This window comes from Ixodes scapularis, unplaced genomic scaffold (assembly GCF_016920785.2).
Source record: "Ixodes scapularis isolate PalLabHiFi unplaced genomic scaffold, ASM1692078v2 PGA_scaffold1__304_contigs__length_218370807, whole genome shotgun sequence".
Taxonomy (NCBI): Eukaryota; Metazoa; Arthropoda; class Arachnida; order Ixodida; family Ixodidae; genus Ixodes; species Ixodes scapularis.
In genome coordinates, this window is record NW_024609846.1 from 206,540,972 (window position 1) to 206,598,635 (window position 57,664).

Genomic DNA, 57,664 nt, shown 5'->3' on the forward strand with positions numbered 1-57,664 from the left:
ACATTACAACCGTGCGCTATACTTTACCCTAATAAAATGCGATGCGACGCGCCCCCTTTTCTGGGATATCTAGAAAAAGGGGTGTGTCATTAATTTTTGGTTGTATTTCTAATTGCATAAATACTGATGCGTGATAACAATTATATATTCAGAGACGCAGGGCGCACGCCGATTGAATGATTTCCGTAAAAACAAAATCTCAAAATTTACTTTAGTGTCGCTTTAATTAAGCAACTTAACCTTTCAAACCGAAATTTCGTGGACCGGTTCCTTCGATGATTTCGTTCAGGTAAGCGGTGACCGCCCCAAACGTTTCATGCAAAACCTTGCCGGCCAAAAGTGGCAGGGGGTGCTTTGTCGCGAACTCCATCTCTTGACAGATGGTGGAAGCCCTCAAGGTACTACCTCCGTGCTGAAGAAAGTTTTCCTGCGGATCAATGCTCTCCGTTGTCCTGGTGGTGAATTTCTGCAAAGTAATTTTGTGAGGGTTACAAAATAGGATTTGATGTTTTCGTATAAATCCGAAATCCTCCGAAAGAAACCCATTGGTCAAATTTTCGTTAATCCCGATTTATCGGATAAACACCGAGTCACGATGTCAAAAATAAAGTAAGAAACGTAAAGCACGGATTTAGGCCAAGCATTGGCCAATGTCCTGCAATGGTCCTTGTGGACCCTTCCCGTATGAATAGTTTGATCGCTGACCTCAATTTTAGATTAAGAGGTCAATCTTTTTACCTTGTCATCCCCCTGTTTTCCGAGGCAGCGATGACGAATGCTATCGGCGAAAAGTGACTCTCATCAATTCTATCTCCTTGTTTTGAGTGATATGGAGCTCGAATAAACGCCGTATGGATTACCTTCGCAACATATATGGTAGGTACGCTTTGTTATTATTATGTCATTTTTATTCCGACACGGCGGTGCGTCAACACTGTCGACGCATGTCCAACCTTCCCTCGCCGACTGTAGCGTCAGTAACGGGTTGCAATCGGGAAATATCGGTCCCGAAGCGCTTACCGAGACGCGGCCCAACAGCGCGAATCCAGCACTTGGATCAAACGCGCGCGTCCGCTGCGAATGTGAACAGGTATTTACGTGGCTTTTGCTGACGCACTCGTAGTTCAATCATATCTTCTTTAATGTAGGCTCGCTGCTGCATCTCCGAGGCCGCGAAAAGCGCCGCAACTATTCGTCTATATCTACGCATCTTTGCAAGCGACAGGCGCCGGTCGTCTTTAAGGGACGATGGCAGTAGTGGTGACTTTGTAGCGATCGAGTTCGTAGCCTTCGACGAAGGTGGCTATACCGGCCTCGGCATTCGGCCCAGTTGTATCGTGGTAGCGTCGACATTCGGACACGAACCCCAGACAAGCATTGGCGGAAAGGCCACCAGCGTTTTTGATCAAATATCCACATGCTTCGAACCATGCCGGTCTCGACGATTGGATGTTTGTTTTGCCGAAGACGCCGTCGCCATAGCAACAGTCCGCTCTCGTGGGAATCGGGAGCTTGCGGGACACCGGAAGTTCTAGTTTTTCCGTACGACGACATCGCTAATTCCTCCTGTCACATCAGAACGCGTTCGTGAATACCGATTTCTTCCTTTCTTAAGATGTTCTTAACTTACGAACCTCTTAGTTTAGTTATTTTAAGCTAAGACAATATTCGTGAATATGGCTTCCGGTCCACACTATAGAAATTTGGAAAGCGTATTTTGAGTACCGTTAAATCCATAAAAATAAAATACTGATTGACGTTCTAGTGAAAATGTAGTTGGCGGAAAAGTAACTATTCAGGGAACCTAAAATATAAACGTTTTTGTCAAAAAAACAAACAAAAAACTACCCTGCAAGCGAAACACTCGACTCAATACCCAAGATGGGCTTTAGTATACCTGCTTTTTGACAGAGGGTATATTCTGGGGATTCACAGATTGTGTAAAACAAAGTTATAAAAACTACAATAATACGGTTTATGCTGGCTAGTTATACGGTGAGGCGGACATATTATGGAGAACTAATCGTTCAGATAAGTGTGTTATATGACTAATATATTTTTAAATATATTCTTATTAGTTAGAATAAATATATAGCCCTAATCATAAACCTGCACAGCGTGATCACAGAGCACTATATCAGTCCAATTTAGGAACATTTCGAGCGCGTGGGAAGAACGGTGGCGCAAAAACGTTACTATCGTGCAACATGCGCAAGGTTGCTGGTGCGAAAACGTACCCGTATGACTTTTTTTTACCTATTGCACGAGTGCTAACTTTAACGCAGTACATCGCCTCCCACAGTGTCTTTACGATTTACACTTTAGCGGTTTTCATGATGTTCCAGTAAGAACAGACCTGGCAGAATCTTATTTATTTTATCTAAATAAAACGTTAATAATCAAAATAATCAGCCGACTTATCGTGACAGTTATTCCCCTACTTTATGTACCCTGGTCGCATAACTAAACTGCACAAACAGCAGTAGTCTAGGTTTCGCGGTTTAAAAACAAATATTTATTTATTTATTTGTTTATTTACTTATATGGAACTATTTATTACCTTCCACAGGGTAGACAGAAGCCGATTATATGCAGCAGCATGATTCACCTTCTCTGAAGTTGTTTTGAGCAGCGCCTTAAGGTCGAGTTTACCTGTGGACAAGCGAACAAGAAGCGGTTTCAATGCCACAGTACGGCATCCCTTAACAATGTCGCCCGAGTTCAAATCTCGGCTTTATAAAGCGAGTAGGACTATAGTTAAGACACTGCTCGCACCAGGAATGTGAACACCAAACACCCGTTGGAAGGGGTACGAATGCTCTCAGGCTAGGTGGCGCGGGCTACCGCCCATAAGAAGGATATGGCAACAACCATCGTTTCGTTTAACCATGCCCAACAGACCTTTCAGCAAACCTATAGTAAGCCCGATGAGCGTGATACACGGGCTTCACAAGATATTATATCTACATTTGCATCATTACTGAATGATGCACGTTAAAGACGATCAGTCGTACTGCCGAGGCTATATTTCCTATCAACAGCGTAAACCAGTGTCGCCATACCTCAAAGGTAGACCGGCTTTACAGTGTCTAAGCACCAACGTCGAGTTTGTTTGTTTTAGACAAAAATGGCTGAATCAGACCAGGTGCCGGCTCCTCACGACGTTACACAAGGCGTGACGTTGAGGGGGACCACGTAGTTTCAAGCGCAAACCTTACTTTAAAAAAAAATATATTGGTGTAGTGCAAATTACAGGAAATTACAGTGATAAAGTTTCAGGCATGTCGGTTGGAATTACTGCAAACATGCAAACTATTTCATATTTTAAGAGTTCTAAACTTCTCATATATTTGTGTCATAATTTTTTTTTTTTTCAAATCACGAATAATATGAATTTTAGAGTGTCTACGTATTCAAGCAAATGTATCTGAACACTCAACGCATAACACAAGGACAAGATAGGGCATTCAAATGCGATTCGAAATATTCTACAGAGGACGCAGTGGTTGTTGCTATACAAGAAGATCCGGAATATATTCTTTGTATTTCTAGCTTTTACTATTTCCATTTTACCCCAAACCATCTTTGCGTAAACTCGCGTTTTTTATTGTTGTTCAAAACTTCATTTCGCTCGTGTACTACGTCTTCTGTTTGAATATGTTTGCTTAATGCGGTACGCAGAATAGTAGTGTCCTTGAATCGTTGACGAAGAGGAGATGCTTAGTTATGGGCTATGGTGCCTGGAACGCGCGTCCTCGGCTGGTGTGTTTACCGCGTGTAAAAAAAAGAAAGTGGTTCCTCGATTTATGCCCGATGACGTCATGAAAGTGCATGTTGTCGGGGGCCGCGATCCTGGCGGCGTCCCAACTGCGGTGGTGGATGCGACAGACGCCTGCTACGCTGCAAGTCGCCCTCCAACCTGACAGACCACGGAAGCTTCGGCAGCCAGAAGTCGGGACGCCACGACGACAGCGACGTTCGCGTTCGATCGTGCTTCTCGCCAGCAATTCTACGACCAACCGCCAGGATTGCGATCTCTGACAGTGCGACAGGCCGGCTTCCGTGACGTCATTTGTTGCCTCTAAGGGACTACTTTCGGACCTATGTGCGGGAGGTATAAGACGCTAAACTCATCGGTCCAAGGCGCGTTCCAGGTACCATAGACAAAATATCCGTCTGCCTGTTTCTTTTCTCCTCCTCTGTATTAGAGAGAAAAAATAATGATAAATCCATGATCACAGTGCTCATACATCCTGTAAAAAACACGGTGTTCATTGATGACAGAATGGTTCGAAGCTTCTTTGCTTTATACATTATGCTTCGAACAAGATAGTTTTTTATATCACCATTGCGACGAAACCGCCATACGAGGAAGGCCTCAGACAGAGTCTGCAGACTGTCTCTCGTGTGATGTAGTAGCAGCGTGAAAGCTGCTAAAAAGTTCGAAGAAAGAAAGTAGAAACTTTCCACGGGCGACGGAGGGAGAGCCCCCTTTTTCGCCACTGCGGACAGCGCAAAGAGCTCACCGTGTCTCGTCAGTGGCAACGAGCTGAACACCACGATTTCGAACGGGCAGAGGCACTCCGTCTCGATGCTCTTGGTTAGGGAGGGCAGGGCGTCTTCGGCAACGCAGCCGGGCGACAGCGTGACGAAGATGTACAGCATCCTTTCTCCCTTCGAGAAGTGGGTTCGACAGGTTTCGACGGAAGGCGCGCGGAGCAGGATGGCTGTCGCGGGATCACCGCGCACCTTTCGGCCATTGTACTGGAAACTCGAGTCGTTCCTATTTAGGAACGTGAAGACGTTGCCACATTTTTTCACTCGATCGCCAGAGTCTCGAAGGAGTACCGGGTCGACGTCTTGCCACGTCTCGTTGCCCACGAGACACCGGCGGTCGGTTCCACCTGAAATATCGAGTCCCAAATAACTGAACGAACTGCTCCTTTAGATAGATGACTGGATGAATGAACCCTTTGAATCGGGCGGTGACTTGCGCCACCCAGCCAAATAGTATTTTCAAGCTCCAGATTAAATGATGTCTTAGTGAGTTTAATCATTTTTAAACGTTATCTGCCCCTTAATTTTAGTTACCAATCCTCTCATTTTTTTTAAAGTAAGCTGCTTTACTTATCAAAAATGTTTTGATTCACGGTTTTTCAGGTTCCTGAGGTAGTCAGCCTCCTCGCGAATGGTCAGCGCCATCTACCGGCAAATCAGAAAGCGTGATTGGTGGCCTTCTAAAAACCTATAACGGGACGTTTGTTTAAATGAAGACTTGGGAAAGTTCCTGAAACATTATTGACAGCAATAAACAGCAGCTCTGTCGTCCTGGTATTTTTTATGCTATTGCAGCCCGTAATAGCTATTACGTCTTTAACACTGTTGCAAAAGAAGACGGAACATAATTGCGGCGTGATGCAGTTAAAACACTTGGGTGTCCTCGGCTCCATGCTGTTATTGACTTCTGATACCGTCCCATAACCGCCATTCAAAATGGCGGGCAACGCGTTTTACACTACCACGCACGCGCATAAACGACCGCAAAAAAAAAAAAAAGAAACAACAGTACGCATGGCCACAGATAACCCTGGGAAAGGCTCATTGACCTACCTCCTGCGAAGCTTAGAATAACCTGTGGGAAGACTGGAACCGATGTTTTGCTAGAAACATTTAGGAACCGAGTATTTCCGAGAAACATCTGTCGGCAGTATTATCCAAAAGGTTCCTTTAATCGTCTTAGAACAAACTTGGACCGCCTCTTGTGCTTTGTTTGAACTATCTCTAGTGAAGGGTTCAAGTTGAATACGATAAATAATATCTATGAGTAAGCGAACGTACGATCGCTGGAATAATTTTCGAAGTTGAATTTATATCCGAAGGCAGTTAACAGTAAATGGGCCTAAAGTTATGTCTATGCTCAACTTTATTGTTTGAAAAACAAGACGGTGTAAATCAAACGTAATACAGTCATGCCACTTTAATATGGACCACGTAAATATCGTACTCCGTTATTACAATATTTTCGTGGACGAACTGGGAAAATACTATTTGTATTTCTCCTTATGATGAATGACTCCCTCTATGAGCGATATTTGATGGAAAATTGTTCATAGTAACCTGCACTAGCTTCGAGTTTTTTCTGAATGTAAAAAATTCAAGCTGAGTTTTTCACCTGGCAAAGTTAAAATATCGTTTATTGAACCCTATGTTTTTGTTCTTTGGTGTCTTTTTTCTTTTTAAACGCCGGACTTCAACAAGTCCCTACATTCTTAATGGCACCGACCTGCATGACGATGCAAGTAGTGTAAAAATAATTTTCGGCATATATATAGATTGTATTATAGCAGAAGAATGAACTCAAAGACGCCACGTTCTTTCACTCAAAAATGAGCCTATACTCGGAGACAACGTTTCTTGACGTTCCCAAGGTGAGGACTGGCGCTCACAGCTTCAATCAGCGTTCAAAAGGGTAGAGGGCAAGCGTGCTCCTAGCTTTTATTGCACTGCCAGGAAAGGTTGCCCCCGAACATAGTTATGCATGTCGATTGTAGTTACTCTTAAAAAAAAAGTGGTTCTTAGCGTCTGGGAACCATATTTTAAGTTGTACGATGATGCCACACTTACCGACGAAAAGCGTGCCTACCCCTTCTTCAATGACTTCCCCTGAATCCTTCCGCAGTTCTAGTACGGTTCCAGCTAACGGATTGCCGAGGGGGACAGCGCTGTGAACAGAGCGAGCACTCTCTCAGTAGGCCTGTTGCACCCAGACAGTGGGCGCGAGCGCGTCCAAACAAAAGACGTGACCTTGTAATGTTGACTTCGACGACTGCAAGACGCCGTTATAATGGTGGTGTTGTAGCGTCTGATTATGCACGAGCCATGTACGAATACTAGAGTCTGTCAGCGCTTGTCAGCGTCTGTTTATGAGCGTAAAAAGAAATGAAAATAAAATACACAAAAATGCGCCCTAATGTTGTATCGAAACGCTAAGCAGGGTACTTCGTAGACTCTAACCAATATCTTCAATGTGCCCGACGTTTCGAAGCCGGCTCGGCTCCTTGATCGCGGGTGACTGTATGTGGGCCCAAACGTAGCAATCTGTCGTTGCTTTCGTCTTCTCTCTCTTAGCATTGCTTTCTCCTCTTTTTGTGTGTGCCGCATCTTAGCCTGTGGACATAGCTGCTTGGCAGCGTTCCGGTGGATCGGTTCAGATCGTGGTGAGTACTTTGTTTCTGCAAACATTCTAATAAAAGACGTTTTCTCCAATTTCTTTCTCTATTGAGGATGGAACTGCTGTCAAAGCCGATGACGTGGCCAGCATTCTCAGCTTTCCCGATGAACTTTCCCGAACGTCTGCGCAGACATAAATATGACGTAAAGAAAACAGACATCCAAGGCAAAGCGCTGGCAGAACATGCTCAGAAGACCGGCCACGTCATCGGCTTTGACGGCAGTTCCATCCTCGATAGAGAAAGAAACTGGAGAAAGCGTCTCTTATTAGAATCTTGGCAAATACAAAGTACTAACCACAGTCCGAACCGATCCACCGGAACGATGCAAAGCAGCTATATCCACGGGCTAAGACGCGCCACACACTAAAAACCGAAGAACAAAACAATGCTAAGAGAGAGAAGAAGAAAACACTGAGAGATTGCTACCTTTGGGGCCCGTGATCAAGGAGCCGAGCCGGCTTCGAAACGTCGGGCACATCGAAGATATCGGTTAGAGTCTACAAAGTACCCTGTCTTATTACTTACCTAACCAGGCGGAGTTCCGTCGAAATGTTTATTTTTAAACGCTAAGAATGCATTCCTTTTAGCTGCCATGTTCATGTTTTCTTTGATGGCGCCTTCCCGTACTCGAGGGAGCGTACGAACGCTCAATCTGCTCCTCGTCTGCGTCCTGTCCCCACTCCGTCCTCATCTTTGCTGCGCACACACAAGTCTTATACGAAGCGACCTAAAAATATTCAATTTCGCTCGCGAGAAGCGCTGCTGAAAGCGTGAGAGCTACAAGCCTTCGCGTCGAGAAGCTGAGGGAGAGGAGGATTGGGCCGCGCGCAAGGACGCCGGAACGTCGACTCTGATTCGAACAATTAGTGGGGAGACCTAAAGCCTTTCGAGAATAAGGAGTCGAGCTGACTACTCCTTATTCAGTGCACTCGGTATCTCGAAAATTCGACCTGAAATTTTGGCGACTGACTAGACGAGGTCCATTCTGGCCTTCTTATCTTTTACACTCGGGGTAGGAGGAAACACGATATTTTAGATGCAAGGAGAAGCGTCCCTTCTCAGACATGCGCGCGGAAATCTAACTTGCCCGACGTTATTATCCAGCTTCTTCGCTATTGGGGGTCCTACTTAAAACTGATGAATCAGTAGGATCTTTTATCAGTGCGATGCCTATAAATAGGTACAAAACACGCACCCATATTTCGAGCCAGAAAAAAACCAAGTTCGGGATCTCGAACGCTCATGTTAGAGTCGAAACAACTGCTCCTTCATTACAACGCATGTCAACTGCGAAATAAAAAAGAGGGCCCGACGCTGCTTTGATGTCATGCTCTAAGCAGATGCTTTTTCCTGCCGTAGTTTTAGCAGATCTGCGTGCATGTGATAATTTGTCCTAGTCAGTATCGCATTGCACTCACATACAAATCGTTTTTATAAACCTGCTGCTTTAGCCTGCTATGTTCCAAAGAATTACTAAATCAAAATCGGATCATTGTGCATGCGATTTCAACTGTTGGAGACAGAAAACTTCAGACATTAATTGTACCATCGTCATGCGTTCGTCGTCTGCTACACGCATCTCGTAAAGTCTCGAAGACGGGAAGTTGCTGTCGCAAACATTTTAGGAACAGCCTATTCTTAGCAAACTTCTGTCGTGGTAAGTGTGAAATCTAGGCTTTCTATATCTATTGTATTTAGATATTTAAATTTTATGTCCGATTTTTGAGGATCATTCTTTCGCAGCGAAATCTAGTCCCATGTATTCGCCCATAACAACACCCCTAAAAACGGTTTCTTTGGAGCGGCGACGCCACACTTACGAAGTGAATTATCGACAAGCAAAGGAAACATCTGCAACATGCGGTAAAATTGACATTAATGGCAGCGTCAAATTAAAAAAAAATCATTTTATGGCATGTCACTGTCGACCGTTTAGATAGAGGATTAAACGCACCTAACCACATTTGATTTGTCAGTGTATAACGGAGCAAGGAAGAAACTAGACAAAAAGGCGAGCGCTTATCGTTGCCTGCTGCCTCTATCCGTCGTCAAGCTGTTTGCGTTGCCATAAAAGCACACACCATATGAGCATTGTTCTGCTGTGCGGTATAAAATGTGCTGCAGTATGGCTATTAATGTTAAAATATATCAAAAATGGTTTCGAACACTTTAAAGCAGAAGAGTGATAGTTTAGTGCTGCCCGAGGTTTGTTCGTGTGAGTGCGTACGCATGTGAAGATGCAAATGTTTTTTATGTCACCGATCGCACATTTTTTGGGTAATCCACTTTCAAGTACTTAGTTACCGAAAAGCACGGGACGTTCACACACTTTCGACAACTTACAACTGGATAGGCTAAAAAGCAGTTCTTAATTCATTCCTGACGGCTTACCACGGGCTCCAAAGCAGCGCTCGCGGTGCTAAGCCGCCACAAGACACTTGAATACCGGCTTTGTTTTAGACGGTCGGAGTTAAACGCAACTGTGTGACTGGGCCTCAACACGCAACCGTGCCTCCGCTTCTGCACCACCACATGTACATACTTTCGCGTAAGATAACATTAAAATGGACGAATGGTGGCTGCTAGTTAACTATTGCAGTAAACCCAATGCGGCATTTAATATGATGAAGAGTTTATTTCTATTGCCAGATGCGTAGTGAAAAATCTGCTAAATTTACAAAGCTCTCGTCAACTTTCAAAAAATAATATAAGGTAATAGTACTACAGTCTAACACTTCACAAAAATTATTGCCGTTGCTGATCTATGTCGGTATCCTTCAAAAGTTTCCTGGATTACTCCTGGTGAAACGAATTTTTTAGGGCTTCCAATATCTAAGAGAAAGAAACCCTAATTTTTTTCGTTAATTTTTTTCTACCTTCAAATTTTTCAGAGATTTTGCATCCCTAATTGTACGTCACGTACGAGACCGCCCTATATAAACCTGCTAAAGCGCTGCTGAGGAATCGTCCAGGAAAAGAGTGCTTACATACCCATTTGCTCCGAGATCAATTTTTTGGCAGGTGGCAAAACACGACACCTCGGTGATGCCGTACAAGTTAAACATCTGCGTCGCATTTCCGTTGCCCTTCCAGCGTTTGAGCACGCCAGCTGGAGGACACTCTTCGCCTGCCAGAGCAAGGATTCGAAGGCTCGTGTCCTGGGACAGCAGGGATTTCTTCAGAAGGTCGGCTCTGATGGTGAAGTAGAAGCTAGGAGTTGCCTACGCGGAAATGGCAAGTTTCATAAAAGTTTAGTTGTATAAGCCTGAAGCTCTTAAGCAGGGCCTGCAAAAGTACTCCAAATATCAATCTGGGAATACAAAATACTGAGATATGCGTATTTTAAGGCCAAAATACAACTACTGAGGTAGATTTTTTTTTACGCAACAAGATATGCATGAGATGCGTTCAGAAAAGTACGAAAAAAGTGTTCCGGAATACAGATACAGATACATACTGAATATATTTTTCCCTTAATGAGGCCAAGCCGCGCGAATAGATATAATGATGAAGTGCATTTCAAAGAACCTCATTTGTATAGCAAGTATGAAATATGGAGCGAAATATGAACACTCGAATCGTCGAGCAATACAAATGTTTTTTTTTTATCAGAAAACGGATTTGCTAACTTTGAAAATGAACTGCTTACACTTCAGCATGAGTAGCATAATGCAAAGAGCATATCACCACGGCACCTACAATTTCGCCGCAATGGCAGACTAGCGAGAAACAGAGTCTCTCTACGGGTGTCGAAATGTAAAATTACCACCTTGATGGAAGGGAAATGCTGGAGCATCGAGTCACAGTTTCTGGTGTTCGACAAGGTAGCGAAAAACTTCCGCCCTCACATCTTTGTATTGTGATTTTGCTAAAGCGACGAGGTATCATTTTCTCCGGAGTCGTAGAAGACATGGACGTGTTCTGCTCGAAATGAGCCCTGCTTTGCCTCCTTTCCTATTTGGAACATTAATATTTTCATTTTGTCCGGTAACTTCGAAATGCTAGGGTGCGTCGAAAACTTGGGCCTTAAGTTCTTCCGGGTAACCCTGGAAAGGGGGAGGACGAGAAAAATATATTGAACAAGAAAGCGGGCCCACGGAATCTACAGGAAATGAGAGACCTGGGGAAAACGACTCAGCCAACTGATCTTTCTTCGATACGATTTTTTTCAACGATTTTTTTTTCAAGTTTGTTGATTCCTTTGTGCAATGTGCAAGGCAATCTCTCTCCCCCCCCCACCCCCCCACAAACACACACTTTAAGGTGATGTTATATGGCGGTTTCATATGACAAAGTTTGAAATCCTAGAACCTTTTGCACCAGTAAATATTTGACAAGAAATGCTTTGAAATAATTAAGCCTGGCTAAGTGTCGCGAGAAAATTCATACCTCGTAAAAGTACTTCACCGTTGAAATACAAATACATTTCTCAAATGTTTCTCGATGCAGAGATGCAGATACTCAGAAGTATCTGCAAGATGCTATTGCGATATATTTGTATCGCGATACTGCCGTTCTGCTTTCAAGTTTGGGCAGTAGCTCTGGTGAGCAAAATAGAAAAGTGAGTTTGGTCGCGTTTTGACTGTGCATAGTTACGCTTTGTCACGTTGCTCGCGCACGCTAAACATGCAGGATTTTATTGGTCATATTGGTTGACATAAATATTGCACCGAGAAAGAAAGCTAGAAGAAAAACATTCTTACTGCTTAAATAAGACTAAAAGAGCAAGCTGCATTTTTTGTAATTTACGCATTTTTGCTTCTTTCAGACGTCACCACGCTGATGCTGACAGCCTGACCGGGACTCGCGCATAACCGAACGCTGCCTTGCCGCTTTATGCTCGATCGAAGCATTACATCTATTGTTCCTCGAAGGCAACCCAAATGGTGTGTTTAGCCAACACTAGCCCGAGGACAAGGCTGGGCCTTCCCTTCCGAACGTCATCAGTAGTGGATACAAACACCGTCGCCTAGAGTCGGTAACAGCTCAATGACGGAGTGGAAGATGCCCTTTAATGTGAATGGCAATCTTCCGCCAGCAAAGCAAAGTCAATCGCGTCTAAGCGTGTCCGTGATGTCATGATTTTGCGAACCAATCCCGTTTTTGTGATCCAATATTTTTTTAACAACTGCAAGTAGTTCAATCTTAACTTTGCAGTAGCATTGTACACTGCATCTCTTCATTTAGAGATAACGGCTTTAGTTTTACTTTAATTTATTTTTAATAAATTGGAAAGTGTTCACAAACTAAGCTTCTCTAGGCTAAAAAACTAAATGTTGATGAACACGGATGTGTTAAGACTTACCATTTTCGTCAATGTTCCATACGAGTCTTCTTTTTACGACATTTTTCTTCTCAGCTTAGTGAAAGTAAGAGCGCTTGTCTCGTGTTTAGTTGTGCTGTCCTTTGTTTTTGCTCGGAGACTATAGATTCAATGCGTAGAGGTGCGTAGCAGATGACTGCTGCGCACCTCTACGCAGCAATCATCAGAAAAAACATATTTACCTGCAGGAAGCTAACTTTGTGGGCCTTCACAAGTTTAACAATCTCTGAAGGTGTCTCCGCGATAACATCGGACGGGAGGAGTAGGGTCGCTCCCGATGTCAACGCCAAGAAGATTTGTATCACAATGGGATCGAAGGTCAGAGGACACGTCCCGCAAATGACGTCTTCCGGCGTGATGTTGAAAATCTTCCTGCAGAAACAGCATTTTGTTTTTAAAACAGAAACATGAAAGATCGCGAGGAAAAAAGTTCGTAAGACCGCCGGTCATAACAACACGTTCTTTAGACATGTTTGGAGCGCACATGCTTTAAACATGCCTGAGTCCTGTGCACATATACTAATTCTATAATCGTGTTGTTTGGCGAACACAGCGTTTTTTATGATGTATTAGCTATGTTACTGTGCATTAACAGAGCTGAGTAGACGTCGTCAGAACGGAGAGAACTCGAGCCACCAAGTTTGGTGTAATATTTTTCTCCACCCCTTAAAACCGAATACCAATTGACCTCAGGGTCGAGTTAAGAAATGCGGGAACGCAATCTACAACGTTCTATTTAACGCACAAGGGAGTTTTCTTTAGCATAATTTCGAAACAAGTTTGGTGGGAAACAAATTTTGCGTTATGAACAGACATCGGTCTGAGTGCAAGATATCTTACCGATCTCAATTTTAGCAGAGGTCACCTTCACTCGAGCTTGTTCAAACGTGTTAGTAGCGAGTAGAGATAAGTTATGAAAAAAAAAAGGTTACACACAAGTCCAGGCGTTTTGTGATAGCTAGAATTCACGAACGAAGCGATATTTTTCTCGTTATATTTTTTTACTTGCTTTAACGAGAAATCAAAAGGCATGTTTCGGTTTTGTATATATTTAAAAAAAAATATTTGGGACCGTCATAAATAATAGGCTTGAAGGTTCATTTATTAAAAAAAATGTCATAATCTTAGGCGACTATGAATTTCAAAAACATAGTTCTACAGAGCAAGCTCTTTTTGGCATCAAAGATAAAATAATTTCGAACATTGAAAATAAATGATACACTGGGAATCTTTCTTGACGTAAAGAACGCTTTTTATACAGTGCAGCTCGAAATAATATTGAGGAAGCTTGAGAAATGTGGCATTTGTGAAGTAACGCTAACACTAATAAAGCGTTATTTGCCTGATCGTTATCCATTTGTCACTGTCAATAAAAGAACATCCTCCAAGATAGAAAATACTGCATGGTGTTCCCCATGGATCCAAACACTTTAACAACGACAACCACACGAGAACCACTTTAAATTGAAATAAATTATTAACCAGACTGAACGAAAACTAGATCTGACATTATAGAAACTTGAGCACTGATCTACTTTTTCTTAAACATAGTATGCTGAAGCTCAATCTGATATATTATTTCCAACTGCTGCAAATAATCCATAAAAATAAATCCTACCTGACACCAGATGATGAAGAATCGGCAGTGTATAACAGTGTCCGAAACGCAAATTACCTAGTATAAGAAGAAACTATGAGCGACAAAGTTTCACTTTTCAAATCACAACCTTCCTAAGTTGCAAAGAATTCGAAACTGATTATCAAGTGTCTATACCCCAGTTTAAACGATATATTTTAAAGTATCTTGCTGCCAGTGATTTTGTTTTTTGTTAATCTTGTTTTGGGATTTTTACTCTACTGGAAATGTTTATTGCATCGAGTGCCGTATACTATTTGAATTTATAAACAGCTGAAGGTTTCTGAGTAACTTTTGTGCCTCTCAGATTATATCGTAAACTTGCTCATATTTCCCTGTGTGCTTTTCACTTAGGTGTAGAGATTTGTCTTGATTGTTTAGATGCTATTTTCTTCTATACTTCTTTGTGTTTTAATTTCAATTCGATATTTCTGTTGAACACTTACGTATAATTGTTTGCACTTTAATTTTTTTGGATTGCAGAACAATATTATAGAAAAAGTTATTGTACGCTAGTATGACTCGTACACTAGTATGACATTTTTCGTGCTTATTTCTGCTTTCTGTATAGACTTTTATAACTACTATTGAAAGTATTTGTCTTGTGTGCACTTTGTTCTTATGTCACGTGCTGTACGCCAAGAGGGGGCTAAGGCCTTGTCAGCTTACCTCTTTTTGCCTTAAGCCCCCTCTGCGGACCAAATCCGCAGGAACAAATAAAGAAATAAACAATGAATGAATGTGTGAATGAATGAACAAAACGCGCGAAATACTGCTTTTGTTAGGCCGCCTGCTCGACTTGCAAGTTAGGCATCGCGCGGCGTGGCTCCGATAGAGAGCCTGGGAAGATTTCAATATTAGTTTTTTCATTACCTTCATTTGCCTTTTTTCTCTTTAGCTACTTTGAATTTAGAGATAATGCATAGCATGTCGGGAATATCAAAGCCTGAGTATTTTGAGAATGTGTTTTCTTTGGGAATCTAAAAAAAAGTCGCCGGCGTTTGTGGTAATCATTTCTACACTCTTAATGCTTCTTCATCTTAAGCGCGAGACACATGCGCGAAAAAGCCATGCGATCCGACGTGCGAACCGCCGGAACGACGTCCGAGGGCGAGGGTTTTCGTCGCACCGGAGCGTCGGACGGGGGCTCCGTCCGGCGCCCGCATGCGTCCAACTTGCCAGATATCGCCGCACGCACGGTCCGATTTTCGGAAGGCCGCAGTGGCCGCAGCCAATGAGCACGGATGGCGAAGGTCATGTTGTCAAGTGACTTTCGGACCGATCGGGCGAGGAGGCGCAATGTGGTTCGGGGAAACGGACGTGGCGGTGCGCGGTGCGTCACGCGCGGCGAGTCGTGGTTGTGAAGGAAACGGACGCCATCGAGTTTTCCCGCGCGCACAAAACGAGCTGCTGATTTCGAGCGCCAAAGCAAGCCTGCCTTCTGGGACCGATCGAGCCCGTCGAAACCCGAATATACTCCGTTTCCCCTTCGATGGACAGCAGCGGACGCTACGAGCTGGGGAGATTGCCGAAATGTTTGGTAGCCAGTTCGCTTCAGCGTTCACACCTGTTTCTACCCCTTCCCTACCTTCCCGCCATGACGCGGACATTAACTTGTCGTCCAACCCTGATACCCTCTCATCTCTCTCTCTCACTTCCTCAGACCTCGAGGAGGCCCTCCGCTGCATCAAACCTTCCTCTTCTACTGGTCCCGGCGGTATCCCTCCCACCTTCCTCAAGATGATCCAGCCCTACGTTCTTCCATCCCTTCTGGCTATCTACCAATCTCTTTTGGACAACTCTGTCCTGCCCGATTGTTGGCGACAGGCCCTGGTCACTCCTGTCTTTAAGGGTAGGGGCAAGTCACCGAGCGACCCATCCAGTTACCGTCCAGTTTCCATCACTTCTATCCTGTGCCGCACCCTGGAGCGAATCATCAACAGGCATCTTCTCAACCACTTGGAGCGCCTCCAGCTCCTTCCACCATCCCAGCATGGGTTCCGACGTTCTCACTCTTGTGAGACCGCCCTAGCAACTGTGTCTCACTACGTTAGTGACAACATGGACGGCCTCCTTCCCACCGACGTGGTCCAACTGGACTACAGCAGCGCTTTTGACACGCTGGACCACGACTGCCTTAGTAGGAAGTTGTCGGATTGCGGGGTAGGAGGCAGCTTGTTGCATTGGATTGATGCCTTCCTCGCTGATCGCAGTTTTCGTGTAAGGCACAAGGGTGTTGTATCGCATACCCTTTCAGCCCCCTCGGGTGTCCCTCAAGGGTCCGTCCTTGGCCCAACACTCTTCAATGTGTATGTTCGTGACATTCCGCAGTCCGACAGGCTCCTCACCATCCAATACGCCGACGACACTACTTTGGCGATGTGCATACGCTCCCCCGATGATCTTGCCGCCATGCAAGCTCACCTGGACAAGTTGGCTGTCTGGTCTGCCACTAACCACCTCCGTGTCAGCCACGACAAGTGTGCCGTGATGCGGTTCAGTTCGGCCAGAAAGGTCCAGGCTCCACACTACACGCTTGGAGGGCTCCTTCTCCCACCTGTACAGGAGCTCAACATCTTGGGTGTATCATTCACGCCCTCACTCGATTTCAGCTGCCATGTGGCTAAGGTGGTGAGCAGGTCTCGCAGGGTACTGGGATTCGCGTCTCGATTTTCACGGTGTTTTGGACGGGAGACCCTGAAAACACTGTACACGGCTCTGGTACTTCCTCGACTGGAGTACTGTTCAATATGGAGCCCTCATCAGATACACCTCACTGAGCGCCTAGAAAGTGTGCAGCGCCGCGCGACTCGAACCTTGGCCCGTCACGACCATTCCTCTGACTACGATGAACGCCTGCGGTCTCTTGGCTGGCACCGCCTGAGCCACCGACGAACAGTGGCGCGTGTCCGACTCGTTGCTGTTGCCGCTGGCCCTTCGCTGGCCGGCTCCTACCTAGCATCAGTTCCCCGTATCTCTAGCCGGACAGGCTGCCCTATCCCTCTCCGCGCCCGCACCCGGCGACACGAAGCTTCGCTGTTCCCCGCCGCGGTGAGCACGTACCTGTCCTTACCTGAGCGCACGCGCCCACCCCTGCCGGGGACTGGGGACGAACTCCGCGACTTCAGCAGGACTGTGTCGCGTGCTCTCCGAGCTCAGTAACTCTGTGTACCTATCATTTCTTCCTCCCTTTCATTTGTATATTCATCATCATCATTTCACCTGTTAACACACAGCCGAGGAGGCAGCCAGCACTTGGCTGTACGGGCTTCTGCCTTTTGGCTGCCTCAGGCACTCGGCTGTGTGGAAGTTATGCCATTAAACACCTTGAACCTTGAACCTTGAGCCATTCCAATGTGATGTGAGCTTCGGGAGAGACGCAGTTATGTGCGCGGTACGTAGTCACGTGATTTTTACGCAGTGCTCGTTTCTCTGGGATGGCTCTAAGGTCCGCTGCGGTCCTTCGCGATTAAGTGATTTTGAGCAGAAAAACAGCCTCACGGAAAATCTTCACACACGCACACTTTAATAGAAGGTGATAAAAATATTATGTTTGTTTTAAAGCCAGAAAAACCAAGAAGGGCGAGGGAAGTATTTTAGTGTTCTAGGCTTGGTGGCGCGAGCTACCGCCCGTTATAAATATAGCCATTAGCATCCATCCATCCATTTAGTAGAGGGACACCCGAAACTGGGCGGAGCTGAACGGAGCGACGCAACGACGCGTCGGAAACCATGTGTCGCGAACCGTCCTGTGCGGCGATTCGGAGCAGCCATCTTCCCGACAGTTCGCACGCCGGATCGGACAGTTCTGACGCGCATGTGTCTCGCGCTTTAATCGCTTACTCAATCAATCAGTAAAAGCAACACTCTATAAAGAAAGTATTGAGATGGGAGGGTACCTGAAGTCAATCACGTTTGGTACGATGCAAGAGTGGGGCACCTGCACCGTCTTTGGGTCTCCAGTTGATCCCGAAGTCCACATTGTGTAAGCCATCTCCGGATCCGCCGATCTTTCTGAAGCCTTAGTGTCAGTCACGGTGCCGAGACACTTTGCGAGGACATGGGTCTGGTTGAGAACCTTTCCTAGGACTTTCCATGAGCCGCTCTTTGACAACGGGCTCTGAAAGTTGGAAACTGTGAGTTATTATGTCTCAACAGGGATGCTGCGAACTTCGGTTGAACCCGAGGTTCTAACCCGAGGTTCGACGGCATACCTCAAGGCTCGACTGATTCGGCTACCTTTCGAACATTTGGCAAAAGTCGATGTTCGACTTTTAAACGATGTTGCCCGGCATTGGAATTAAAAAAGGACTTTTGGAAACAAAAATGTATCAATCAAGTAAGTCGTATAAAATGTTTGCTAATTCAATTACAATCATGTATAATTAGTACGGTCCCCATTAATATGGACACCTCGCTATATAGACCACATTAGGGATTTTTTGATTTGGGCGCCCTAGCCCTTGGGCCCCCATACCGTTTGGGGCGTCGCATTGCGCATGCCCAGTGACACTTCCCAGGCTGCTCGGGACATTCATAGCGTTGGGGCCCCCGTTTCTAGAACTCTATTTTCTGGAACGAAGTGAGAAAATACTTACATTTTTGCTTTGTTATTACGTGCACCTCGTGCTATGGACACTTTCTGAGGGAACTGAGGTGTTCATATTAACCAGACAGTACTGTATACCTTTAATCTGTGACAAGTTACGAGTGCAGCTAGGACAAGCTCCTCCGACAAAGCCCTCCACTCTTTCCTATTTAAGAGAGCGAAGGCTGGAGAGGAGGACAAGATGGACCCGCCTCCTCTTTAGCGTTCGCTCCTGTAATGCGGAAAGCGCGAAGGGCGTTGTAAGAGGAGCTTGTCCTCCACTCTTAAGGCTGGTTTGCGCACTGCATTTGCTTAACACCCACTTTTCGCAATCTCTTACGGCGAGTGAACAAAATGTTTGCGGGATCAAATGTAGGAATTGTCTATTGGAAATAGTTCGATGTAATCTTGCGAAAAGTGTTTCAAGCAAATCAAAAAAGAATAATATCCGTAGAAATAAGAAATTTACCAAACATTGCAAGTGTTCCGCGGCCACCCAAGAAATGGAGCTAGTGTGATCTCTTTCCATGAGGTATCTCAAGATGTTGTAAGGAACTCGGTCGTACGCAGTCGCATGTGTGTGCGCCAGCCTTGAGCAAGAAGGTCGAATACCTGGCTGTAGAGGACTTCGTCGGCGAGCAGAAGCGACACGGGCATGCACTCCTGCAGGCATTGGAGGCTTTCTCCGAAGTGCTCCACATCAAGAAAGGTAAAGGAGCAGGAGGCCTTTAAAATTCTAATCGAAGAGAACCAGAAACAAGAAAGGTGGTTACAGAATTAGGAGATATGACGTGCATGTCATGCCCATAAGGGTCCTGTGATTTCACCATCTCATTCAGCGCTGCCGCTTCGTTATCTAAGAAATATTGCGCGGCTCATCTTCCTGTCTAGTTCCGCTCCAGCTGTGCTGGAGACTTTGCCGAAAGCGATTGGGCTCGTTTTGACAAAATCCAGGTGGTGTCTGTCAGTGTGTCGCGCCGGGGAGAGAGGGAGAGCTTGACGCGTGCTGACTTCAGCGCATCGGACCAATGGGAGCGTCGCACGCTTCACACTCTCCCTCTCCTTTTCCGTCTTTCCCGGCGCTGACAAACGAAAGACGCCGCAGGGTATTCGTAAAAACGAGCGTTCTAACGTTACCGCATTAAAAACGCAACACATAGGTTTGTGTTTATACAGCAAAAAGTCAGTGTGCCTTGGAGGTGCAATAAAGATGCAATTGCGCTTGATGGGGCTAATCGGATAGGGCCTGCTCGTGGTGGTCGCACTGTAAGAGGGCGCCTACGAAGGAGAGAGGAAGAGGGAGGGAGGAGAGGTAAGTGAGGAGGAAGGAGAGAGGCATGGAAAGATTAAGGCAGGGACCGGTGGGAAGCGGGGTAGAAAGAGGGAAGGCGGAGGGAGTCATTGGGAGAGAGAAGGAGGCGACGGAGGGAAAGGACGATGGGCCAACATCTCCGTGAAGGCCGTAGCGCTCTGAGCTGTGACGTCACAGTGGCGGGAGGCCACGTCGAGAAAAGGCGCCCACTCTGGTTCTCTTTCCCGCGTCGTCTGCTCACTCATGTCAAGTGGTTCGTTCGTGAGCAGTTAGTGTTTTGAATGCGCAGCTTGTATAACTTATTCTATATATAATATAAACGTAATACACAACGCGTTACCAAGGTTCAAAGTACCATATCGAAATATATGATTATCCCATAACTGTGATACCACAGTCCCGTCTCGCAGCTCCCACACATTTACAATGAACTGTCTCCGGTGACGATAATTTCTTCCTTCATACGTGCCCCAATTCTGGTAAATTTACGTTGTGTCTGAGCTGCGGAATGCTGAAAAGGAGCTCCGATACATTTAAGAAGAGAAGAGAACCGAAAAAACTCTGTCACCACCACAGTGAGCGCAAACGAGCAATAGATGTGTCGACGACGCTAAAACGTTAAGCCTTTCGTTACTTTCATCCCACACCTTATGGGCAAACTGGGGACTCCAAGCTTTTGGCACATGTCACCCCTCCGACAATCATGAGTGGTCATCTTGACCACGAGGGGGCCAAGGGCAACTGGCCACGCGAGCGGCGCTCCGCCGCTGATAGAGGGCCGTCGCAGCGTATGCGCGGGGGCGGTTGGGATCGCGGCGCAGGTGATAGCGGTCAAGATGAACCGGTTTGCTGTGTCATACTCCGAGGCGGGTAGCAGCAAGGGAAATGCCACACTGGCGTCCAGACGTGATATGCTGCTCGTCTGGGAGAATGGCCGTGAACTGGGTTCGTTCTTCCTTCTTAGATAGACAATTTCGCGCTCCTGTGTTTGCCCACATTTGAGGGAGCGTTTCTTCGCAAGCCTAAGTTCATTGACCAGCGGAAGCCTCCACTACAACACGATGCCGTCTAGAGAGGACGCCGACAAAAACGTGAGTGAGGACGACCTTTTGACGCTCGGTGCACTCGCGGATAACGCCGCCAGCGACATAAAACCAGACGTTAAGCCTGCAGCCTCAGTCCTGGCAGAGGCATCATCAGACGGTGGTCTAGCAGAACTAAGAGTGGCCATAACCATGCTTCTTCAGATACAACGAGAGTAGCCCCACTCCAGCTGGAAGCACGACCCCGAGGGACTACCTAAGGCTCTCGCTTAGCGTTCCGGTTTTTTCGGGGTACGCATATAGAAAGTCAGTCGCGATGTTCGTCTCGGAACTGCGGGAGTACCAAGCTGCGTCGGGAATCGACGACGAAACCATCCTCAACCGCCTTTTCCCGGTTGCACTGACAGACAGTGCACCATTGTGGAGGCTGAGACAAACTACATTCACAAGTGGATTTTGAGGCGCGATTTAGGACTGAGTTCCTCCCTCCGGATTGCAGCATGCGGATTAAAGACGAGCTGCGCGCGCGCACACAGAACACGGAAGAGTCACTCATTGTGTTTGTAAGGGTTCTCCAGGGACTGTACATTATCGCCGACGCCTCGGCACTAGAGGCGGAGAAAGTACAACGCGCCATCCGCCAAAGCCACCCGCGTATCCATCCACATCTCAGGGGACGCACCTTTCAGAATTTAGACGAGACGGCACGGGAGGCGATTACCATCCAGGCCGACATCCTTGCGGAACTAAGATACCGCCCCCTCCACCGCAGAACATGACTCTGGAACCATCATTTGCGTGGTCTGGAAACGCACGTGTACATAAAGTCGAGAGAGAACAAGACGATTCCAATCGGACGTCTGTCCCCCGAGCCCTAGATCCTCGTGCATACGAATCACGAGCCCTAGATCCTCGTGCATACGAATCACGGACGTGCAGTGGTTATGAGGGCATACATTCACAACGCTACAGCCCCTCCATTGGTCAAGATGAGTTCTTGTCCTCTGAACCGGTAACGCGGAGCTTGGGAGAGGCAAGAAAGAGCGGGACACAGCACGAAGCCGACGGGCGGGCGGCGGGCCACGCCCCGTTGTTTTCGATGCGGCCAACCAGGAGACACACACCGGGACTGCAGCGAACGGCAGCGGCCGCCTCAGACACAGGAGAACGGCTACGGCCGGCGGTGGTAAAAAATTTCTTACCTCCGCCGGCCGTGCCAAAAAAACAATCCACAAGATCATTACTTTCCTCCCAGACTTATGCCGCTGCTCTCGTGTGTGGTTCTTTTGTGTTCTCTTGATGCTACGTCCTTTACTTGGATTCGCGGTCCTGCTACGGTGTGAGTGACATGTGCGGTCACTAGTCAAATATCACACTCGTCAATTATCGATAGGCCTCTCTCCCTCGGCAGGGAGCGAGAGTTCATTGAGTTCCTGTTCAAATATTTTCGTGGCGGATATTGCGGGACGTAGGAATACGATCGAAAGGTGAGAAATAACTTATTTACGGGCTTTGTTAGTAATGTAGGACGCAAGTAGAGTGCTGCAATCGGTTGCTCTGATCACGTGATAGAATGGAATCTTGTTTTTCGTCGTTACCCATGTGCAATTGCGTCGCTATTTGTAAATAATGACTGGTAATATTCAAGTTTTCTCTGGAAGGTGAATAACAAGTGTATGTGCGATCATTGAAAATGCGTTGCTTGTGCTCTTGTGTTTATTTATGCTAATGCTATAGTATTGCCTCTAATGCGTTTATACTATAGTTCTAGCTGTATTAGGGTAATAGTATTATTGAATAAAAAATGAATTATATTTTTTCTATAGCAGCTCGATCCCATAAAGAGAAGTGGATTAGTTCACTGTAAATAGTACGTTTAGTTCCCTTGCCACACGGGAAAGTTAATATATTTTCATTAAATGGTATTATGGTATTGAATCAGCTCGAAACGCTGAGTGACTATAATTCGAGGGTCGCGAACTGATTGGCCGACCCCATAATGGAATTCGATCTAAATTACATTAATTTTGCCATGTGGCCGGGGTATAATGCAAGAATTCATTGACTGCATGCGTTAGCATCGCTTACATAATTGGGACACTTGTCCAGCGGTGTCCACGTTAGGCTACGTCTACCTGATATTTACTAATATCCACTTTGCTGTGTCCAATCACTGTGTGTCTCGCAATTCTGCAGAAGCAATTCTGCGTAAAATATGCATTTCTACAGCAATAATTGCGTGGCTCAATGTTTTCGACTTAAATCAATCACATTTTAGAGCGCATCTCTTAGGCGTCCGTTTCCGGCTTGAGCAGCGTCGGCGTCGGCGTCGCCGTCGCCGTCGTCGTCGCCGTCCCCGTCGGCGTAACCGCGCGGTGCATTTTGGGAAATGTCCCATAATGCAACGCGCGAGACCCTTGTGACGTCACGAGGGTCGCGCGCGGTGCATTATGGGATATTTCCCATGATGCACCGCGCGGGGATGTGGTGTGCGAGAATGGTGCGACGGTGGGGGTAGAGAAGAAAGAAGAAGAGGAAGAAAAAGAAGAAGAGGACCGGAAAAAAGGGCCGGTTAGGCAGGCGGTGGAAGCCGACCTTCGGAAGCCTGAACAGACGCCGTCATCGACCCTGGGACTTTGCGAAGGTGTCCCGATCGACGTCGATCTCCATTCTTCCCCCGCGACGAGCAGACACAGAAGGAAGACGGCTGACTGTGAGTGATGCTGACGAACACTGACTGAGTCGCCTACGTTGATCTCTGGATATCTACGGACTATGACATTGCTCTTGCTTCGTGTAGATAGTATTTCTTCTTCATTTATTCCAGTTTACTTTCTTATTTTTCCTACGTTTTCTTCTCGATTTCTTAATTTTATTCTAATTCTTAAAGTAAAACTTGTTCATATTCACAAGGTCTCCTAATTTGAAACGACCCTCTATAACATACACACACTCAGGTGTTGTGACGGATGGCAACGTCACAAATGGTGGCAGCGGTGGGATACTTCAAATAATTTCGACATCGCCGTGGGGCGCTCCTGCTTTGTTGGTACAGAAGGCAGATGGGTCATACAGGTTTGTGATCGACTACAGAGATTTGAACAAAGTGACTCGAGTTGATCCTTACCCACTGCCCAATATTGAGGAAACGCTTGCTCTCTTGGGGTCTGCACACTACTTCTCTGTCGTAGATATGGCCGCCGGTTACTGGCAAATAGAGATGGAACCGAGCGATAAAGAGAAGACCGCTTTCAATACACCAAGTGGGCACTATCAGTGGAAAATGATGCCAATGGGATTGGTTAATAGCTCCGCCATTTTTCAGCGTACGGCGGATGCAATTTTGGCCGGCATTCTTGGGAAGACATGCTACGTCTATCTAGATGACATCATAATTTTCAGCCAGAGCTTCGACCAACATCTTAAAGATATCGAGACTGTCCTGAGGAGACTACAAGCGGCAGGACTGAAGTTAAAACCCTCAAAATGTCAGTTTCTTAAACAAGAAGTGAAGTACCTCGGACACATTTTGTCGAAAAACGGGGTTCGATCAGATCCAGGAAAGACGCGCTGTGTTAATGAATTTCCAAGACCAACAACAGTCAAAGAAGTTCGCCAATTTCTTGGTCTCATTGGATATTACAGGCGTCACATACCAGAGTTTGCCGAAAAAGCCAAACCTTTGACTGCGCTCACGTCAAAGAAGGTCACTTTCAGCTGGAGCACTGAAGCTGAAGCGGCTTTTGAGGTTCTGAAACATGAACTGACGCAAGCCCCTCTGTTGAGGTTCCCGGACTTTTCGAAACCATTTATTCTGATAACGGACGAGTCTCAAAGTGCACTGGGTGCCGTGTTGACGCAAGAGTTCGAAGGAAACGAGCACCCCATTGCATATGCAAGCAGGAAATTGAATCCGGCCGAACAAAAATATGCAGCAACAGAACAAGAATGTTTGGCGGTAGTCTGGGCAGTCAAGCAGTTCCGGTGTTACCTGTATGGAAGAAAGTTCGAGGTGTTAACCGACTGTCGTGCACTCAAATGGCTGATGAACGCCCGTGACCCCAGTTCTCGTTTATCACGCTGGAATTTACTGCTGCAAGAATATAACTTTGAAGTGGAGCATCGGGTGGGAAAAATGAATCAGAACGCGGACGCATTAAGCAGAGCTATAATCAGAGAAGTTATTCAATATGAACCACATTGTGATGTCGATCGTTTTATTGGTGCACAGCCAGAGGATCGAAAGTTAATCACGCTCATCTCCAAGTGCGAAGAGCAACCTGATAAGACATTCGGATGCTATGTTATCGACTTTTGAGGCCTTCTTTGTCGGAGAGAGCAGGCTACGTTGAAGCAAGACCGCCTTGTGAAGAACCGAATTGTTGTCCCCGAATCGCTTAAAAATTACGTGATCCAACAGTATCATAATACACCTTACTCTGGACACCGAGGGACGGGCAAGACAAGTGAAAGGGTCCGAGAAAAGTACTTCTGGCACGGAATGCAAAAGAAGGTACAGAACTACTGTGCCCAGTGTGTGTCGTGCATACGTCACAAAGCGTCCCGCAACAGAAGGCGAGCCCCTCTGCAAGTATTCGAAGAGGTTGCACACCCATTTCAATGGGCAGGAATAGATATTGTGGGGTCATTTCCAACTACGACGGAAGGAAATCGTTATCTTCTGGTGTTTGTAGACCATCTTACCAAATATGCAGAAGTCGTCGCGATGCCAGACCAGAAAGCCGAAACTGTTGCTAAAAAGTTTGTGGAACTCGTAATCCTTCGCCATGGGGTGCCTCAGCAAATCTTGACAGATCAAGGCCCTAATTTTACATCAAGACTGTTCCAGGATGTATGCAGATTGCTAAGGATACGGAAGCTACAAACAACAGCATATCATCCCCAGTGCAACGGAGCCGTAGAGCGACTTAACCAAACCTTGATCTCAATGCTATCCCACTATGTGCGTGCTGACCAGAAAGACTGGGACCAATGGATTCCATATTGTATGTTTGCATACAACACAGCCAAACATGAAAGTACAGATGAGACGCCTTTCTACTTACTATACGGACGTAACGCTGATTTGCCGGATCTCTTATATGAGCCACCACCTGTCAATTACGATACACCTCAGAATTACTGCCATGAACTACGTCACAGACTTACAATGGCTCATGAAACAGCACGAGAGAAACTAGCCAAGCCAGCTGAACACAGAAAAGAACTGTACGATCGAAATTCGCAAAGAGCAACTTACAACATAGGCGATCTCGTGTACATTGAAGTAAAGGCCGTTAAACGAGGAATATCAAAGAAGCTGTTTCCTAAGTGGGAAGGCCCGTACCACGTGATTAAAAAACTATCTGAGGTTACGTATTGTGTCAAGAATGCCCGCACTGGGGAGCGGAAAGTGCTCCACGTGAACAGGATGAGGAAAACGACGGCAGGCGAAACGCGAATCCCGGAGTTAGCAGACAACCACCACAAACGCTCTCAAGACGAGGGACGCTCTTTCTCATCCTTACCTCATAATTTGGCGCCACGGGGACCTGCCGGAAACGAAGGAACAACGGTCGGGTACCCAGATAGAGAGCAGATCGCACCGGGGATTTTCGAAGAGCTCGACGTGACCGGGAGAATGACCACCAATGTGTAGCAGACAATGCCCCCAATGTCTTTGGTTGAACGTATAGAAGAGTTGCCAATGGCACCCCCAGAACCTTCTGGAATGTCCCATTCTTACGCCCTCCGCAGTCGGGGACCAGTGTGAACAGAGGTCTCTTATACTGACAGATAGTTAGTTACCCGTGGTTGTTTTAGGGCGCGACATAGTGTTGAATTCTTAGTGTGAAAGTTAGTTTCCTGCAGAACTTAATTGAATGTTTAGGCGGTTAGTTGAAGGTACAAAGGGGATTCTTGTTTCTAGATGTCTAAATTTTCTAAAAGGAAAATTTTTTTTTGGTTGAGCGTGTGTGGTGTGCGAGAATGGTGCGACGGTGGGGGTAGAGAAGAAAGAAGAAGAGGAAGAAAAAAGAAGAAGAGGACCGGAAAAAAGGGCCGGTTGGGCAGGCGGTGGAGGCCGACCTTCGGAAGCCTGAACAGACGCCGTCATCGACCCTGGGACTTTGCGAAGGTGTCCCGATCGACGTCGATCTCCATTCTTCCCCCGCGACGAGCAGACACAGAAGGAAGACGGCTGACTGTGAGTGATGCTGACGAACACTGACCGAGTCGCCTACGTTGATCTCTGGATATCTACGGACTATGACATCCCTATTGGAAAAACGTACAAGAAACAAGCCTGCTGCTTGTACAATCCTGGTATGACACCACCATAATTTATTGTTATTATACATGCAGCTAGTTTGGTTTTGCTTTCTCCATAACTGGAGATACCGGCACCGCTATGGCTCCGGGTTTGTCTATACTGGCAGCCGGTTTGCTCGCCGATATGACTCGGTATGGCTGGTATGATTTTGCGTCCGATGACGTAGGCGACCGCCATCTTTCCAACGAAACGCCTATACCACAAGACCACCGGTATAACTAAACCATACATGCAGAAAGACGACCGCCATCTTCCAACAAAAACGTCCATCGTTTACCACCGGTATCGTTACATACATCATACATGTCGAAAAATAACATAAGCCGCGTTTACATGAATGCGACTTAGTCGCATTGAATCCAGTTGCCGCATTCAATATGCGGTCATGTAAACGGCATAATGCGCAAAGCGCATCGCATTAAAGTCGCTAGACAGAGGTGGATCGAGATGGCGAGTGCGCATTCATTCAGCCCATGTAAACGAAGGTCGCATCGCATTTTGGAACGGGGAGGATTATCGGAAGGCGCTCGCTGCGGGAGCGAGTGAACAGCTGAGAACATGGTGGCGGCCAACCTCGTCGGCGGCGCGGAGAGCGGTCCCGCAATTTTTTTCCCGAGAACAAACGCAAGCTTTTATTGCGATCATAAGTAAGCGGAATTTAGCGGAGCTGCTCGGTGAGGGCGGCCCCGTCCAAACCTTTGCGAAGTACGACTTGCGCATCCGAAGGGGTCACAAAGGCTTCGGTGCAAGCACGCATGACACCGAGAGCTCCGATCACTGTAGAGCACTGCATGGTTGCGCAGAACGAGCAGCTCCTACCTCGCTGCCGTTCCTGGCTGCGCAAGAGCCTCTCGGACTCGGGGTCTGGTCGCGATCGGCGAGGTCTGGCGCGGCGAAACGTGGAGGCTTCCTCAAAGCGTGCACACACACGTCGCCTCTCGTTCAGAGTGGACCGGCGGCCTGGACTGGAGTCCTAAACGCCTTGGTTTTGATGCTTCTTCCGTCTCCCAACTTCTTCCACAGCACCGAAGACAGCGGGCGCGATCTTTACGTTCACTGAATGCGTCGAAAGGCCTCCACGTGCGATGCACCGGAAAACGTGGTGCGGCTGGTGCCGGAACGGAACTGACGGAACTGCATAACTTCGAGCTTTGAGTCAACGCGCACGGCAACAAACCGATCGTGACACTAAGCCGCGGATACCGCATCGCCGGTCGACAGGGGCAAATGGCCCGTTGCTCGTATCGTGGGCCGTGACTCGTATTCGGCCAACTCGGCGTCTTTTCGTGGCCCCTCGCGTCGTCGCAACCAGCCCCGCAAACATACCAGCCCGCGACCGTGGCCGATGTCGGAGAAAAGCGAAACCGAAACGTAAAGCTTCCGCCCAGTGGCTTCCGCTGCCGCGCCTTTTCTAACTTCCCGGCCAGTCCCGGTTTACACGCTTCCGGTCGTCGCGGAGATGGCGACGCAGCCAGACGTAGAGGTTTTGGCGCTGGCACCTTCTGCGTTTTACGGGACAGATGTTTTACGGTCCGTTTCTACTGCGTCTCTGGCTCTCAACTCGACGACGCCTCTCATGGTTCAACCAGGCGTGGTCAGCCGGGGTCAGCACAGCGCGGCCGGCTCAACTCGTCCGATCGCCGGACCGCAGGCGACTTCCGATTTCGGCCGTCAGGCCTAGGATCCGAAGGACTCTGTTTCCGTGAAGCGGTAAGCGAATCTCGTCCCGTTTTCGTTCTACTTTTAAATTACGTTAGGTGCGCTACAGTGTAAGCATGCGTGCCAAGTGTTCGTGACAATTTTGAACTAGAATAATTGTGCTTCATTGCGGTTTGTCATTTGCGAAAAAGTAAATCGAGCAATGAACGAGGAGCCATGCTTGAAAACGATGTATGTACGATGTTAACTTCTACCTGGGCGGCTTAAAAAAAAGTCAAGACTGGTTACGGTTGGATGCGAGGCTGGTCCCAATGCAATGGTAACCACTTAGAGCACCTTTCTGAACAGCATGTAAGCAATATAGCGATCAACGAGACGAGCGACGACGAGAAGCTACGAGTGCCGGCGCCGAGCGACGAAGATTTCTCACTCTCGCTGCTTGCGCCGCTCGGTTCCTGGGCTTCTAGAAAACGTCGCTCATCACCTTGATCGCTCGCACCAATCGCTTTCATAATGTGTGTCTCGTCGCGCAGCTGACTACCGTGTTTATTCAAATATATGTCGACCTTTTTTTTTTCTTTTCTTTTAGTTATTTTTTTTTTTTTCGGAAATCGTGACTAAAGAATTTCGACCTACATTCGCGACCAAATTTTGCGACCGTACCGGAGGCATGAAGCTATCGAGTCACCGAGCCGGCGTTGCCGTAGAGCTGCGCCGCTTCTTGTTTCCAGAAGCTTTTGTTAAACAACCGAAAACAACAGCGGTGGCCGATGCCGCTATCGCGCGCACCTCTTGGGGCATTGGATTTCGCCATCGCACCTCTAGCGTTCCCCTTGCTGGGCAATGGGGAAGGAGAGGAACGCGATGCGCCATGCACTTTGTCCTCCATCCTTGCAAACGCGCACAAAAAAAGAAAAAAAAAAGATGTTACTTTTGTTAGTTGCTTGAGGCGGCTCGGCTCGCGTGTTGCTCATGGCGACACGGCGGCTTTGTTTGCGTCTTTGTAGTTTGTCTTTCGTCGCTTCGCACTTTCTTTCGTTTCTTGTCGTCATTTTACAACGGTGTCAGTGAAGTATTGTGGCGGATTTGCGAGGATGTCTACCAAGCTGTGAAGTGATGTAAATAAAGGTTTCTTTCTTTTGCCCAAAATTTCCCGTTCTTAAAAATAAAAAAAAAGTCGACCTATATTTGAATTTTTTTTTTTATTCTCCGTGGGTCCAACAAATAGAGTTCGACCTATTTTCGAGTAAATACGGTAACTTTAATTTTTATTTTGGGTTACGTCGGACGTAACTCGAATGCTTGACAGTTACGTTGGGCGTAACTTTAATTTTTATTTCGGGTTCCGTCGGACGTAACGTTAGACACTGCGTTACACTTAAGAAAAATAGGGGCTGATGGTTCATCATATAAACCAACCATTTGTGTTTAATTAAAGCGAATCACTGGCCTAAAAAAAATACTGCTGTCCTATAGGAATGTAGCGCTTCAGATAAATTTGTTAATTTTTGCTTTTAGTCTCTGCCCCACCAGATACAACATCTGGCCTAAAGCAGTGTTCCGGATCTCCTTCCAAGACCTCAGGCGGGTCGTCATTCAATCCAGGAGGCGGCGGCGTCTCATGGGCGTGTTGCTGGTGCTTACTGGATGGTGCTACCGAGGGAAAAGTGGTCGTGCTTGGGAAAGGCAAGTATAGCCGCCGTAAGTATAGATATTGTTTTTACCTTTGCTCGAACCCACCTTTAAGAAATGCACAGTTCGCATGTGTGCATCTCTCAATGCTTCTACAGTCGGCTGTTAATATTTGAAGTGCTCCAACTCTGTCAGCGCTAGTTTCTCTAGATTATGCAAATGGGATGCAACACTAAACCACATATGCTCTCGCAACAAACAGTGCTCTGCTGAAGCACGCACTGGAATCTACTCTGGCTTTATAATGCAGCACAAAATAGTTGACGCCAAGTATAGCTACTTTTGTGACTCCGTTTTACCAAAAGCTCTGCCGAAATAAACTTGCCACCTTATAGGTAGTGCAAAAGAACCTCGCGTGCCTAACCTGGAGAAGGGCATTTTTTTCATAGGTCAATTTGTTCTTAAACCAATACCTTCAGCCTCCTTGAAATGTTAACATCATGTGACACTCAGAAGAACAGTAAACCCCTTAATGTTGGCGAACCTTTAATTTTCGCGGCCTTTAATTTTGCGGAATTCAGTGGCTGCGATTATGTCCTCTGTGACCGATTCGAGAAGAAATAGGGGCCACCAAGATAAGGGGGTTTTACTGTCCATCGGAGGAGAGAGGAAGTCACCTTTGTTTGTATGCAAGAGTAAAACCAACAACAACAATCATGGTGCCGACACTTTGTGAGCCTATCTGTGTCTATTGAATGATATCAATTTTGTTTTTGTTCATTAAAAATTGTTGCCTGTCCACTGTGGGATGTCGTCTTCAACACGAGCAGTGGTTTTCCTCTGAAGCAGGCAGCATGGACGTGTGCCGCAGCACAACATAGTTTATTTGCAGGTGGTACCGCAGTTTGAAGGATGGTTCGCACAATATGGGGGAATCGCAATTCAATGTTCTACCTCGGGCGTAGACAAGATTTGCTCATTCTAAATCATTTTGTCTACAAATCGGGAACTTGCAACGAATGTACCCGCATGGTTGGAAGGGTCAGACAAGCCTTGCGAGCGCTTCGTTTTCTAGCCTCTCAGTCCTGAACCTACTCACGCACCACATGTGTAGATGTTCCGGTACGTGGGAGCACTTATTTGGAAAATGGTGAATGGCAACTGTTGTTATCTTTAAGGTGGACTGCATATTTGCAGTACTTTTCCTCACTTAAAAATATGTCTTACTAAAAATATGTAGTATAGCCGATGACAAAAAGAGAATGGCTGGGCGTCCTCCAGCACATGCTTGTGCTTTTCACCCCGCTTTAGACAGATGTGCTCGCTCCAGGCTCATCAGGCGCTGAAACGTCATCGAAGGTAGCAGACGGGCTGGAGGTCGAACAACGGAGACTTCTCCCTGCCTTTCTGATGGTGTCAGTGAGCATGTACTTCTATACTCTAACTTAGCTTAACCTGCACAGAGCTGAGTAGAATAGCCTTGGCAAGTGCCCTTATTGCATATGCATTTGTACAGCTGAGGCACTTTCTAAATCAAGAACATTGTGTACCTTACCTTCAAAAACACATCATTTTGGGGGTGCAAAAGGAATTCTAAGGCATATTTTTGTTTGTATTGTCCTATTACTCATCGACTCCTTCAACTTAATGCGGAGTCGACCCAGCCTCTTGAAAAATTTAATGCTTGCCAGGTAATTGTTTTGCATTTAGTTGATATATCAGTATTCAGTTAGGTATCCCAAGTCATTAGTCGTTGAGGTGGAGTCTCTCTGTAAGTCAGTCATGTTTAACAGTCATAGAAATGCTTGTCAAATAATGGCACTGTCGAGGACATGTATTCAGCTTGAACAATCGCTGGGCACAAGCTGGTCGTGTGGTTACAGGCAGCAAACATCGCGGTTGGAACGTCCTATTTCGCAATGTAGCTGCAGACTAGGTGAGGGCCCCACTCATAAACGTCTATACCTTTAGTCTCTTTAAGCTGGACCACTTTTGAAACTACAAGCCTTTGCAGCAAAAACAGCATGACGCATGATTATAAGCTCGACGTACCATGGCGTCCAACTAGAAGGTCACATGGCTTGCTTTGTGCACTGAATTTGCAAGGATGGCTTGAAGCTTCTGTCGTGGTTAACTTTAAGCTGAGATAGTTTAAAATAATGCTCTCAGTTTTTAGTGTTGCCCGGCATGGTTAACAAGTTGGTGATATAGCGCTGCATTGAAAAGTCTGTGCATTCATGACTGTATCACCTTATGAATGCAAGCTACCTATTAAACTCTTCGTTTTTCAGAGAAATGAAATGCACTTTGCTTCCAATTGCTCCCGCTTCTGTAACTTCATGGTATGAAGCACCTTATGGCTGCAAGCTCTGACCGATCTTGTTCTGTGGTCTGCGCAGGCCCATATGAGGGAGTCACTCCGAGAGCCTCACCAGAGTTTCCTGCCCGTGGTCGTTCTAAATGTTTTTGTTGTAGGTATGCATCCTTTCTGTCTTTCCCTTAATTGTACTCAAACGTCTTCTTTTCATTGTCGCCGATTTGCCTCAAAATTGGTTAAGCACACAAATGCACGCTGTACAACTGTATTGTACATATTTTTTCCAAGGTAACTTTTCTTTGCCAAAGTTAGATTTTTTTATGAAGGTTAGTCTTTTTTGTTTTTATTTTCAAATTTATGTGAGTTTCCATGGGCAACACTAAAACGTTATGCCAGAAGCAAGGACAAGTTCACTGCTCTAATTTGTTCTCAACTGATTGCAAGAAATTTCGTTAATGTCGTGAAACCTCCTTCCAGCGCTTGCTTTGCAGCATAAAAAAAAAATTATACATAGGACATACTCTGTTTCTTAAACTGCTTGCTCATTCTGCAGGTCTGCCTGCCATAGATGTCGTGCTACTGGAGAGCAGGCGAATTCGATTGCTGGTTTTGCCATTGCTTTTTTTTTTTAGACGTTGTCTTAGTAGTTCTTGTAAATTTGGAGATTTTCCTAAAAAGCAAGCCGGGAAGAATATTTAGTTTAGTTAGAAAGCTGAAAATAATGATTTAGTACCCCTTTGTCACTAAAATAGATACTGTGTGCCGCTGTTAGTGTCAAGCCGAGATCCACGCTTTTTTGGCATTTTGCTCAGAGTGGTACCCATTCTTATTCGTTAGCCTCTTGGTGTGCCAACTAAACTTTTTGTATACAGACACCTGCCCTCTGCTGGTACACTCTACCCTCATGTTCAGCGAGTGTATGAACCGGAGTTGTATCCACAGTCGACACTCGCTGAGCACGAGGGTAGGAAAATCTTTTCATTGCAGCAGAGCCATATATGGGGAGAGTCTGGCAGTCTATGATTTCGCTGCCGTAACGTCTCCCTTCCGAGTGAGCTGATCAGCCCGCGGCACAGAGCAAGAGGCGTGAGCGCATGCGCGTGAACTCTAGGCTGCTCCCAGCTGAGCGGGGAGGGCCGCCATTTTCATTCATTCGCCCGGCATGGGATCGATATTCAAATTTCGGTTCTTTCCTTTTATTTGGCAGGCTCTGGCAATAAAATGATATAGTGTTATTCCTCGGTGGCTTAAAAACCTAAAGAAAGAAGTTCCTCCATGTTTGAACGCACTTTTATTTAGGCAAAAAAAATAAATAAGCCCGTAGCAGACGACACATAGCCTCAACAGTGCTCCGTGCAGACAGCTTTGCGTCAAAATGGTGGTCGTCTCCTCTTTGTTTCTCTGCTGTCTTCTCTCTCCCTCCTTCGGCGTTCTCCTCCCTTTCCTCCTCTCCGGCGCCTTCGTTGCCACACCCGCTGGCTAAACTCTCCCACTATACGGCTTTGCATTGCAGTAGTAGTTTTATTTGTAGTCTTTACAGTTGAATGTGAATATTTGACAGAAGTCTCAGGTTGGGGCGAAAGGGGGTTAAATGAATGCATTTGATCATTCACCTAAATTCGGTGCCCATCATTTTAACGCCTACGTAGCTTTGTCCTGGGGGGTGACTATGACTAAAATAAGAGGATCTATGTGCTGATCACGAAAGAATATGCTAGCCATTCTAATGTAGCTCTGCCAAGTACTTGATTGTGATTTGTTTTTATTTTCAGCTACTTGGGTGCCTCAAGATCTGGAGATCCTAGTGGCCACAAGCTTGGACTCAATCTTTTTCTGTGGTCTGGGCAGGACCATGGGGGAGGTAATCCCAGCAACAAGAGCATCGCAGTATCTCCCTGGCTGTGACTTTCGGTCTGCGTCACGACAGGTGACAGGGGAGTCCTCGTGCCACCAGGTGTTAGGTATGCCACTTGAAATAAGCATTTTTCTTACCTATTAATAGAACAGCAAAAGCACTACTAAGCCTAAAATGCAAAAAAACATATTCAAATCTTGGGTTGGATGAAATTCCAATTACAAAAAGGAGTCTGCAGACATGATTAACATGTGAACTTAAAGCCCGCGGATGTAGGTACGACGGTGTCACAGAAATAACTTCCCGCAGATCGCCTTGCTCGTGCTATACCCAAACAAATTCTTAAAATAATCATTGTGTTTCGTTGGTGTCATCAATCTTATGTCCCTACCACACTCACCAGTCGGGACATGTGAAATATAAAAAAACAGGAACTTGCACATTGTCAGCTCTGCAAAGATTTATATAGTAAACAGAGCATAGCACGTTCAGCTTAAGAAAAAAATTCAGTGCAGGCCTATATTCATGGTTCACATATGTGTAATTGCTCTTTATAATGAAGTGAAAACTGCTTAAGTTGTGGCCCACTACAGGCTTTCTATTAGTGTTAAAAAGTGCGGTAGAAAATATGATTGCGCTTGGAAGACGGGGACATAGGAAGGACAGACACAACAGAGCACTAACTTTCAACTGATTTAATTCAAAAACCTCAGCGTAGAAACGGACTGTGTCACCGCACCACATCTCAACCAATCCGTGGCCCTGCCACGGACCGCAAGTACGCCAAATCCTTACCCGCCAAGTCAATTGACGCAACACTGACACAACTTGTGCCGGAACTATTTATAGTGTCAGCCTCCATAATCTCGCTAACAGTCCTATCTTTGTGCCTCTCAAGAACAATAGACGAAACAAATAATGGTTTACACCCGCAGTCATGACAGTGACACGACAGATCATGACTGCGAGTGCAAACCATTATTTGCTCAGTCTACTGTTCTTGCTAGGCACAAAGATATGACTGTTAGAGAGATTATGGAGGCTGATGCTATAAATAGTTCCGGCACGTGTTGTGTCAGTGTGGCGTCAATTGACTTGGCGGATAAGGAGTTGGCATAGTTGCGGTCCGTGGCAGGGCCACGGATTGGTTGAGATGTGGTGCGGTGACGCAGTGTGTTTCTACGCCGAGGTTCTTGAATTAAATCGGTTGAAAGTTAGCACTCTGTGGTGTCTGTCCTTCCTATGTCCCCGTCTTCAAAGCACAATCATGTTTTCTAACGTACCGTACCAACTTGCCCAACAATCAGCACTTGCTAAAAAGTGCTATTGTGTTTTAAGCAGCTCGCACCAAATATTTTCTTGAAATACATAGGTTCAAGGAAATTATTATGTAGATGTTGGCAGACAGTCATGGTGAGGCCAATCTTTAATGCCAAGTGGTCCACTTATTCAGAGTTGAGTTTGTAAATATTGTAGGTCGCAAATTAAATTTTTATGGTACGCAATGGGCACAATCATCCGTAATGACTAGCTCTACCTAGGGGAACTTCATACGTTTACTACGGCAAGATGGTTTCGAAAAACAAAGTATTTAGTTTATTCAACTCCTGCACTAACCTTGTCTTTAGAAACTTTTTATATTCTTTGCGATGCTGAGATAAGATTCTGGAAATAGTTTTTCTAGAACTACTCTAGATATTTCCAGTTCATCATTTTTCTCGCAAAGCATTCGAGAGAGCCAAACCCTGTAATGTACAGAGGGAACTCACAGAATGATGCGACTGACAGTTTGGAACATTCGGCACTGTAACAGTAATAATGACATGTCACTTATGTAATGTTCATTATCGCAGATCAAACTGCTTTTTCCGTCTACACTCATTTTCAGTAGACTCATTCAGCGAACTCCCACCTGAGACTGCAGCGCTGGGTTCTGCAAAGTAATTTGAATGAATATAGATGCAACAGGTTTCTTTGAGCGTGCGTCTAACACATATTCTTCATATTGAATCTGCTAACTGTATTCATGTCCATGTCCATAATTCCACATTCCAGCTTATTTTTATTTTGACATTTGAGTTTTCTTCAGTACTTTTCTCAACATCTGTGCTTGCTGAGCCGTACTCAAGTCCATACATCTTGTCTTTCGCTATTACATTAATATATAAAACTGTTGATGCCGAGTGAGAATTCAAGGTACCGAATCTGTCGTGCGAGCTAAATAAGAACCAATAAAAAGCTCTACAAAGGAAATTTTGTTAAAGGATGCTGTATGGGCATTAGAATAGCACATGCCATGCTAAAAAAAAAATACAAATTCTTGATAGGTATGCGAGGATGACAGTGCTGTGCTGTTTCTGATGTGTCACAAAAAAAAAAATCAGTGCCATACAGTGTTCCTTATGGAAGTACAAACTGTTGAATTCGAAGCCCAGAAGTTTTATTCAAGAATGTTCCTCAATACAAATGTATTTAGAGATCTGAGCCACTGACTCATACATGACTATGTGGCAAACATTAATTTTCATGTGGATTATAGTTTACAAGGTCTAGTCTGCATTGATTTATTGCATTCATGCTGAAACTGGGAGGGGTTCTTTGGGTATGAATAAAGAGATAAACATTTCTTGAAATCAAAACATTTGAGAACGGACAAAAGGAAGGATCTGAGAACGGTATCTTAGATTCTCTTCTTTTTCTTACAGTATCTCTAATGTTCACTTTATTTCACCTGATGCATTTAGTTTTTAGCGCAGCTCTTAGCACCCGTTTCCGCGTTTCGCGGCGTCGCTGTCGGCGTAACCACCCAACTAAACTTGGCAGGAAATTGAATTAATGTTGTGGTCATGTGACGTTAATATTTCCGCTAAGTCTAGCTGAGAAACTGAATTTTTTTATGGATGACGTGACACGGTCATGCGACGTCATTTTCCCTGCTACTTTTAGCGGAAAAACTGCATTTGTGTTGAGGTCATGTGACATCAATTTCTGCGCTAAATTTAGTGGGAAACTTAACCAGCTAAATTTAGTGGGGAAATTTTCCCGCTAAATTCAGGGAAGTTTCCTGCTAAATGGGAGGGAGCAGAAGAGGAGGAGGGGAGGGGGAGGAGGGGCATACCTTCCCATCCTCCTCTTCAAGATCTGTGCTCTAATTTCACGTCACAGAGAATTGTAAACGTCTCATATTTCATTTCATGTTTATTCAACTTTTATATTGCAGGTGCGCTCGCAGCACAAATCTGGGTTGTGCTGATCCTCTACGCACAAGTTAGGAGCTCCTGAGTGGCAAGAGTGGGAGTTTGGTCTGACAGCTCAAGGGACACCATTGTTCAGTATTGAATTTTTAATAATCTTCTTTTAAGCAAAGTTAAGCTTTGCTGCATGCAGTTCTTGTAAAAATAAATACCTGCAACCAAATTTACCAGGTCACGACATTTCGCCTCTGCTCTTAGTGGTCCTGGTGAGCCTCGGATAAGAGCTTACTGGTGTGCAAACACCATGCTTGTTTGAAACCACTCACTGATGTAGAGACTCGCTGACATCCAGCATTCCAATGAAACGCTGGATGTCCACAAGTCTTTCTTGAACAATGCAAGCGGGGAAGGAACCATACAATCGTATCGTATTGGGGGACATTCTACAGAGTTTTTTTTCTATGTTTTACAGATTTTTTTTAAAAAAGCCGTAAAAGCTACATTTACGCGGTCTGTGCACGTGAGTTATATGGCCAGGGCGGCATAGTATAAAAGGCTAATTTGTAATGATCCGTCGGCTTATTACAGAGATGTGCCAGACTTCTTTCAGAAAACTAGATGGAGGTTCATTCTAGCGTAGTTTTATCCCGCGAATCTGAATATCCCGTTCGTTTTCCTTAAAGATATAACTAAACGTGAGAAAACACAAAAAACATCCCACCAACAGTGACATCGTAAGAAGACCTTTCGGCCGCCAAGCGTGTGTCGCTTAAGGGCCGCGCGTCCAATCGCAAGTTTTCTAGGTATATTTTCCGGCACTGGCACCAGTCGTGACACATTTTTCTGCCCTTTTAAAAAATAGCATGTGCGTGCATAGCTTTGATAGGCGCTGAAGATGCGTGAACAAAGATTTTGAAAGCTGCTGTTGCGACGTCGCTCTCTAGGGAGGTGCTTTCACAGCGCTTTAAAAATGACTATGCAGCCTTGATTAATTAAATTAGCAAAAAATTTTGATATTTGAGATTCTGGAGGTCGAATGAAGAAGATTTAAAAGTGTTTTCTCAAATACAAAACTGCTTCAGCCTCTCTCTAAGTATAGTATGTTCGTGAAATTTTTAATCAGTGAAAATAGACCCATGGTTCCAATTAGAAACCTGCTAAGCATCATCAAAACACACTAAATCAATTTTCTTTGTAAAGATATAAGACGAGTAGCATTTTATGGCGTTATAAAAAAATGGTCAATTTGGACGCATTTCCAGACTTCGGTTTCTTACCAGAGCGCATCTTTGCACCTGCGGTCCAGCTGCCCAGTGACCGCAGTGCGAAGCCGCCCCCTCGCCTCCCTCGTAGGATGAAGGGAAGCAAGGCACATGTGTGTTGCGTGTCTATGCCCCTGGGGAACAGGACCGTGGGCGCAGAGATGAGCTCTGATAAGAAACTGAAACCTAGAAACTCGTCCAAATAAAGCTTTTTACAGAATGCATAAAACGCTACCCCTGAATTATACCCTTCTAAAAAAAACTTGATTTTGTGGTTTTCAATGACTCAGCAAGTTTCTAATTGAAACCATATTTTCAATTTCACTAATTAAAAAGTTGATTAACAAATTGTATTTAATTATCTGACTGATCGTTACGACTAGGTCCCTATACTACGTACGCCTGGCCGTATAACTCGCCTGCACAAACCGCATTAATATAGCTTTCACGACCTTTCTAAACATATATGTAAAGCTTAAAACTAAATCGCCCTGTACAACAGTGAAAAGGCGAAACCAACGCGCTGGAGCCATATGGCTCCACCGTGCTGGTATCGCCTTTTTGCTGGTATAGGATGTCCCATATTACGTTATGCATGTATGGTTCCGTCCGCCTACATGGTTCCGCCTATATCCACTACGCTGGTATAGGATGTCCCATAATACGACACGCTTGTATGGTTCCGCCCACCTGTATGGTTCCGCCTTATTCCACTATACTGGAGCCGCCTTTTTCGCTTGTATAGGATGTCCCATATTACGGTTACGCTTGTATGAGCCTTTTCCGTCATCTTTCCATCATCGAGATTTTCCAACAGGGATTGCTCTTGCTTCGTGTAGATAGTATTTCTTCTTCATTTATTCCAGTTTACTTTCTTATTTTTCCTACGTTTTCTTCTCGATTTCTTAATTTTATTCTAATTCTTAAAGTAAAACTTGTTCATATTCACAAGGTCTCCTAATTTGAAACGACCCTCTATAACATACACACACACTCAGGTGTTGTGACGGATAGCAACGTCACAGGGAGTCCCCTCCCCCTCTTCCTCTCCGCGCGGTGCATCATGGGAAATGTCTCATAATGCACCGCGCGGGGAGAAGGAGGGGCTGGAGGAGGAGAGGAGGAGAGAGTGGAGGACAAGAGGAAGAGGGGGATGTGGAGGATGAGGAGGGAAGGGAGGGGAGGAGGAGGAGGTTAGGGGGAGGACGAAGGGAGGAGGAGGAGGGGAGCAGGAGGACAAGGAGGAAGTGAGGAGGAGAGGTATACCCTCCCCTCAGTACCCTCCCTCCTCCTCTTCAAGAGTTGCACTCTAATTCGGCGTTACAGGATGTTGTAAACGCTTTTCATATTTCTGTAGATGTCTTATACGCACAATTCGTGCCATTTCATAGCGGTGTAATATTTCGCCCGTATAAAGCAATATTTCCTAGCCCCGTTGCTTTGTGCAGCCTTCATTTTAGCTGATAAGACACGCATATGTGACTAAAGGCGGGTTGTTACGCAGGTCGATCCAGGCTCGTTGCCTACGATTCGACGCTCGCCTCGGATGGACTTTCTTTCCAACGAGAAGAGCGCTACCGCCTCTAGGAGGTGTTGGGCGGCTGGGGATGGACGAGGGAATACAGGGAGGGAAGGCGTGGCAGGTGAGGATAGAGGGAATGAAGATTGGTGGGGAGGGAGGAGAAAGTGATGAGGAGAATGAGGGAGGAGAGGAGGGAGAAATGAAAGAAAGGGAGGTAGGTGGTAGAGAGAAGAGTGGAGTGTTGAGAGAGGGAGAAGTAAGCTGGGACAGAATAGAAAGAAATCGGGTGAGGGATGGAGAAGGGGAGGGAGGTGGGCATGGTGGAAAAAAGGTGTGGAGGGAAGTGAAAGAGATGAGGAGAGCGAATGAGCAGGACAGAGGAAGGAAAGGGAGAGAGGAGGACAGAGGAAGGAAAGGAAGAGAAAGATGGGGAGAAAGAGGGAAGGGAAGTAGGTGGGGAGTAGAGGGGAATAGGAATAGGGAGAAAGGTGAGAAAGAGATGTACGCAGAAAGAGGGAGGCCGGGTAAAGGAAGCGTTAGGACAGAAGGGAATGGATGAAAGAAAAGTTTAAGCGGCGTCATGCTCAATCCATAAAAAAAAAAATTACACCATCTTCCCGAGGGGAACCACGGGGTGATGCGGAGCAGCGTTCCATCACACTTAATCGGAAGAACGGAGTGAAGTGGAGTCAACAGCGGTGAACTGAACGCGCGCAGAAATTGGTTTGCTCTTTATGTTTACACAGCCTTGATGGAGATGCGCCTCAGCGGGTAATCGGTCTCTTAGCTGTAGATGAGAAATTTAGCCAGTGCATTACAACCGCTAACCTGGGATTCTTAACGTGCATCACGCAGTAGTCATCACACGAACGCGTGCCGGTACGAAACTCGTCCAGATCGAAACGGGCGGGGGCGGCGGGGACTCGAACCCAGGAGGTTCCCAGCGCAAGCTTTCGCTCCACGCTCCGAGCTGAGAAGCGTTAGCCCCCAATTTAGGGCCTTTTCCTTGTGCAGTTAATTCGCCAGCTCGCCTGCGCATTTTCGCTTTCTTCATTGAATGTGTTGTTTATAAGCACGTGACATAAATATTTCTGCTTAATTCAGCAGAGAAGCTAGATTAGGGTAAATGTCACGTGATTCTAAGTATCCGCAGCATTTTGAAGGCAAACTATGTTTTTTTCATAGGTCATGACGTTCATTTCTTTCCCGAGTTAAGAGAGCGAGCTTAATTTGTGTTTTGGACACGTGACATCCTTTTGCCCCTAAATTTGGCAGAAAATGTACGGACGGACAAGTGTTTGACATTCGTTCGACGTCCGTTACAAGCATTTCAAGCTTTAAGAACGAGAAATATGAATTGGAATTACTACATTTCAATCAGGCGTAAATGCTGTCTGTGTTGATGGAAACCTTATATTGCCACGTTCATGGCCAGGAAGGAAGGCTTCTCCATACTTCTAGAAGCTTCGCGTATGCTCCTACCCCTAATGTAATAAATAAGGGGCCCAGCCTTACCTTGTCCAGTGAGAGAGAAAGACTGGCACCCTGGCGCTTCCCTGCTGCCACGCCGACGCCTCGCCGCTCCCTGCTGCTTTCTCGATACCCGTTTTTTTTTATTTTTTTTTGCACAAGTTTTGTGATTGAATCCTTATTTTTCGTTTTACGTTGAAGAATTGGCACCCATTTGCGGCAATATTGTTTTTAATACTCATAACAAATGGCACGGAAGCTTTATTGCACCTGTGCTCGAATTGCCCATGAGCCCCTGAGCCCTTATTAAAAAAATAAGATATCATCGTGTGAAGCTACAATTTTTAAGGGTTGATTCATAGCCCGAACGATTCTTTAATGTGACCACCTTCTAGAGTCCGTAATAATTTTATCTGGTGGCGTCGCCTTTAAAAATGCTTTGACATTGTCAGTATTTTAGTACTTAACTAACAGCTAATAATTTTATTCTTAAAATTTGTTAGTTTAGTTGTGTTACATATACTTGCAACCCACTCTTTTCTGTAATGCCCTCGTGGCCCTTAAAATATTTAAAATAAATAATTAAAAAAAAGTGAGCCACACTTTATAGGCGTCTAACCATATAGGCGCCTAAGATAATCCTAGAAGAAACAGTTTCCTCGTAATGACGCCATATTTAAAACTCGTAAATAAAGAAATATACCACCTGAGCGACGAGTCAATTATTAATTCGCGGTGAAAATTCCGCTCATTATTTTCAGTTCTCCCGAGGCATATTCAGAAAACAGTTGCAAGTCAGCAGGCCGATTAGGGCGCTCTGATGGGAGGTGTTTCGTGAATGTTACATGACCTGGTTTATGAGAGCCAGCAATGAAGGGACGAGATGGCGAGGCTTACGTAAACACGACTCAGTGATCCACGGGTTAGCCTTTAGCTGACTCGCAGATTTGCTTACCCCATATGAGTGAGCAGATCTGGGAGTTGGCTAAGGGCTAATGCGTGAATGACAGGCATGCTTATCTAAGCCTCCTCCCCCTCCTCTCTCTGCCCTCGTAAACCAGGCCAAGTGACAGTCTTGAAAACGCGCCTGTCAAAGTGCCCAAATGAGATCATCTGTGTAAAGGCTGTACAAACAAAATATAGCGAAAACCGCCATCATACAAATAATGTACAGTTAAAAAAAGGATAAACCGTGAAAGTTGTGGAGCGCGCGTCCGTTTTTAGTTTGGACATCAACCACGCCAAACAGCACGGATTTCCTCCTCGCCTCCTCATTGTCGTCTCTTCCATTTTCTTGTTTTCGGAAGACTGAGTTGGACAACAATGCGCCTTGCAAGTGGGTCCATTTCGGCCTTCTGCGCATGGCAAAGGAGGTGTGAAGGTGGGAGAGGAGGTTATACTAGGCTCTGCCTCCTCGGAGGGGGGGGAGGGGGGTCGCGGATGTAAACATTTCAGCGTCGGCAATGGCGGACGTGCTGTAGCAGCTGTGGCTGTAGCCGTTAATCTTTCGCGTGGTTGCTGGTTAAAAAGAAAAAAAGAGCAAAGAACGTTCCGCACCTTTTGGTTCTCTGCACCTTGTACCCTTCTTACACTGTTATCAAGTACCGTGTATTTAGCGAATATTTGGGGTGAAAAACACGCTAGTTACACAAATTACTATAAATTTACACGTTGAGTAGCGGATAATTCGTTCCAAAATAATGCGAGGTTGTAAAAAACGTGTTTAGGTTCGGTCATACACGCATAGCCGTGTAGCCGCCCTCGAAAACACGCATCACCCCCGACGACGACCGCAGCATTGCCGGCTATTGAAGCACCGGAATGCTTGGGGACACACCTAGAAAGGACCTTCGAGACAAATGCCGCGGAAAGAAACATGTCTCGGAGACAGATATGCACCAAAAGCAATTACGCCATGTCGCGGGACGTGGCGAACCCCGCGCTTACCACGCTCGCTGCCATTCCTGCCATTGATTTGGTCGATGGCAATGCGACTTCTCTCATGTCGCCTGTGTTTGTATTTAATTTAGGGGCCTTGATAATAGTTTCTTATATACCAGAAATAAAGTTATGGGCCTAATTACTCGTTCTAAAAAGTTAAAACGGATATAAAAAGCGTTCCCTCGATCTGAACACGTGATATCGCAGTTGGTTCCGTTTTGGCTTCAACCCTTTAACTGCAAGCGAACGCGCCGCCGCTTCTTATGCACCCTCCTCAGAATTTACGGCGCTCCGTGGTGGCCGCCGTATTAAAAATGTATACCAATTGCTGCATCTGTAGGTCATCTTTAAGTTAGAGCTGACAGAGAAAATCTGGCCACGGCGCAACGCCGATGTACGCTGGAAGCTAGAGCCGGTTTGCTTTCGTTACTTTTGTTTTGTTGGTAAAAATCTGGCAACAACGCACGTTTAGCTTGACTCCGGTATTGTTTTGGTTCGTCGGGACGCTAGAAGCTCGTAGGTTTGCAAGCACATGTTGCGAAGACGTGACCGGAGAAGTGCCCCTGGGATGTTCCCAGAAGACGGAAAGTGTCAATCGTAATCGTCGTGTGTGCTTTGAAAGCGAAGGGAGCCACAGGGTCCACGAGTGCGCAACCACAAGCCAAGGTTCACGACAGCGCAGCGTTGACTTCGGCGATCTTGTTCTGTTTGGTGCAACACGGCGATGCGAAAAAGAGCTGAAACGTTCGTCGTGTGTGGTGCGGTGCTTGGAGGTGGAAACCCACACTAACACGGAGCGCAAATTCGTTGTTGCGGGGTGGAGGTGCAACAAGTTCAGTCCCGTCGTCGTCAGCTGATCCGATCCAGCTGGTCCGGGTGGACGCAGCGAGCGTTTTTAAAACTAAATTTTCCTTCGTTCCGTTTCAAACTGTGAAAGTATTCCGACACATACCGTGAGTAAGAAGCAGTGGGCGTTTTCAACAAAATTACATCGTTTTAATTGAATTATGGAATCCGGATTGTTGTCCTTAATCCGCCGTTTTTATGCTTCGTGTTGGACTGCGTTTGCACAGCGACGCACACCGCTCGAGTAGATGATTCGGTCTTGCAACGAGTTTGTTGCGCCCTTCATGCGCCGTGCATAAATCAGGGCAACGACTTTGTTGCCCACAGATGCATGTACTGAGACCATGTTTTACGTAGTGAACGTTGTGCTTTTTCCTTTATTTTGGGAAGAGGCGTTGGTGCACTTATTATGGTACAATCACTTGAGAGTTGAGAAATTGGAGAACGAGCAAGCTTTCCCAACTTTGTCTCTTTCTCTCCGGCACTGCCCTGTTTCAGTTTCAGTAGGCATATCTACTAGCAGGTACGAACTGCTCTAAAGCAGGTAAAAAACGGGAAGCTTAGGACGGTGCGGACTCCGTGTTTCGCGCTTTTCGCAAGGTGACGGGGTAAATGCTTTTGTGAGGTATGCGGAAAATGCAAGCGATATTGTTATGCCCGTCGTCTGCGTCTCTCCAGCAAAACGAATAAGATGATCTACAAAGGCGCAATCACAAGCCAAGATTTACGATAGCAGTGCGTTTGCTTCGGTGATCCGTGTAGTTGTATTTTACCCTGCCCTCTGCAACACCTTGTCATGACGAAGAGCTGGAACGGTCACGGTTTGTGCTGGCCTCCCGGTTGACAGAAACCCGCCTCGCCCGCATCGGCACCGAGTGCGCTTGGGCTGTTGATGCTCAAGCCTTTCATCCGCGGCTTGTCGCCAGCTGATCCTGCTGCTCAACAGTGAGGAAGCGGCGAGAGTAACCTCTGAAGTGAATGTAAATCCTCGTTCATTCAGTTATCCGGTGTCAAAGTGTGGAAGATGTCCAACGTGTACTGAGGGCGGGAACTACGAGCGTTTTGCCTTGTTTTTGTAACCGAAACCAGACCAACGAGATAACTGCCTTGCGTACTCCCAAATGACAAAAGCAATAAGTTTCAACAGGTCGAGTACGTCACCGGCGATGTAGGCGAGACGGTGCACACTGTTTAAACGCTTGCAGTATCCGCGAGTGGTACCAGGAAAGCGACGTCAACAGAGAAGGAGCTCGCGATACAGCATAATGCAGTGCTACGGGCCCGCGTATCTTCAAAGTCCGGGGTGGTGGCAGTATAAAAAGAAGACACATCAGCGCCCCACACCAGTGTTAACGAATAACACCGGTCACAAACTCCCAAGCCCCACCGCTCCACTCGACACCGACACGACATACGGCAACAAACTGCATCAAAACCTCCCAAAAGTGAAGGCGTCTGCTCCCTTACTGCAACTAGCGGAAGTGAAGTGTTGGGCGGATGTCCTTCACAAAAATATATAAAAATTGCTTTGCGCAAGGATCATTTTCATTTATTATTGTATACGTAATGACAAAAAATCCCAATAATTTGTTTTCCTACCTGATTCAAGCTAGTCGGACTGCTCATAACACTGGTCAAGCAAAAAAATAACAACAAAAATTTGAACTTTTTCATAACCGGTTTAAGATTTATTGTTAATATATCGTTATTTGTCGCAACGGACTAACATTATAGATCTTGCCTCCATACTTTTTAAATGCAAACAGTTCTAACACACGGCTGTCCATTGCGCCGTGTTTTGTGTCTTCTATAAATCTGTAATGGTCAGCGACCAAAGAGCTCACCCGCACATGTCAAGCTTATACACCAACTCATGTTTACAAACAAACCGGAGCGCCCGAACCGCCCCAAGCGGACGCCACCGGCGCCGCGCATGCGCGATGGGGGTGTGTTCAAGAAGCTCGCAGTCGCCCATAAACAAACCATTGAAATGCGATGTTGTCGGCGTCGGTGTGAGTCCCCGCGCTCTTTTTGGCGTTGAAATTGTTGATTCTACGTTTTCCTAACGATGTCTCACTACTTGAGCGGCGTCAGCAAAATTAACGAGGCTCGTTACACCGCAAAACTTCGTGTGAATCATCTGACATACGGCGATTCATTGCGCGTGGACGCCGCAGAATGTACGCTAAAGCCTGATTCACATGATGAGATTTCGCTCGCAATTTTCAGTAGCGACGTCGTTCGGAATGCAAAATCGTGAACCGTAGCTGAGATGTCGGCGCCGATACTGAAAATCGCAAGCAGAATCTAACCAAGTGAATCAATCAGGCATAACAAGTCGGTGATGGCCACTGGTAACAATGATCAACATCTCCTTGTATCTACTGTTTACGTCCCGCCTGCTTACCAACCTTCAAACTTAAGTCTTTTGAGGCCTGCACTTACTTCTTATCGCAAGTACCAGGCCCACGTTTCGTCTACGGGCCGGTGTCCCCTAAAAGAGCAGACGACAAGCAGAAACGTTTGAAAGAGCAGACGACAGTTCGAACGATCAGGCGGCCGCTTGAACTAGAAGACACACTGAACGTAGTCCGCAGGTGGTCCGTACAACTTGACGATTTTCCGGCGCTCATTTTGGAACAAAACAAATAAATTTGATGACCAGAAGTATCCGTGAATTAACCCAAAATGCTTCCCGCTTAAGCAATCGTGGTCCCGACGGCGTCTGGTTTTCCCTTTTCACGGCCCATATGCGTTCTCGGGCGAACCGAGCGCATGAAAACTGACCTTGAAATCTTTCTCGACACTTTTGGTACAGCTCCAGTCGCAGCATTTTGACGAGGAGGCAGGTTTTTGTCTGGTTCCGTTCAAAACAACGCAGGAATACACGTCTCAGATCGGCACTTCCGCCCACAGCCCCGGACCGGAAGTGCGTCCGACGCGCCACCACCGCGCCGTGACGTAACAGAGATGAGTTCGTGTATAAGCGCCGCGGGGAGAAATGAATATCGAGTAGGAAGTGTCGGGCGTAGTGTCGGTTGTTGTGCTTGTGTTCATGTCAGTGGTGTGTAGTACGTGTTACTGGTGTTGCCTGCGTTGTATGTAGGGTTGCTGTCTAGTCGTGGTCGTTCGCAGTGTGTTAACAGCCTCGTCTTTTTTTAAATATAGGCTGCTAGAAATCTCGATAGGTGGCGCAAGTTACCGCCCGATTCTAAATAGTTTGCTTAACTTATTTATCCATGTGATTTCGGCATTCGTTTTTTTTTTTCTTTGTCTAGCGGCTTTGTTGAAGTTACCGACGCCGCCGACCGCCGACGGCGCACGTACGTACCTTTGCACGTAGCTACGTCCGCCGCTTGGAGACTTTACTGTGTATAAAAGACATCGAACGAGAACTAACGCGTCTTGTGTGCTTTCGATTCGGCTGAAAGGCGCGCGGCTCGCTGGGCTCGTCTCTCGCCTGTTCTCGGCCGCTGGCCGCCATGTTTCACAAGGAACACGCTCGAAACGTGTTTTGCGGAAGGCAGACACGGTGTAGCGTTTTAAGTTTACACGGCACCTCATGTGTAAACGAATAACGCAGATGGCTCCGTGTAAAACGAACACGTTTCGACGTGTCCCCTATGGGACAACGGTTTACACGTCTGGGCGTGTTATTTTTGCTAACAGTGTAGAGGGACAAGCGGCTCCTAGCCGCACGAAACAGAGCAATAACGGGTCTTTGATGCCCTTAGATGTCCGGGGCACCACGCGCGCCACACTGAAGGAAGTAGCGTGTTTTTATCTCTGTCTGTTAAGACAGTAAGCTCAGAAAAAAGTCGCTTGAGCAAATACAAAGGGCTAATTCGCCTCTTTTACGACCTATAGGGGGTGCACTGGTGCCTATCAAAATGGCTGTCTTCTGGATGATCGTTGTTGAACAGCGGTACGGGGCCGGGTCTGCGACGCGTAAGTAATTCTAGTTTTGCTATATACGAACAGTATTTTAGCCTTGCGTAGTTTTTTCCACGCCAGGAAGGTGCAGGCAAGCCCGTTTATTCTAAGGCCAATCATCCAGGAGCTAGGGAGAGCGATTCTCACACCGCGGTACCACCATCACTAAAAAGTTGCGAATCGAAGTCTATCGGATCGCCCCGGAGGAAGTGTTCGTCTGTATAAATAACAGAGCATAGAAATATAAGTTTCCATAAAATTTCGCCAAAAATAAAAACAATAATTACTTCTTGGTGTCAGCGAGTCTACGATATAACTTCCGCGATACGCTCGACGCCGCTCGGGTAGCTCGATCGATCTTGCTGGGATTCTCTTCCACGAATTCGCACAGCTTTTCAGAGTTTTACCACTTAGGTTTATGCCAAACATACATACCCAAATACGGTAATTGACAATAGTCTTTTAGTCGCGCGTGAAAGATATGACAGCAAGCAGCGATCGAGCACTTTTGGGCTATGATGTGCTCACAGTAGCGATCGCACAGCCGCATTTGTTTATTTCTAGAAACTACATCGGCTGAAATCTGCCTTTAGCTGATTATCTTTGGACAACTCATCAAACGCGAGGTACCATTCTTCGCTCGCTCCTTGATACGTGTCTGCTAGTCGTTAGACAAAAACACATCGTACCGCTAAAGCTATTTCGTCTGCCCTCTCTGAAAGGCCAAGTCGAGCTCGCTCGTAAAGGTAAGACAGCTGTTGAATAGCAGACGACGTTGCAAAGGAGCAGACGACGATCAGATAGTGGGTCGCGGCGACCCCCTATCTTTCCGCTCGAGCCAATCAGAGCTCGTCGTTCTGACGTCACCGCGACCCCTGCACAAGAGGCACACCAACTTGCCCTCCGCATAGCATAGGCTTCGACGACAGCCAGCAGAGCGTGCAAGTGTCTATCCGGAACCACGTGATGAGCACATTATAAGCCTCTGTCCGAGGGTTCAAGCGGTAAGCAAAAGTAAGGAAACACGTCTTCTTTACACAGCCCTTTAAATCACGAGCTTTTCTAAATATGCGTCCAGGAACGTAACTGAAAGTGCGTTTCATTTCATCTTACGAGGCAGAGATTTGGACCTACCCCAGTATTGCCGGAACGGTGTAGAGGGATTTGCGACAGAGGCAGGGCACAGTTTCCGGAGGCGCTCCGTTGAGAACAATCTCGGCGGCAACTTCCGAGGCCAGCTGAGACACTTGGAGGTAAGTGAGATTCCGCGATCCGTCGCCATCGTCGTACAAGACGGCCGTTCTCTTGGAATGCTTCCGAGCTGCTTCCTCGAAGCAGGTATCCAATCGGCGATGAGCTGTTTTACTCATTTCCCGCTCCTGGAACTGTCCTGGGCTTGTGGCTAGAACACGTAATAAGCGTACACAAAAATATCTGGTACCATTTACAAAACACGAATTTGTATTTGCGCTGCTGCGACCTAATCGGGCCAGAGGAAAAATAGACAAGCTACGGGCAAGTTTCTGACGCTAGCGAAAAAAAAAATGAATAGGTAAGTAAATAACAGTCACGGTGGAACGGACCCGTGAAATGGGTGTATCTCAAAACGTCCCATTCGCATTTGAACCTTGCACATTTCGACCCATTCTCATTTGGTCCTTCTCATTTGAACCTTCTCATTTGATCCGAATCGAGTTTTTCGCAACTGGACCCATTCTCATTTCGCCCGTTCGCACTACGACCGAATGGCACTATTTCGGCATGCTTCTAACGTCGTTATGCCTTCGCGGCTTAGTTGATGAGCCTTACCTTGCTTGGGCCCCCGACATACCATCAGATATATGTTATGTGTAGAGGTACGCACTGAGAATCCTACATTGACGCCTGCTTCCCTTCCTCTAAGCAAACGAGAAAAAAAAAGCGAGGCACATATAATTTGGAAACTTTGTTTGAACAGAAATCGCATACATTTTAGCAGTGATTCTCAACCACTGATGTTTCGCAGACGCCTTGTAGAAAGACGGAGATGATGGAGGACCCCGTTCGGGGTGAGGGGAATAGAAAGGTACACTGTAAAAAAATTTTGCCCCATTTTACGGCAAAAGTTGCCGGTTCAATATTGCCGACATGTTTTCCGTAATCCAGAATATGGACCGTCTGTGAAAACAAGACATATAATTTCGTAAAATGACGGAACGTCCGTAGCTCACTTTACGAACAATTATCCATTTTTTATTTTACGGGAAAAGTTGCCGGTTCAATATTGCCGACATGGTTTCCGTAATCTAGAAACTGAAACGTCCGTAAAAACAAGGCATATATTTTGTAAAATGACGGAATGTCTGTAGCCCACATTACGGACAGCTATCCGTAGGAAATATAAAAGCTGTTCGCACTAAGTAACGAAGCACTACACCTTTCCGCCTTATATAAGGCCAAAGCTACGAGCCATTCGTACCACCTGGACCTCCGATACATCTGCAGACTCCCCTCGCTGAGCTCTAGCCCTGCCAGGGGTTTCACCTAATATATCAAAGGTGCACGATTGGTGCAGACGGCTCGTAGCTATGGCCTTCAAAAAGACAGAAAGGTATAGTGCTTCATTACTTAGTGTGAACAGCTTCCATGTCCAAGTAAGCCGAAATCACACGAAGCTTTGGGGTACAGATTGGTATGGAGAGTTCATAGCTCCGTCATTCAATATATGCACTTGTATAATTTTTCATCCTTAGACAAAACACGCAAGAGTTCATGTTTTGCGAAAGAAAAAGAGCACACAACCTGTACTACTCCTTGCCAGCATTATGTTGTGTGAGATCAGCTGTTCCTATAGGCAACAGCTGAACAAACAAATCAATTAAGAAGTTTCGCCACGATACCTTTATTGGAAGAAGGCATGCCTTGCTTTAAGTTTGGAGAAATTTTACATTATAGTTGTCCTTGTGCTGGCCATCTGGCCATCCTTGTGCTGGCCATCCTTGCTTGTGCTTATAGTTGTCCTTCAATTGAAGACATCTTCAGTATCTTCATAGTGCATGTAAGGGCAGCTTGAAATAAAGAACAGTAGAGGATTCGAAATCAATAGACAATCACAACAAATTGTATATGACTTACATGGTTAAAGTCTGCAAGCAATGTGCTTATCAACTATCCCAGCTATCCACCTTCCTTTATGACATATAAAACAAACCTTTCATAAATTGAACCAAAATAAAATTTGCATTGACTTCAATACCTAATACAAGTATTTGAGAAATAAAACGAGCAAATTAAAATTGCACAACTATTCAGTAATATTAAGCACATTGAATTCAGCCGGATCTCCCTTAGTTTACACAGTAGGCTCGCAATAATTCAAACTCGGATATTTAATACTTCTGGTCAAACAAATTTCAAAAACTTGGGTTGTCCTGCTACGTTTTCAATGTATTCATAAGCCGCTTAACTCGAACGGCGCTTTCGTGCAATCCACACTTTTTGTTCTCGCGGCACCGTTGAGAGCACTTCTTTCTGAGCACTGTGGAGAAGGTGTTGCTTTTCCGCAGTGCACCGGTGCTCGGTACGAAGTACACTCAACAAGGCTAAAGCAGAGTAGAGCTGTATATAAACCTTTTCTGTGTACTCTCGTCTCCAGCCGCCTAATAGGCGTATCCGGTATGGACGACGAAAAAATATTCCAACGTTTCAACCTGCAAATTGTAAAAAAAATAAAGCGGAGGCAAAACGACAAAGTGTGACGTTTGCCTAAATATCCTAAATGCCTTCTATTGGCGTGGCAAAGGCAAAACAATGTTTTCGCCCATACTGGAAGTGACGTCAATTCAAGATGGCGGCGCACTTGCAGAAAAGGTCTATAGACTGTTTTACTGAAAGATGGCGAGAGGAAAGGGGAAAGGGCTACTGGTGTTTTCCCCCTTGCTGCAGCGTTTGAAAGAGTGAAAATTCCAGATGAGAGGCTTCGCCGGTGTTGGGTGTAGGCATTGCTCGCACTTTGTTTGCGCTTTCTTCTTTGTTTTAAATTCCCAAACTTAATTAGAGCCACGGGCTTTGATAGCGACAGTTCCCCGGTCATCGGGACATCATTGCTCGGTTATAGGCTGCACGAAGAACGACAGAAAGCGTTGAATACTGCCGAGGACCTATGTAGCTTGCATGGAATCCGACAAGATGAGTGCGGCTGCAATGTCTTTAAGCCCCATCTCTTTCCACGTGACCCCAAAAAGTCCTTTCCCCAACGCCATCCTCCCGACTGTGCTCGGAACATTTTGTGAATGAAGCGTGCACCGCACTTAATGCTGTACCGTCAGTGAACATGGAGTACGCTCGCAAGGTGCGTGCAAGTGTTCTCCTGATAATTGCTGTTTCAGCTTGTAAAATGTTGTAACTGAGTTTATCTTAATATTGATGTTTTGAAGCGTTTACAATGATTTTATTTTATTATCTAGAGCACTTAGTTGAAGGCTGATTACCGCCGTTGGGTGTGGCTGGAAACTGTCGAAAAGTTAGTCCTATTGCTTTTGCCTGAATCGCGATCTCCTGCGCGATACCCGAGAGCCGTGAACCTCTGTTGACCGTCACAGCGTGACTACATTATTTTTATTTTCAAAATTAGTACCTATTGTAGCTGGAAAGAAACCTTCAATTTATGTTGCTGAAAGTTGAAACATGCTCATGCATCGATGTTTATAAATGTAGAAACATGCTCCTGCATAGGTGTTTATAAACGTTTTATTTGAGGATCCCGTGCCGACAAGTGTGTCTTTTGTCGAGAACTGAAAACAGGAAAGTCGAGATGCGCCTATTGCCGGAGCGAGTCGATCACTGATTCGACGATTCGAAATTGATGCATGAGCATGTTTAAACTTGCAGCAACAGAAATTGAAGGTTTTTTTCCGGCTACATTATGTACTAATTTTGAAAACAAGAAGAATCCAGTCGCATTGTGATGGTCTACATAGGTTCACGGCTCTCTGGTATTGACCAGGAGATAGCAATTCTGGAAAACTGATAGAACTAACTTTTCGACAATTTCCAGTCACACCCGGCAGCGGAAATGAGCCTTCAACTAAGTGTTGTGGTCGATAAAACTGAGTCATTGTAAACACTTCAAAATATCAATATTAGAATAAATTCAGTTACAAAAAGTTACAAGCTGAAACAGTAATTATAAGGAGAAAACTTGCACGCACCTTGCGAGCGTACCCCATGTTCATCGATTGTACAGCGTTAAGTTCAGTGCGCACTTCATTCACAAAATGTTCTGAGCACAGTCAAAAGGATGGCATTAGGGAAAAGTGTTTTCGGTTTACGGATGCAACCCACTGCTGCCGGAAATCGGGTCACGTGGAAACAGCCGCACTCGCCTTGCCGGATTCCGTACAAGTACATAGGTCCCCAGAGGGTATTCAACGCTTTGTCGTTATTCGTGCACCCTATAACCGAGCAATGGTGTCCCGATGACAAGGGGATCGTCGCCATCGAAGCCCGTGGCTCTAATTAAGTTTGGGAGCTTAAAACAGAGAAGAAATGCAGGCACCCAACACTGGCAAAGCCTCTTATCTGGGACTAACTCTTTCTAACGCTCGAGCAAGGGGGAAAGTGCCGGTTTTTATTTTGAATTCAAGAACTTTTTTAGTGTTTCTTTAAACATGGTGCCTATGAAGTACTTCATGAACCTGAAATACTATACCCGTTTTCACCTCAAGAACCGTAGTAAAACAAGATTTCCCACACTAGTGTTAAATTAAAACAATGAGAGCAAAGTTGTTTCGTTAAGAGGTGCTCACCTGATAGGCATCTGTGGAATCAGGCATTGACTCATTGCTCCCAGAACTGAAGAGCTGGCTCTGTAAAAAGAAAGTATTGTTCACCTTCCTGTGCATATTTTGTGCAATTGGAAGAGACAAGAGATATTGTTAAAAATTAGCAATCCTTATGGGCCCGTTTGCTCGAAGCGCTAACCGCGGCTAAAGTTAGCCGCAGCACCTACGAGAGGGATTTTGAAATCAAGTGACGGGCTCGGTAGGGATGCGGGGAAACATGGCGGAGCCCCGGTAACTGAGTGCCGCTCGCTTTGGAGCTAATGTCGTTGTAGCTGCAATATCGGGCGCATAGTCAGCAACGAATGCTGCAGTAGGCTTTTGCTTTGCCTTACCTCACTTATATTGCAAAGCATGAGCAATGACCTCGCCGCATTTGTTAGATAATCTTTCGATTCTGGCAATTCCTAAGCCTAATGAACGCGATAATTGTCTGCATGGCAACGTCTTTGGAAAGCGGATTGCCTTGACTCAATCGGCCGGGTATTGATAGCACACAAAAACAGACAGCGTCCCAATAGACCTTTTTCTAAATTACCCAAGCATCGAGGAGAACGCTGGAAGTGTAATTCTACGGTCTGCACGCGCTGGCCTCCCTCTTATAAAAGATTCGAAGTATATAATCATAATAAGGCTTTGACGAACGCACGTGCAAGGCATAATTTGTTTTGGACTTTTTGCTTTTGAACAATTACTACTGCAGACGCCAGCACGTGCAACGTGTGTAACTACACTCCTAGCGTGCACCTCAGTGCTTGGGAAATTTAGAGAAAGGTTTATGGGACGCTGTCAGCTTTTGTGCGCTATCAATACCCGGCCGATTGAGTCAAGGCAATCCACTTTCCAAAGACGTTGCCATGCCGACAGCTACCGCATTCATTTAGGCTTAGGAATGGCCAGAATCAAAAGACTATCTAAACAATGCGGTGAGGTCATTGCTCGTGCTTTGCGATTTAAGTGAGGTAAGGCAAAGCGGAAGCATACTGCACCATTCGTTGCTGACTAAAGCGCCCGATATTGCAGCTACAACGACATATTAGTTCCAAAGCGAGCGGCGCTCCGTCATTGGGGCACCGCCATGTTTCCCCGCATCCCTACCGAGCCCGTCACGTGATTTCAAAATCCCTCTCCTAGGTGCTCTGGCTAACTCTAGCCGCGGTTAGCGCTTTCGAGCAAACGGGCCCAGATGTGCAAACTTTACTGTTCAAGGCTGCTAGGAGCAGTTTATGACACTAGTGTTCAATCAAAACAATTAGAGAAAAGTTGTTTCTTTAAAGTAAAAACATTATTTAAAATTCGAAGTGACTTTTACCTTCAAACATACTTTTACAAACTTTTACCTTCACAAACACATAACTAGGGGTGTGCGAATACCAAATAGTAGTTTTCGAATCGAATACCGAATCAAATCAAGAAAAAAAAGCCGAATATCCAATCGAATATCGAATAGTGATTTTATTTGTAGGAATTTTTCAAAGTGTGCTGCAAATGAGACTATTATATGTGCAGAGTATGTGCCTGGTGTAGAATATGCATCTTGTACGGAACAAAAGCAAAAATGTAAAAAAACTTCTGGTAAAAAAATAAAAGCAGTTGCTGTTGGACGTTGGCCACTAAAGATCCAATTTTATGGCGCAAACATAATCTATCTACCCTAAACGTCACAAAAAAAAAGTTACAGCCACGCGTGCCTTCTCGTTAAAAGCACAACCTAACACCGCGACCTTTTTAAAAACATATTTGTGTATCCCAGAAAAGGGACATTTTGCGATATTTGGTCTCCATTTTAAGGAAGAAAAAGGACACCGGGGATTTTATTTTGCATCAATAAACAGATAGGTGTTAAATCTGAGTAAACAGGCTTAAACAATATAATCTGAAGCAAGGAAACAAAACTTGGTTAGGTGGCGCAAGTCACCGTCCAACTGCCGCTATGCATCAATTTTTCCGTCTATCTATCCTGTTTTAGAGAGCCTTGATTTAAAAGAGGGAGCAAGCGAAACTGAAATTACGAAGACTGCTCCAGCGCAGGTTGGTCTAAGTGTGCATGTGTTGTGTTGTCGCGTGGAAAGAAGGCGAGCAAACAAAAGAGCGACGACGCCTGCCCTGCCTGCCCGATCCCGATCAACGCTTCCGTCTTTTCGTCACCTTCTCGCAGTTCGTAATTCAAACGCGGCTATCGAACAGTTGGAAACCCTCTCAAATCTAGGCACACTATTTTTCCGTTGAGTTTTGTTCAGAATCAGAATTTGCGGCTTACAGCTCCAAAAGAACGACGACGATAACTCGGCTGGTTTCATCGGCGTGGTTAACGTAGTTTTCTTTGTGTGATCGTGCAGTCGCCGATTTCCGTGAATGCGGCAAGTGTGTTCTACATCGGCGCTCGTGAAAAACAATTAGGCATGGCGCGGCGTAACGGGATGTGTCGGTTGTGATTCAAGGGAAGATTGTGTCACGATCGTGAGTAAATCTGCGTGCTATAAAGTTTGTGGCTTTCGTTAATTTTCTTTTTTCTAACCTGCGCGTTAGATTTTTGTGGAATGGTAGGACCAAGAGGTGTTTCTCGCATGGTCTGTCTAATATCACAGCGCTTACATCGGGAGAAAAAACGACTTTTTTGTCAGCTCCGCGCCGACCGCGTGTCTTTGGCCAAATATATTGAATATTCGAGTGACCGAATACTAGGAATTCGATTCGCAAATCAAATTATTCGGGAACTTTCTTTTCGATTTGAATTCGTATATTCGAG

At 45.9% G+C, this 57,664-nt stretch overlaps 1 protein-coding gene across 1 annotated transcript; it reads right to left on the minus strand.

Moving 5' to 3' along the window:
* Positions 1-235: 235 nt before the first annotated feature.
* On the minus strand, positions 236-18,185 carry LOC120838558 (beta-alanine-activating enzyme). Its single transcript, XM_042290581.1, has 7 exons — positions 18,091-18,185; positions 12,738-12,927; positions 10,224-10,453; positions 6,625-6,722; positions 4,527-4,904; positions 2,561-2,652; positions 236-466 (listed from the first exon to the last, which is right to left on the minus strand). The coding sequence occupies exons 1-7, from the start codon at positions 18,183-18,185 to the stop codon at positions 236-238; spliced, it is 1,314 nt and encodes a 437-aa protein (XP_042146515.1).
* Between the last annotated feature and the right edge of the window lie 39,479 nt (positions 18,186-57,664).

Coding starts and splice junctions, on each gene's coding strand:
- LOC120838558 (XM_042290581.1), bottom strand. CDS start 18,185: ATGGCTTACACAATGTGGACTTCGGGATCAACTGGAGACCCAAAGACG. Junction 6,723..10,223: donor ATTGATCTCGGAGCAAATGG/GTATGTAAGCAC, acceptor CTCTGTTCACAG/CGCTGTCCCCCTCGGCAATC. Junction 2,653..4,526: donor GTTGCCACTGACGAGACACG/GTGAGCTCTTTG, acceptor GCTTGTCCACAG/GTAAACTCGACCTTAAGGCG.